Consider the following 59,797-nt stretch of genomic DNA (forward strand, 5'->3'; position numbering starts at 1 on the left):
AATAAATGAGGATTTTATCACTTTTTAGTGGAATTTTGCGCATTTTGACAGTTTTGACACATCTTCGTATTTTGGCTATAACTTGAGCTACAATGATCGGATTGAGATGATTCTTGAACCAATTTGAAGATAAGAGATACATCTACAACTTTGGTGAAGACATCTGAATCCAGTTTGAAGGTTTTCCAAGTCAAAAAGCCGAATTACAGTAGCTAATTTCTACTGGTCGAAATTGGAACAGGGCAGTGAGCAGGTAAGGGTATTTCGGTCATTTCTCAGCCCACACAAATTAAAATGAGGTGATTCTTGATGCATTGGAAAGCTAACTCAAAAGGTTACAAGTTTCATGTTTTGGTCAAGAGCTAAATCAGCTTTTATCATCAAGAAAAATGCAGTTGAAATTGAGTCAAAATCGGAGCAGAGCTGGAAATTGATCCAGAAGTGACCAAATGGTCACTGTATCAATCCGGCCGGAATTTGGCCGGATTTAAGGCCAGATTTATGGCCGGATTGTGGTCAGAGAAGTCTGCTCTTTATGCGGAAAACTCAATTTCACCTCCACCAACTCACATGTGATGCTATACATGTGAGAAACATTCCCAGCTGTAAAAGGGAGATGTAATCCTCATTTCTTGACCACCTTTCATCATTAAAGAGCCAAAATTCATTGCAAGAAGAAGAGGGGGGGGAGACCAAAGATTGGGGATCCAACAATAGAATAGAGAGAGAGACGGGAGAAGCTTGAAGTTGCAGAAATGTAGTTCTTTCATCTCCCTAGTGTTAGTTTAGCTTAGTATAGAGTTGTATAGTTTGTCCATTCTTGTTTATTATCTAGATTAGGATGAAGATGGAGGATGAAGAAGGCAAGGAAGAAAGCTCATGTGACAAGGGTTGTATTCCTTCCAAACTCTTTATCTTTTGTACTTGATTCCAAGTTTAGTTAATATACAAGTTCTGGATTTTGTGTTCATTATGTATTTTTAAAGTTTATACCTTGGGTTTGGTTGAACTTTTTATGATTGTTAGTGTTTATTATTTGGTTATTTGATTGCTATGATTTGAGCAAGTTATTTAGCACTTTGACTCCTTAAATCATGATTAATCTGGTACCATTAATTATGATTATCTAAGGTGTTGTTTCTGCAATGAAAATTGAGATTTAACACTAGTTCAAGAAGTGCTAAACATAGGGAGTACACTCACGAAAGTAGAGGTGCATCTATGTGGTTTTAGTGATTCATTTCATGTAATTTCACTGAAGAAATGAACTTGTAGCTAATTTCATAACCATGAGAATAGGTATGGATTAGTTATGAGTATAATTGATTCACTACGAAAGTAGGTTTCACATGTTTAAGGAAATTACACCATAACTAGCCTAGATAGTAGTATTCAATGATCCAATTATAGCACTTGCATGAGTAGTTAGGGATACCACAACCTAAGGAGCTTTCATTTGCTATTTTCTTGCATAATTTCAGTAGGTTTTAATTTGTTATAATTCATTGATAGTCTAAATAATAGAAAAGGTTTAGTAGTACTGGTAATTGCAATCTTCCTTGTGGGATCGACCCTTAATACCCTATACTCGCTCACGATTCGTATACTTGCGATAAATCGCGTGTGGGGTATTTAGGAGTTTATAAATGTAAAATTTGATTAGGATGAGCTTAATTGTATATGTATACTCCGCGCACGTCAATCAATGATTTCTCTTTCTTTCTCAACCACTTGAGAAATTTCTTCTTCAATAACAATTTCTTCATTTTCATGTGTATCGACAATTGTTACAATTTCTTCTTTCTTTGCCTCATCAAAAACTTCTTTTTCTTCTTCCTCATCACAAATTTCTTCTTCACCATGACCATAGGAATTTGTTAAAAATTTCCATGCCTCCTTCGCTGTCTTTACGTGTATGAATTGTTTGGCTACATGTGACTGGATTTGGGTATGGAGATAGTATAATGCCTTGTAGTTCTACTGTTTATTCCTCTCTAATTATTCAACTGCATCCCTTAATAATTCTGTGCCTTCTATAGGTTCCATGAACCCCTTTTGGATAATCTTCAAAACTCTAATAGTTTTGAAAAAATTCTTCATCATCGGCCTCCAATTCTCAAAATTGTTTTTACCATTAAAGATAAATACACCACAACATGGTAAATAATGCGGATCCATATTTTAATTTCACAAACAAGCCCTAGGATCAAAGCCTAGAGTTTTGATACCACTTGTTAGCATGAAGAATCCCTGTGCACACAGTGGAAGCAATTCTAACACATATAAAAAATATGTGAGAAGAGGAGGAGAACAAACACTCAATAATTTACTTAACTCAAACAAATATTAAGTCGTAGCCTTTCACTCACGATAACTCACAAATCTCAACTATGAGATTTTCTCTCAAGTCTAATCTCTAGACTCAACTCAACTCTCCACATCACTTCTCTTCACCTAATAACCTACTAGACTAGTAGTATTTATAGGTTCTAAAACTTCCTAAAATAAATATAATTGTAAACCAAAACTTATTTGAAAATTGACTTGAGATTTCCTAATCTAATATGGAAACTAAACAAATAAGATACCAAAAGAAATTAGAAAACTAAATACTAAAATAGCTTGGTTTAATTCACTCACCCCTCTCTACTTAAAAAAAAAGATAAATTCACAAATCAATTTGAGCATACACTTTGTCGGTGACTAAAGTGAGAAAAAGTAAAATTACTCGGTGACCAAGATAAAATTCACTCTCTCTAGCAAACTAAATTCTTCTCTTAAGTCGAACACTGCTACCACTAATGTTCTCTTGTGGTATGCTGCTTTTTGATATCCTGAGGCAACGATTTTAATTGGATCCACTACTTGTGTCATCACCATGCAATAATCATGTTTTCATTTCATGCTTGTTCCAATTTGCATTTTCAACTACCTCTGGAATAGAATATAGTTAACAACGACTTTTCATGATTCGTCATTTTTCTTGATTATATTTTATTTCCTCCAAAGCTGCTTTTCTTTTCTTTTTTTATTTTTTTAATTTCTCCAAAGCTGCTATAACACCTGCTTTAACAATTTTTATTTTGTGGATAATTGTTCAGCTTTTTTTGGCAAAGGTTTAACTTTTTTTTTTTCTAAATAAAATATCCTTTTGTGCTGCTAAAGTGAATAAGTGTAAGATTCGTTTCACGTTCTATATACATATTTAAGCATGTGGCTCCTATCATACCAAAATTATAAAATTTGTCGATTGATATCTTAAACTTTTTTTACAATGAACATCAGTCAAGATCATTACTATAAATTCAGCCAAAATGTATTCCACAGCACACCCCAGTTTTCTCCAAAGATCACAAACAGCAAATATGTCAAAGACATCAGCCACATTCATTCTCTTCATGGTTCTATTCACCTTTGCAACTTGTAAGTTTTTTCTTTTTCAAAATTAAAATAATCAAGTAAAGTATAGGTCGATTGCTAAAATCTTTTTTCATTTTATTTCTTTTTTTTTCCTCCTCATCTTCGAACAAATTAAGCCAATTTGATTGTCAAATTTTTCTTTTTTTGGGGATATGTAGCTATACGCAGCTAATTTGTCCATGGCAACAATGGAAACAACAGAAGCGGAAACGCTGAAGACAACAATCTCCAGAAAACTGATGCAACAAATCCAGTGCAGTCAAATTGCTTGTGGTTTGGACATAGGCTGCAATTATTGCGGCTGTTATGGGTACAAATGTTTGGGGTATTGGTATAGAAGCTGCACTTGGGTAAGGACAAACGAGGACAGTCTCCATGCTGGGGGGTGATAAAAATTGTTCTAGCTAGTACTTCTGTACGTTGTTTCGTCAATAACACCTTTGTGCTTCCTCATGGTCATGAAGGTGAAAAATGATTAATGTTTTTAAGTTAATTTTGAATGGGTTTGAAGTTCTATATACACACATATATATATATATATATTGCATTGGAATTTTTTTCCCACTGAATTAATAAAAGGAGTGGCCATCAATTACAATGATTACCATCACACTCCGAATCCCACACTATGGGACATTTAATTTTTTTTTTTATAATCCTTATGTGTACATTTTAAAAACCAAAAGGGGCTATATGGTAAAGCATTATATCATATGGGGGTTATATGGTAAATTATAAAATCATACGGGATTAGTGTGTCATGTATATTATATTTATATATTTTGATCATTTCAACAATTTTAATTTTTAAATAAGCGTAATTTCAACATTTTAATAGGTTCCGTTACGAATGATTATTTCCGTCACTTTGATGCTTTGATCTAAATCATGATGTATCGCTTTCGAAACTATAGGGGAATTATGTACAAAAATGCTAAATCATAGGGGAGTAAAGTGTAATTTGCCCCAAGTATTTTGACACGTGATAGAATGTGTGTAATATTCCTATTTTTTTTTTTCACTTACCATATTACTAAATAATATTATTAGTCAAATTCTTTTGCCACAAGATTCAATGAATATAATCGCTATTAAGATCACATTCTATTCTTCTTAGTTTTCTTAACAAGACATAACATATTTAGTAAGGCGAGTAATTTGTGATCAATCAAATTATTTCCTTTTTCTTATTTCAATCAACTAATTAACATATTACTTTTTTTTATAACATTGTTTTCTCCAAAATAAAGTTTATAAATTCTAGCATGGGATTTATATACTCAAAACACAAAGCCTAAATCTTATTTTCTTCTCTTACGTTACAAGGTGAGATTGAGGGTGAGAGCAAGAAAACATTTGCGATAGGGGCTTGACAAGGAGAGGGAGAAGGAAGGCCGACCATCGCGGTAATTTGTCAAGCAAGAACTCGAACTTGTCGGCTTTATGCGTTATTAGTCAGTTAAGCATCTTTCTTGATCAAATCTAGTGGTATTAGTAGTAGCCGCAGCCGACCTGAAAATCATAGATATATTAATTCATGGGATGATCTTTCTTATGTCATGTAGTAAATCAAAGTTTGACTTGCCTGAGTTTTCACTTTTAGCAAACTACTGATTACTTTAAGAACGTACTGGCCATTGAATGTAGTGTTTACTTGGAGGCTCAAGAATGCATGAATAATATAAAGTTGCGAACATGATTCCATTGTCCTATGTGGCTCTGTACATGCATTAAGAATGGAGCCAAATCTGTTACTGCAATCTTTTTTATTTAAATCCTTTAATACAAATTAATAAGAACCTTAAATTAGTATACCTTTCTTTAAGCATGCTTTGATAGATCGTAATTATGCTAGAAGAACTTGTGAGTTATTAACTGTTAGTTTATCAAATCTCATAATTCCAATCATGGATGGCCGTTGTTCAAATACAAGTTCATAGAACTATCATGCTTTCTATTTCACATCCGCCACAATTTAAACAGGCCAAACTATCGTTTTTATCATGATTGATTAATAGAATATTAAAGACTAAGAATGCTAATATTTGTTTTCGTGGCTTGAACACTGACCATCAGTTTCAGTACCTCGCAAATGCTTTATAATACCACTTTGATTAATATAGACCAATAGTCTTGATTTATAATGTGATCCATATGAGTTTTTCTTTCTTTCTTATTCAACGAATTCTAAAGCATCGAGTTAGACTAATAATAGATCTGACTAGTTACATGATCAAGTTATAAGAATATAACTAGGGACTATCTCTCGGTTTCTTGCATATTAGTATGCTTAGGAAGAATTCAAGAATAAAAAACACCTTGCTATGACTTTCATTAATGATGTCACCGGTTACATGTACTTTTGAGAAAAGTAATATGATCATTTTGATCATTAAAAGTAATTATTGTTAATTAGCAGCCTAGTTTTATAATGAGTAAATTTTATATATACTGACGATGTATATATACACGATCACGGTTGGATATACGATATATATGCAAAATTAGAGTTTCAAATTTGAATTCAGATTATGTGTCATGCATCTAATGGCGAAAGTATATACACTGTCAGTATATAAAAGATTAATCTTTTTATAATTATCATGTATTATTCAGAAATGTCTCATTTAGTTTTAAGGCTAATTTTTAAACCTTTAATGTACCAAAGTTACTACTAATTCACAACAATAATTGCATTTATATCAAGGTCATTTTATGATCGTTATGGCCTGCAAACGGTAACTTAATAACGGTGGCATCCTAGTTGGTTAAGCTAATTAAAAGACTTCTTTAAATGCATGACCTTTCTAAAATAAAGACTCAGCTAATTTCACTAAACTTTCCTTAATGATTGACTTTCCAAGAATATGGACCTTTGTAAATTAGGGTTCTATCCAAAGTTAGGAAGACTTACCAAAATAGTAACCTTCTAAGAAGGGAAACTTTCTAAATGGGAAGCTTACGTGAAAGGGAAATGTTAAATATAGAAATTTTACATGTTTAGGAATGTTAAGTATCCTATGGTTACACAGCTCTAGGGATGATTTAAAAAATAAATGTTGAATGATCAATGCAGTAAAGTAATAGATTTATATGTCATTTCTCTAGGGTTAGAAGGCAAGGATCAAGAACCCTAGTAGGACTTCCTATCAAGTTAATTGAGGTGAGTGGGATTCACTCTGTATTTTCATAAATACGCTTTTATAATGTTTAATGAAGTGTTACTTTCCATATGAAAATGGAACTTGTATGATTATATTTGTCGCACCTAAATGTTTCTTACTATGAAAGTTATATGTATATGGCATGTTAAATGTAAATGTTTATTCAATGTAGCATGAATTGTTTGAGTGAATGTGGATGCTGATGTAATGGCTCTAAAGGTCACGGCATAATCTATAGGGGTTATTGTCTTAGAAATATCAATATAAAATAAAGTAAATTGCAATAATGGTCAAAGTGTACTCCGAATGTTCATTTGACTTCCCGTTCTAGTGAAGTTAATCACTAGACTGAGTACTCAGCGTCGTTAAAGGTGTGTAACTGTTAAGAGTCGATAAATGTTTAATGAATATTTATATGTTATACAAATGTGCAAAGAATGGTTTATCTTAGTGTAATTTGTGTGCTTCTGTATACACTTATTTGCAAATGTATGAATATATATATATATATATGGAAAAATCGTTCAAAACATCCATCACATTTAATAAAATAACTTTTTTCGTCCCTTACTTTTAAAAATATAATTTTACGTCCCTTATAAATTCACTTTGATCAACTTTGGTCCCTACCTAGATTTCTGACTAGTTTTTAGTCGGAATCCATCATGTGCCTTACACGTGATTATGTTTTAGAGGTAAAATTGTCAAATCAAAATTTACATAATCTGATCCATAGTTCCTCACATTTCACAAAATGAATTTTTTTTGTCCCTCACATTTCACAAAATGAATTTTTCATCCCTCACATTTCATAAAATGAATTTTTCATCCCTTATTGACAGTGTGCATGAATAGTTTTTTTTAATCCATGTATATATCTATTTGATTTCACCTGAATAGTACGAATAGCATATAATATATCTTTATTTGATTTCACCTAAACAGGTTAATTGTAATTGTACACTTGCTATTCAATAGATATATACATGGGTTTAAAACTAACAATTTTATTTTAAACCCATGCATATATCTATTTGATTTCACGATGTGAATTTGTTCAATATTTGTGGTCTTTTCTCTTTTGGTAGCAATTCATTTATTGAGTTGTATAATAAAATCATCTAATTAATGGGTCCTAACTCGAATTCTATAGTCATGCTAACGAATTGCAGTTTAAATCTAAAATTTTTACTCGTTACATTTAAGACTAACAGTTGAATTACTTGCCTTATAATTGTCTTAAAATTTGAAAGTGCCAATTACATACTTTTTTTGTCATACTTTTCGTTTGATTATTTTTTGTCCAAATTTAATTTCATATAAACACTCGACAATGTCCAAATTATTTGATTTCGTCTAAATAGGCTAATTGTAGTTATACACATGTTATTTGTATTACTTAGGTAAAATCAAATAAATACATACGTGAATTTTAAAAAATTATTTATACACATGATCAATGAGGGATGAAAAAATTCATTTTGTAAAATATGAGGAATAAAAGAGTTTATTTTGTGAAATTTGAGGGACGAAAAAATTCATTTTGTAAAATATGAAGGACTATGGATTGAATTGTGTAAAATTGATTTGACAATTTTGCCCTTAAAAAATGATCACATGCAAGACACATGATGGATTCCGACAAAAATTAGTTGAAAACCTAGGTGGGGACCAAATTTGATCAATGTGAATTTGTAAGGGATATAAAATTATACTTTTAAAAGTGAAGGACGAAAAAAATCATTTTACAAAATGTGAGGGACGTTTTGAACGATTTTCCCTATATATATATATATGTATGTATGCATGTATGTAACACACTTGATCTAACAAGAGTGTTATGTTTTACTCACTGAGTATAGTGATGCTTATCCCAAGACTTTAATATTTTTATACAGAGGATGAGTATGTTTATGCGTTTGTTGGGGCTGATGGTGATTGGAATTGGTAGAGTCAGATTACTATTAGAAAATTCGAATCGCATTTGATGGTGTTGTTTACTATTTACTACTTCTGCAATGAAGATGGGGAATTGGGGCTTACCAATATGGCAAAAGCAATTGTATGAGAATATCCATAATAGGACCGCTTCTCATAGTTTTCAATAATTAGAACTTGTTTGCATGTTTGGCATTTGCATGTGCATGATTAAATCGCAATTAACCATTCAAAATATTTGTCTACCAATTCTCTCAAAACAATTACTTGAAATCTCTTACACTTAACCTTCAATTAGATGCACAACGGTATGTGCAGAAAATATTTGATTCGTAGTACGCTGAATAAAATTTACAGTGAAGTTCTACACGTTGTTAATTATGACAAACTTCATTTTATCATGGAAGTCATGATCATATGTAGAAGCGAAGGAGATGGCAAAATCTCTACTTCATTCTTACAAAATGCTTATGAATCATACCAAAAACTAAATATAACATGAAGTAAGAAACTCAAGATTGGTGTCTAAGGTTGTTTATCACATCCTTTGAGCTTGCGAGATGTAAAATTGACAGATCACTTGGAGATCATATATTCTAGCTGAAGAACTTATGCATCTATCAGTTTTAGGACACGATTACTGAGATTAACATACGAAATATGAGAGAAAAAGAGGAAATCATTTCATATTTCCACTGAGGACATCCGAATGGAAAATCAAGGACTATACCTCCTTGATGAGCTTCCTTGGGAGATTGAATCTTCATGGCGCATCCGGTGTTGCTCCAATCTGTCAGACAGGTTTCGCAAGTCAGGAGGCTGATGACTTCCATCCTCCCTTGGTGTGTAATAAACAGAAGGTGCTTCTTCCCAGATGAAATAACACCTCTTCTTTAGCTGCCCTTTAACTTCATCAGGTAACCGACCCCACCAGCGTTCTTGGCATTCAATCTTTCTTAAATGCTTTGCATTGTACATCCCTCTTGACCAAGTATTTAGCTTGGAGCAATCAATGATCTCTATTTTCTGTAAGGAACGCCAATCTAGTGAGTCATTCTTACATATGCTTACCAGAAGTGGAAGATTCACGAGCTCCAGAATCTCCAATTTTGGCAGGAAGCCAGTAAGGTTGGGCAATCCTCCATTGGGCGGCTGTATCTCCCCGGTTTCTATCACCTCTTCAATCCCCAAACAATCTTGAATCTTCAGATGCTTGAGATTCTCCAAATTTTTAACCATTCCAAGTGAAATAAGCTTCTTGAACTTGTGACATTCAAGAACTATTATGCTTGTCAATTTGGAGAAGCTTTGGGTACCGACAGAACCATCCAATATGCAGCACAAACTCTTGAGGTTAACCAGATGTAGCTTCTCAAGGAATGGAAATACAATCCTAGCAGCATCAGAGCCACAGCTGATGATGGAGCTGATCTGATCACAGCCTTCTACTACACAAACTGCCAACGACCTCATACAGTCAATTCCAATGTCTGATAAACTTTTAGTGTCTTGGTTGCCAATCAATTCAAAAGCACTGGACCTTCTGAGAACCTTTTGAATTGCTTCACAACAGACATTTTCACCTGCAGAAAATCTCAGGTGCCGTTCAGCTGGTCCTCTAGAACTATGTAACCCCTTGTTATGGTTTTCCCCATTTGAGCCAACTATGATTCTGAATGCTCTTAAACCGTTATCTTGCCAATATCTCCTGGAGCAACTTTCGTCTATGAAAGTAGTGAGGAATTCTACTTTTGGGAAGTAGATGAAAAGTGTAGTCAGACTTTCTAAGTTTGTTATCTCTTTGGCAACACTTGTGACAATGTCATTCCAGCTTTGTTCTCTAGGATCGACAATGATGGTCAATTCTTCAAGATGACAAAGTAGGCCAATCACATTATGGGGAATAATCCGTCGTGGCTGATTATCCTCTTTGTTATGATCCCCATTAGACCTTGCTATGAGAGGATCGTAAACAAAGGAAACTCTCAGGCACCTCAGGCTTACTAACTGTGCAACTTCAGTTGGCAAGCTCTGCAGGCCTGTGTCTCGGATGTCAAGAATCTCGAGATTGGTAAGTTTTCCAAGATGTTCGGGTAGTGAAACCAAATCCCGGCACTCATTGAGATACAAGGATTTCAGTTCAACTAACTTGGTGATAGATGATGGTAGTGATTCTATTTTGGTGTGATGGAGATCAAGAACTCTGAGCTGCACCATGGAAGCAAAAAAAGAATCATCAATTGTGTCCAGCTCTTCATTTCTCTGGAGCAATAGTGTTGTGGTAGTCGGACACTCAGGGCATTCTGGCAAGGACTTGAATCCGTTGCACATTAGCGAGATCCTTTTCGCGCCTATCCAATGTTCCTTTTCTGGTGGATTAAACAATTTTTCTTCTCCTCTCACAAGTAAGCTGCTGCTACTGCTGCCTTCTTATTGTGGGTAGGTAAATGTCAGTGCAATCTTCCTAAAAGGAGTAGGCATGGTGAGAAAATTTGACCTGGAACACCACTCAAATAGACAAGCTTTTGTAAGTGCTTGCAGGATTTTGTGTCCTCTGTCTCGAAATAGCCTTAATTGTTGGACATTAGTGTCTGCTCCAGGTAGCTCAGTGGCAGAAATAAATTGCTCAGATATCCAACATTCGGTTAAGTAATCCTTGTCAATTTCATAATCTGGTGGAAATAATGCCCCGTAAAGTAAGCACTTCCTGTAATCATTCCCACGTAGATTCTTGTAAGAGAACTCAAAAGCCTTGATGAGTTCCTCAAATTGATCACCAAAGTTCTTCGGAGATTGCAAGTCCGTCAATGTATCATACCAAATGGCCTCCGGCTGATCTTTTAAACTTCTGGCAATAGTTTTGATTGCAAGTGGGAGACCACCTAGTTGTTTGAGTATTTGCTCTTTTATTCCTTTAAAGTGCGGATGATCTGCAATGTCACCCACAGTTTCCTTGAACAATTCCTCTGCATCACCATCAGACAACTTGCTCACTTTGAATACTCTATGAATATCCATTGCAGCACAGTCAGGTTTGTCACGGGATGCAACAATTACCTTTCCCTTGTGCTTGTGATGAATTCCCACTTCATTGAGATCAATATCTCCAGGACATTGATCGAGAAGCAATAAATAGTCAAGTTTCTCCAGGGCCATGGATATTTTGTGTGCAACATGTGCTGTCCTGTCCATGTGTTGAACCTCTAGCTTTAACCTTGCCAAAATATCTGATTGAATGTTCTTGACAGCACCTTCTTTCTGAACTTTCACCCATATAATGGGATTGAGTTTACCCAGTTGGTATGCTTTGTCATTCAGGTGCATTAAGATACGGGTTTTTCCTACTCCTGCCATTCCCCATATGCCAATCCTCCTCACCTCTTCATCATCCAGCCACTTCAGCAGCTCTTCTACCGTCTCAGACATTGATATAGGGATATGATCTCCATCTCCACCAAGCATTATTTCCCCTGGCTCGAATTGACAGCACCTTCTTTCTGAACTTTCACCCATATAATGGGATTGAGTTTACCCAGTTGGTATGCTTTGTCATTCAGGTGCATTAAGATACGGGTTTTTCCTACTCCTGCCATTCCCCATATGCCAATCCTCCTCACCTCTTCATCATCCAGCCACTTCAGCAGCTCTTCTACCGTCTCAGACATTGATATAGGGATATGATCTCCATCTCCACCAAGCATTATTTCCCCTGGCTCGAATTGCTTCTCCCTCAATGCATTCTGCAAGTCAATGTTGTCTCTTAACTCTTTCAGCTCATCCGTTTTCTCCTTTAGATCTTCGCTGAGCTTCATAAGCTTATAGAATGGCCACATCCCGCAAAGGCACTTATGGATATGAAGATATTTGTTTTTCAGTTCTTGGACTTCTCTTTCCCTCTCCTTTACCTGCTCAAGCCAAGTATTGGCTATTTCGGTTGGTTCCATGTCAATACTGTTCCTCGCAATTGCTTCCTCCAATGTTGATTTGGTAGCACCAAGCGATTTCTCTTCGTCTTCGAGCTTATCCAAGTTCTGCTTAATCTTCTTCACTTTATCATATTTGTCTTTCAAACACGTGCTTGCATCTTTAATGGCTTGAACACCAGGCGCTATTACGGCCCCAATAATGTTTGGTAAACAGGACGGCATCCTGAAAAATTAATTGTTAAAGAGAGAATTCAATTTTGAGTTAGGCATGTATAAATTTTAAGTTGAAATAGCACATAATGGATGTCAGAAATTTCTAATGTGCTTATTAAACCTGTCAAATCTTTTATGGAACCAAAATAATCCCATTTAAATAGTTTCAAAATTTTCGAAGCTAATTTCTCTTAAGTTGGAAATTTAGTACACCAAGATAACTCCATCAGAAGAAAGACGTCACTTACAGCTCTGGTTCAACAATTCCTGATGACTAACAATATCACATACAACTCGGAAAAAAAAAAAAAGAAAGAAAGTTTGTTTCGAAGATGCTAATAAGAATGAGAATTCTAATTTCATTGGGTGACTGTATAAATCCAGTTTATTTAACTCTTTTTTTTTTTTTTTTCATTTCTAGCCTACAGTGGAAAGAAAAATATACATGTCCAAAACCCACAATATTGAGCATGTGCCTACAGTTCCACTATCTTTAACTTCCTCTACATGCCAATCGGTCTTTCTAGCAGTGGAAACAAAGGGTTTGGGATAGGTACACAGTTGCGGTTTTGATTAGAGGTGCCAAAATGGGCGATTTGGGCGGATGGGCGATTTGGGCGGGTTTAGGTTGGGTAAAATGGATAATAGGTATAAGTGAGTGAACCCATTTATACCAATTTAATTAGATAGGTATAAATGGGTAAATCAAAAAATAAATTGGGCAACTCAATTACCCATTTATAACCTATTTATTTTAACTTTTTGTAAATTCATTTTTACAAACTAAGTTATCAATTTATATCATCCTTTGCACCCATCATTAGTTTTAAATATTTACTTATAATGCTCAATAAGCCTAATTATTAATTTTTTTTCATCCGTACTCTATGTCGCAAATTTACATACTATTTAATAATTAAACAATAAGAATATAAAAATTTGAACTAAGTACTATAAAAGGTAATATAAAAACTTAATCCAAAAATTTTGAATCTCTAGCATTTTTTTGTGTGTAAATTTAAAATTTCATTTTGGAAAAGTAAGAAAAGAGGATAAAACTTGTCATAAATTGGTAATGTTGAGAAATGAGCAAGCTAACAAACTAAGAGAAAATAAAATGATACGATAAAACCAACAAATAATAATAATAATGAAACAAAAGTAGTTAATATCATGGCAAAATGAAAAATTTGAAAAAAAAAATGGGTGGGGGGAAGAGAAGAGGTTTGGAGGAAAACAATTCTAAATGGGTTAATTGGATTTGATGGGTATACCCATATGTAAAAATTTAAGATACCCATACCCATCTATTCATGGACGGGTACGGGCAAATTTAATTAAATGAGTTTGTTTGACAGCTATAGTTTTGATGTAGTTGTATGAATGTTATATTATTTAATGTAGGCTAATATTACTTTGTTGTACACATAGATTTTGTTCATATACACTAACTTAATATACGAATACAATCACAACTGTGAACATGTTATCAATTTCTGAAAGAATTACAGCAAACGCACCATTTGTATGAAAATTCTGCTCCAATCGCGTAGCTGAACAAGTACTGAATAGAAGGTGGGACCAGCAATGGCACTAAAGAGAATTTTTGGGTGCCAACTATGCCAAATTAAATTGAAAGGGACTTAAATCTGCGCCTGTCCACCTTAAGAAAATAGTTTGATGGATTTGATGATCTAGAGATTCTACACCCTCCACCTTCAGTTCATACGTTCAGTGAACTGATGATCATACCATTAGTGAATTGATGATCTCATAAAACTTGTAACTTTAGTATGTAGAAATTTAGCTTTTCTTGATTTTATGTGTGACATAATTTTAGAAGAAACCAAAAAGGAAGATATGACAGTTTTTACAGGTTAGTGGAAGTATCGGATACGGGACAGGAACGATTGTCAGTGACAACCGTTCCTGAAGGTTCACGGTCACGATGTGGCTTCAAAAATTTGTGTGGCTCAGATTACACCATGTAACTCGATTTTCACGCCATGTGTGGGGCTCACAAAAAAGTGTTGTAAAATTACTTTGTGTTTAAAGTAAGTTACATCGTGTGCAATGAAAGTTACGCGCTCTGAAAAATGAATACAACCGGCACAAACGGTTGCACCCCGTATCCGTAAGTATCCGAACTTTCTGTTTCTTCACTCGCGATGTAATAACACTAATGTGTACGGACAACTTGACGACAACTAGTAATATGACAAAAGTCATTCAAGAAAGAAAACAAACATTCCTATGGAACCAAGTTATTGACTTTGAGGGCTAGCAATGATTAAGGTTTCTCAGAACAGGGAAAAAAAAGAATATTAGCAAATTTGGTCAACATGACGAACAAAAGAATTCGAGTACTACAACTCATCTTCTATGTCTTGAACAAACTAAAATGCTTGAGGATTATGCATACCATACAAGAAGTTATGATCAAAGCAGCAGTAATCAATCAAGGGGACAAAGTGATTATATAGACCACTTTCAAGTAGAAGCAACAGGGAGCAGAATTTCATGGCTCTATTTGATGACAAAGAGATTTGCATGAAGCAGTTGTAATAACCAAAATGCAAAAGAAAACACCAGCTTTGAGGGTTCAAAGATCGAATGCACCTTGACTGCGAGCGGAGAGACAGTTCTGATGATCGGATGGAGAAAAATGGATTTTTCTGTTCCGCCCTTGGAGGATTTCTTCTAGGAAAGGAGAAGAGAGCAAGAGAGAGACTTTGAATTAGTAAAAGTCGTCTTCAATTATTGTGCCAACTCTTCGAGAGAATAAGATTGGTATTAGAATTCTAGGCTTTAATTTCATCTTTGGTAAAACTAGAGTCAGTAGGTGGATTCTTACAGGATTTTATGTTTAAAAAGAGCGAGTTATCGAGATTTCTGTGTTATTATTGGATGGTTATTTAGATCAAAGAGACGATTGCAAAGTTGTTCCCTCTCCGATGACCTGTGCGCCTAAGTAGTCTCCAAAATTTTGGCCTTCACAAATGTGGTTCCCAATGTTTCGAGTTTTGGACAAATTTTGGAAATTAATAAAATAATTTTTTTCAGAATGACTAACATCAAAATTAAATCAACGTTAGTAAAAAAATTTTGACTTTGTATTTTATTTCTTTAATGTTCAGTGTTTCGATCAATATAGTCCATTAAATTTCAAATAATGATATTGAAAGTTTTAAAATGAAATGAGATGTGAAGAAGATTGAATTGAGTCACATGTTAAACTAAGAATTCTAATAATGAAAAATTAAAACGAGCATTAAATATCTTTTCCTTATATTTTTCCCGTCATATGCACTGGTGTTTGTGTGAAATTTTTGTGGGTCAAGAAAAATAAATACATTTGGATTGTATTGAATGGATAATACTAAATTAATAATTAAATATAAAGATGGTTAAATTACTACTTTGTATCATCTTTTATTTTCTATTTTTTTCCCCTTGAACAAGTATTTTTATTCCTGTTGTTATTTAAGATGATAACAATAGTTATTTAAATCCCTAAACGTTTTGCTTCAAATATAACACGAAAGCTTTTTATTATTAGAATTCCTGGTTGTGTATTTTCAAAAGAAAAAATCGTTCAAAACGTCCCTCACATTTTACGAAATCACTTTTGTCGTCCTTCACTTTTAAAAGTGTAATTTTACATCCCTTATAAATTCACATTGATCAAATTTGGTCCCTAACCTAGGTTTCCGACCAGTTTTTCCGGAATTCACCATGTGTTTTGCATGTGATCGTTTTTTAGAGGCAAAATTGTCAAATCAAATTTTACATAATCCAATTCATAGTCTCTCACATTTCATAAAATGAATTGTGTTGTCCCTTACATTTTACAAAATAAATTTTTTCATCCCTCACATTTCACAAAAATGAATTTTTTTCATCCCTCATTGACTATGTGTATAAATAGCATTTTGGGATAATTTCAGATACCTCCCCTGAGGTTTCTGACAGTCTCACTCTCCTCCCTTGTGGTTTCAAAAATATCACAAACCTCCCCTGTCAGAATTTAGGTCCCATTTCTTACATCATCATGGCCAAAAAGACTTAAATACCCTCACAAGTCAGCTAATATTTCGTGATTATCAGGACAAATACATTCCAACTCACGTAATTATTTTTTTCTGTGCTATATCTAATCTCCCTTATATATATATATATATATATATATATATATATATATATATATATATATATATATATTGTTAAATAACTAACACCTAACATGATATATATTTTTTTAACACCTAGCAATTCCAAATTTATGCGTACCATTACACTACTTTTAATAGATATACATGGTCAAGTAACTAACATCTAACGTAATATATATATTTGTAAACTGATTATACCTCATAAATCACCCCGTGTAAGGTATTTATAAGCAAATTAGTATTAGTCATATAGATAAAATTACATACCCACTGCAGCTTGTAAGGAGATGCATAAGTGGGTCAAAGTACCAATAACCATTCCAAATGTATACATACCATTGCACTAAGCATATTGTTGCGATGACTAATTGCAATATGCATGTGAACAAATAACTGTATGTTCAACAATTTCTATGCATCGTACTTGGTCGATAACACGGTGTACATTATTTCAATCAGATTGTACATTCACTAAGTATTTATATACATGCTACTTATTGAAGTAAACTATCTCTTCACTAAATATTTAATGCACTCTCATAAGCACTAATAGTTGATTTAATACCCCTTTTTTCTAATTTATTTTTTATTTTTATTAGTTTTCATTATTTCACTAATATAACTTGTACACTTACCTCATGGGCATTTATGGAAACAAAATTCCCTCTCTTTCCTGAAAACACTTTTTTATGTTCACTTTTGACATCATGGGCTGATTTTGTTACAAAATTCTAAACCTCAAGGGAGATTTGTGATATTTTTGAAACCACAGGGGAGGAGAGTGAGACTGTCAGAAACCTCAGGAGAGGTTTCTGAAATTATCCCTAGCATTTTTTTAAACCCATATATATATATATATATATATATATATATCTATTTGATTTCACCTGAACAGTACGAATAGCATGTAATATATTTGTGGTTGATTTCACCTAATTAAATAGGCTAATTATAGTTATACACATGCTATTCAATAGATATATATATATGGGTTTAAAACTAACGATTTTGTTTTAAACCCATGTATATATCTATTTGATTTCACCATATGAACCTATTTAATATTTGTGGCCTTTTCTCTGTTAGTAATAATTCAGTTATTGAGTTGTACAAAAAGGTCATCTAATTAATGGGTTCTAATTCAAATTCTATAATCATGCTAACAAATTGTAGTTTAAATCTGAAGTTTGTAGTCACCACCTTTAAGACTAACTGTTGTATTACTTCTATCCAAATTTAATTCGATATAAACACTTGATGATATTTAGGATTAATGTATTTTTTGTATTCACTTTCCGAGTAAAAAGAAATGAACATGAGTGAAAAACTAATAATTTTTTTTAAACCTATGTATATATCTATTTGATTTCACCTGAACAATACAAATAGCATATAATATATCTCTATTTGATTCGCTAGAACAGGCAAAATCAAATAGAAATATATTACATGCCATTCATACTATTTCGGTGAAATCAAATAGATATATACATGGGTTTAAAAAAAACTATTCATACATATGATCAACGAGGGATAAAAATATTCATTTTGTAAAATGTGAGGAATGCAAAAATTCATTTTGTGAAATGTGAGAAATGAAAAAATTCATTTTATGAAATGTGAGGGACTACGGATCGAATTATGTAAATTTTGATTTGACAATTTTATCTTTCAAAAATGATCACGTGCAAGAGATGCAGTGGATTCCGAGAAAAAACTAGTCAAAAACTTAGGTAGGGACTAAATTTGACAAATTTGCATTTGTAAGGGATTTAAAATTACACTTTTAAAAGTGATTGATGAAAAAAGTCATTTTGCAAAATGTGAGGGATGTTTTGAACGATTTTTCCTTTCAAAATATATACTTTTCGTTGTATTAAAAAGAAAGATCGGAAGAATATGAAATCAAACAAATAGTTTGATTATTTTCGTTTCGAGTATAATCTAAATGAAAGAAATTAGCATTAACAAGAAAAGAAAGGAGTCAACAGTTCCCGTTATTAGCATTAGTTAGGGCAAATTATCCGTTTGGCCTTTGAACTTTTAGTTTGGGTAAAATTAAGCCCTCGAACTATTTGTAGTCAATTTTCAGCTCTTGAACTTGTAAAATTGGGAACCCGTAGCCCTTTTGGCCAATTTATTCGGTTTTGCAACCGGAAAAGCCAAATCACACGAATTTGCAGCATCACCACAGTACATTCACCCCCATTTGCACCATCCCAGCAAAGACTCCACCACTTTTTTTCTCTTTAAGCATCATTATTACAGCAACCAACCAACTCACCACAAGTACCTTTGTAAGAAACTTATTCAACCATTTCTACTACCGTAGATGCTTCTCTGTTTCTCTTAATTTTGCCTTCAACTTAGCAGCTTTTGCCTCGGATCTTGATGTTGCAGCTTCAAATTCCTTTTTTTGTTTTTGTGTTGTATTGATCCTCCTTAAAAGGCTCCGTATCAACTCAATAGAATGGCGACACATCTCCTCGTCAATCCAATCCCAATACCCATAACCATCAACTAATTGTGAGCAAACAACGTACCTTCTCCTTGGGTTTCTATCAATCCACGAAATAATCATCTTTGTGACTTTACCGCAGGGACAAATAGGAAGCAGAGAGCTACGAAATTTGCGCATTTTTGCTTGTTTCGTGGCACACTTCTCTTCCTTCCCTCTGCATTTCGTTTGTTGAGATCTATTAGCGATTTGGGTTGGGGAAAGGGAAGAAGATGGAGTTGTTCACTTTTTGCTTATTTTTATGTGGACAAAAAGGCCCTTCTTTAAAGCATATTGCCATTCGTGTGATTTGCTTTCTGGTTGTAAAATTGGATAAACTAGCTAAAAGGGTCATGGGTTCCAAATTTTACAAGTTTGAGGGCTAAAAGTTAACTACAAATAGTTAGAGGGTTTAATTTTACCTAAACTAAAAGTTCAAGGGCCAAATAGATAATTTGCCATGTTAGTTATTATCACGTGAATGAATGTGTTAAGCTATACTCTGCGAGTTTGATTAGTTATGTAATCATCGTATCATGATGAGTCAATTACTAAAAACGAATGGTCATAAACTGACAAAATTAATAGTTACAAAATATAAAGAATGAGCTAGAGAGATTATTCGAAGTCTCTAAATATTTAGGGAGGAGAAAGAAGCGACATGACAAAATGAAGGAGAACACATACTTGCACACATAAATAAATGAATATATATATATATATAAATGTATATGTATATGATTGTACGTGTGCGCACACACACACATAAATACATACATATATATATATGTACATATGCACATATATATACATATGTATGTATGTATGTATGTATGTGGATGTGTGCGTGTATATATATACATATATGTATATATGTATATATTTGTACGTGTGATATATATATATGTACATTTTGAGAAACTTGAAGTACAAAAACTTGTATATGTTTGTACGTGCGCGCATACGCACACACACATATATATATGTACATACGCACATATATATATATATACATATGTATGTATACACACACATATATGTATGTATGTATGTGGACGTGTGTGTGTATATATATACATACATATATTTATATATACATATATATATGTATATGTATATGTTTGTACGTGTGCACACACGCACACAAATAAACATATGTATGTATACACACACATGTATGTATGTATGTATGTGGATGTGTGTGTATATATATATGCATACATATATTTATATATACATATATACATACACACACACACACACATATATATGTATGTATGTATGTATATATGCTTGGACCATGTTCAAGACCTGAGCCGCCATATTGTGGGACCTTTCTACCAAAATATTAGAATTGCTTAATTCCATAGGGAATTTCACCAATTTGGTCCCTAAACATTTTCACTTAAATCAATTTCGCCCTTCATTAAATATTTTATCTAATTTAGTCCCTGAACTAGTTTTTTACTTTCAATGTAGGACTTTTTACTACATTTTACTCAATTTGCGTGGACCAAAGGGGTATAATTGTCATACTAGATTAATCTCCTGCAATTATCCACTGAAACGGAATAGATATCATTACAAAAAGGAACGAGCATCTGGTTTGAAGACATTAGGGCTCATTTTTAGTTGCCCAATTGTATCTGCAAAGGAGCACATGTAAGATGCATCAAGGGAAAAAGTATTTCAATGGAGCATCAAGTTCATGCAGCTTCCAACACTCAAATCATAAGGATAAGGAAAGTGAAAATTTATCAGGGGTGAAAAGAGAGAAGGTAGGTCAGTACAATGGATTTGAGAGCGTGTTTTGTGATTGTAATGAACCATGTCGAATTGCTACTTCGTGGACATTGTCAAATCCAGGAAGAAGATTCCACGGCTACAAGAATTATAAGGTATTTTTTCTATTTTGTTAATATATTTCAGGGGAATTAATTTTTTAATTTTGGTAGTATAATCGGATATGGGTATTTAGTAGTAATTTGTGCTTTAGATTAACTTGCAATAATAGGTAATCTAATTGGGGTATTGATATTGATTATAGTCACCGAAGGCTTGCAAGTACTTTTTGTGGTATGATCCACCAATGCCGGAGATGACAAAAAATACAATGGCAAAACTTTTGAAGGAACTAAGGAAAGCTGAACAAGAGAACCAGTTCATGAAGATTGAACTTGCAAGGTTGAAAGAAGAGAAGAAAATGATGAAGGCTGAAATTTGAAAGTTAAGAGATAAGAGCAAGTTGCTAGTTTTTGTTGCTGTTTGTTGTGGTTGCTTGTTAATTGTTGTGCTTGTTGGCAACGAGAAAAGAGGACATGCTAAACAAGACTTGGGGCTCCAAATGTTAGTTTAGATGAATTAGAGAAATGCATGTAGTTGCTGTTAGCCTTTTGTTGACGAAGTTGTAAGGTGGCTATGGTTGGCCTTAATTTTGTTTGACTATGATTTGGTTGTAAGGCTGTGTAAGCATTTGATGAAGCATTTGTGTAAGTAATATATGTAATGGATGGACAATTTTTATATATGGACATGTTGATAGGCCTTCCTGAATGAGATTAAAAATTAGATTTAGCCCATTGTAATCTGTTTTGTTGGAAGCTGTCTTCTGTTGATGAAATACAGAATTAGCAAATTTTGTTGGAACCTGTAGTTGATCCGCAGTTTTATTCGCTTTCTCAAGTGTCCTTATTTGATGTAGGCTAGTGAGGGAATTGCAGAACCTCACTCCAAATCTGTTTGTTCCCACTCTAGATAAGACTGATCAAACTAAATGGCTAGCTGGTTCTTGCTACATTTCACATCGGCTTTGAGACCTGCTGGAGCTAAGGTTGAATGATGCAAATTTGTGTGGGATAAAGATAGCATTCCTTGGTTCTCCTTCATTCTTTGGTTGCTTTGCCACAAACATTTAGCAACCCCAAATACATCAAGAAAATTGGTTCTGGCTATAACTGTATATCAAGCTTGGAAGGCCAGATATGAAGTCATTTACAAGCATCTCTCTGCTACTGCTAAAGCTAATTGGGATATCATCGTGGAATAGTGTTTCACTCATAATTGTTTTGATAGGTGTATCATGTTGCTGATTATGTTTCATTGTTCATAGTATGGAATATATAGATATGTTTAGTGAGCTATTGATGTAACTGAGCTAACTGCTCCATGTATAAGCTTTACAACCTGATTAATAAAACTTGCAAAATTAATAAAAACTACTATTTTGCTCCCATTCTCAAAAAATTTTTTGCAGTGACCTCTCAGGATCTTCAGTTTTCCTTGTACACCGAAAGCAGAGGAAGACACAAGCGTGTTAGCCAAACAAGAATCTCTAGGTTATCCCTTCAATTAATTACTTGAGCAAAATGCATCAAAATTATCATTACTCCACGAAATTTTACATCAAATGGTTGGAAAGTCTTAGGATCTTTGAGAATTCAAGTACAAAATCAGGTTGAGTATGGAGTCTTTAAAAGTTTAGATTTCTGTTAATCATGTGCCAGGTATGTACACAACATTTTGAAAAAGCTAGATAGAGTTAGTTATACCAAACAAGAAGGCAGACAAAAGGAAACCTACATAACCACGAGAAAGTCATGACTCCATCTCTCGTACCTGTGCTACTAAACTCTGAAATGTCTATACCATCCGGAGTTAGGTAAGGATAGACATGCTAATTCTGCAATTTTAATCTCATTCTGGATGGTAAGAATAGCCATTCAGGTAGCTAATGGTGTCTTAAAAAATTTGGCAAGATTTCGCCTTAAAATTTGACACTTTCTAAACACAACCAACCCATGTAACACCTGATGATTATGCAACCAACAAAAGATATTAGGAATTTCATATAACCAGTGAATGCCAATTGTCCAAAAGAGATCAATGCCAAGCTCATGTCTAGGCAATGAGATACATGGCAAGATAACATCGGCAGACTTTTACAAAACAAAACAACACAATGATATTTTCTGTTCTCTTTCCCCCACAAGATCAGTACGCTATAATTACAATTGTAAGATCTATATTAGGGAGACTTCATGCCCTAAACATGTGCAACAAAAAATTAAGCAGTCAGGGGGGTTCACATCTATTAATCATCCCTCCAGTATTGCTATGTCAGCTTCATCATCATCTTCATCTAACACCCTATGTGTCTACATAAATCACATACATGCGTTAGGGAATAGAGTAGACAACGAATTTCCAATTTTGCTTAACAATTATACACACAAACTGACCGTTTGTTTTCTCCTGGCCTTTTTCCGTTTTGAAGCAGGAAATGGACCATAAACTGACATAGCAGCCCGTCTTTTTCTCTAAGATCGAGCCTGAAAGGAATCACAAGTTTGCCTATTATGTCCAGTTTTCTTGCAAACTGAACACTTCATCACATTTTCCGGCAAATCAGTAGAAATAGCTTAGGGAGCCGAAAGCTGGAACTCTATCACTTTAGCATCTTCAGTACCAGCTTTTGTAATTCTACCTGGGACTAGAAAAGCCTACAATTAATTGAGCAAAAGAACATACAGCCATTAAAAGAACTGTAGTCAGAAAAATTTAGAAAAACATAGAAACACAGCAAACCATTATTTGATAAAGATACGGTAGCAGCTTTTTGTTGGTCTCTTCCACTTTCCCCATCATTGAAGGCTTGATATACATCTGTTAAACAAAAAAGTATCAATTTATGTTAGTTTTGAATTAATCATAAACAAAAAAAATTAATTCAACAAGCAATCTTGAGTACCAGCTGTGATAGTTGATCCATGGTCTTCATTCACTTCAGGCCTCTCAGTTGTCTTACTTAGTTGTGGACAAGTCCTCTTGTTATGGCCTTTCTCCTTGCAGAAGCTGCATTTATTGGAGTTAGACGATGGTGGCCTACCACAGCATGAACCGGGCAGCTCATTCACAGGAATGATCAATGGGTATTTTCTAATAGTATGACCTTCTAAATGGTAGTTTGAACACTTTATTTTCACAAGTCCTCTTCTAGGCAGTTTTATTACACCTACGGAATTGGCCCTTGGCTCATCAAGCTCTCTTCTCCGTGCTTTTCTTGGCCTACTAGGGAGCTTTAACTTTGTTGGAGGTAGCACCGGCTGTTTTTTGGACTGGACCCAAGCATTCAGACCACTCATTGGAGCTATGGCTGGTTCATATGCTTTCAAGTAATTCTCTCTTGAGTAATACTGATGAACCATCGATTTGGGAGTTACACCAGTCAATGAAATACAACATATGGCATGGCAACAAGGCCAGCCAGTCAGGTCCCATCTTCGACACGTACATGTTTGTTTTTTGAGATCAACCACATACTTTCCGCCATACGCATGTGTCACTTCAAACTGGTCCTCCTTGGACCATCTTGCAATGTTTGAAGCAGCTTCTGTTTTTGCCTTCTCAAGTTTTTTCTGAATTTTGGGACATATCTTGTCATTTCTCTTCTTCATCCATTCTCTCTTGGTTCTCAGCCTTTTCATTAGATAAATTTTGAGTGTCTCAAGCATTCCCAAAATTGGTTTTTCCCTAGCTTCCATAATGACTGAATTAAAACTCTCGAACAAATTGTTGAGTAGAATATCGCACTTTGGTGTGGTCCGAAAGTGCGATCTTGACCAATGACAAGGTGATGTGTTTTCAATTAGCTATTTCCATGCTTTTCCATCATATTCCTTCAAACTCTCCATCTGATTTTCAAACCGTGTCATGTAGGATGACTGAGCACAAGTCCAAAATCTCTCCTTCAATGCCAAACCCGAGTGCAACTTCTTGAAGTTGTTGTGGAGGTGCCTGACATAGTGTCTATGCTCAATTTCTGAAAGCACTTCATGAATTGCAGTCCCTAAACCCTGTTATAAGATTACATATGAAATTAAGTATTAAATTTCAATAAGAATTAATTATTAAATTTCAGCAAGAATTAAGTATTAAATTTCAGTAAAAATAAAAATTAATTAATTCAGCAAGAGAGTACCTTTTGTCTATCACTAATAAGTGTCCACTTTCTTTGGCCATAAATTTTCAAGTCGCACTTCAAAAATTCGACGAACCACTTCCAATACATCTTGTTTTCAGCCTCTACTACTGCATAAGCAATGGGATACAGGCAATCATTTGGATCAATCCCAACAGCTGTCAATAGCACTCCGGGGTGTGGATCTCGTAAATGGCAGCCATTCACTCCAATGACGGGCCTACATGCAGACTTATATCCTCTTTTTAGTGCCTCAAAGCAGACATACAGCCTTTGGAATCTCTCTCTCCCAATGTCTTCATCTAACTCTGTCTCCGTGTACACAGTGGAACCCGGATTACATTTTAGCAGCTCGTCGCAATAATCCCAAAGCCGTTGATACTGTTCTTTATAGCTCCCATGGATTATGATCTTTGCTTTCATGAATGTCTTGTAGACTTGTGCTATAGTGATGTGAACATTAAGTTCCGAATGCACCTTCTCCCTGAATTCCTCAACAGTGATTCTCTTATTCAACCTTAAAAATTCTGTATATTTTTTAGCTAGAAAATCTGAGGTAGCTCTCTTGTGGTAGAATGTCCGGCCACAAGTGTGCTCAGTCCCATAGTCTTCATCACAAGAGAGTCATCACCGGTTCAACCATAGAGGCAAACAGCATCCATTGACAATTTTCTGCCTTGTATTTAACTCTCATCCGTGTAGCATCTTGTTTTACCCGTTGGATATCCTTGCCCCACTTGACTGTGTAGTTATCCACACCTAACTTGAACAATTGTTTATTATCAAAACCTGTCCAACATGAAATTTAGGATTTTCCATATCCACATCAGGCTTAAACCTCACAAGACTCGGGTTCTTAGCCTTTTTCTTCTTTTTGCTGTCTTCATCCGAGGAGGACTCACAACTTTTCAACTCATCTGAGGCAAGCGAATCAGATTCCTTGTGGACTGGAATCTGATCTAAGTGCAAGTCCTTCAAAGAATGATCTTTGGCTCTATCTTTTTTCTTCTCAGCTGCATGCATAGACATTTTCCGTTTCTTACACTCCTTGCCCCTACTTTTTGCTCCACCATCAGGTTATATCTTTCTAATTCGACAACCTAACTCTTGCTCAGGTGTAACAACGCAACTCTGAAATATAACATCTTCTTCATCATGGCTAAAATCATAATCGCTATCATGGAAGCTTTCAACTCTGGATGAATCCGAATGGACAGCATCATCATCACCATCATCATTACCATCATTTCCTCCATGTTCAGCAGGCTCTGTTTTTTCATTTTTTGACTTCACATGCTCCATCATTTGCTCAACTTGGACTGGTATTTCTTCGAAGTCAGCTAGATCAATATCATCAAAGGTGAGCCCCACATATAAATTATCATCTTTTAGTTGAATCTCCTCAACAGTTGCAGCACCTAAATCAGTGTTGCTATTAACGTCTCGTATATGGAATTCATAGACACCATACACGTCAACTTCTCCATATGTTTTACCAATGCAAGCCACGTCTATTGCATCATCCTCACTATCTATTTGCCGAAGCTTCAGGACATTTTTTTCACAGGGGATTCCATACATCATCTTTGAATCCTCCCGACAGCCCACAAAAGTGCAAAAGTCCTGCAGAATTGACTTACTAACTCTCTCTAGAATAACTCCTTCAAATGTTTCCACGCTACCCCCTACATATGCTCGTTTTGGCTCTTTAACATAGACACCACCATAATGTACTTTCAAAGTAAAATAGTCCACATCTTGACCTGCTTTTTTATTTAAAAAAAAACAGAAATCTTTTATTATTTCTCAGATGCAGAACCTTGGCCCCAGTTATGTCTGACTTTTCATCAACATGAAAGCAACGCATAGTATACTTTAAAGGCACAGGGACCACATCACAGTTCACAAACAAACAAATTTACTTTAATTGAGACCAAATTTCACCACCTAAATCAAAAGCATACATATTCAATTTCAAAATTACCAACATTTCAACATCACAAATCTCAGGAAAACAAAGTAAAATTTTGAAAGTACCATACCTAAACTAAATGCTTTATCTTACCCATGTGGAATCTATAAGCACTTTAACAAAAAATTTTAACATCCCCTAACCTGTTCATGCCTCGCCACTGAAGTACAATACTGCAAAATTAACCCCCCCTCCCTCAAGTCCTTCCATTATACATTATATCACCATTCCAACATATTAGTGGGTAGTGGCACTCAACTCAAGCACCTCATGCATACGGTTGATGAAGGTTAGGTTTGAAGTTAGCCGACTTACCTGATCTTGTTGATGACTCCACTTGATCGTTGCAATCCTTGACAGAATCGCCATCGTCTATTGCCTGAGCTCGTGGCGTAGACATTTCGATTCTGGCCTCCAGCGTCTGTTCACCGCTCGTCCTAGTTGTTCTCCCAATTTTTCCCATTTGAGTTCTATTTCCAACGATAATCGCATGGGCGGGATAATGATATCTAATCCATTTCAGTGGATAATTGCAGGAGATTGAGCCAGTGTGACAATTATACCCCTTTGGTCCACGTAAATTGAGTAAAATGTAGTAAAAAGTCCTATATTGAAAGTAAAAAACTAGTTCAGGGACTAAATTGGTTAAAATATTTAATGAAGGACGAAATTGATTTAAGTGAAAATGTTTAGGGACTAAATTGGCAAAATTCCCAATTGCATAAGACAAGTAGAAATTGAAACTTTGAATGTTAAACATTAAATCCATTCAGAAATGGGACGATTCGAAGTGCTATGATTACAACTCCAAATAACTACACTTGCGTATCTTCTTTCACCTCACTACTGTCCTGAATTTGCAACCCATGATTGCAGAACTTCTTTCTGCAAACCACTTCTGCAATCCACCTCCAGTAATTGACAAATAAGTAATCATTATAAAATTCCAAAACACAAACTTAGGACAAAAACTATTGACAAATTAATAAACAATAAGATTCTAAATCACAGACTTAGGTTAAAAAATAACTATTTAAATACATAATTAATAACTTAGAACAATGTAGATTTGGGCAGAGTCTTAAATAAATCCAACATAGTTGGGGACCAGCCGATGCTTGAATTGACAGATTAAAATGGATAAGGAATAACTAAAAATAAACATGTTGGGTAGCAAAAATAGTATAAACCTTTTTTTAGAGAAAGTAATGCGCACTATTTTGGTTAGTGGTTAAGGTTGTGAATTCAAAATTAGAGGTCCTGATTTTAATTCCCATTCCCTTTTCTTACTTCTTAAATTCCATCATTCTTCCATCAGAAAAAAATTTCAAAAAAAGAAAAACATTGGGTGCTTGTTTGGAGGTAAAATGTTTTCTGAAAAAACATTTTCGACATTTTCCGCCGTTTGGCTCTTATGGCTAGTTTGGGAGCATAGGATAAAAAAGAAAAGATGAGAAAACTTAAGTTATGAAAGAAAAGAAAAGAAGAGCAAATAATGATAGTGATTTTGATGTTATTTGGGAGTTTAGAAAAGAAATAAAATGATTTTGGATATATATATATCATTAAAACTTTGTCATTAAAATTTTGTTCAGAGCTCATCTAAGGATAGAAATGATATTTTGAAAAAAAATTTGTAGGCTTTCTTCGACACCCATTCAAATCAAACCATAAATGGGCGGAAAAGTTTTCCAACTATAGCAGCATAGTGAATCCCTCAAAATCAGGTCAAATCCTTTGTTTTCTGTCATGAGTAAACCTGCAAATGAAAGAAAAGTATTCCTTCCTCTTACTTTCTTTCTTTTCCTATCAAATGCCAGCTCCCAAACTAGCTATTAATTAAGTGGAGAAAATATTTTTTGGGTAAAAAGTTTTCTTTCAAAAGGCGGAAAACAACTTACCCCAGCAAGTTACTGAAGCTATTTTCTTTTAATCGAGGGTCTCCAGGTGGAGCTCTTTCTAATTACTTCGACAAAAAAATGATCAAGGAGACACTGATCGAAAGAGATAGAGAGGTCACCAACAATGACCTCCATCTCCAGTGAAGGGACTGATCCAAGATTAGATTCCAGCGATGTAAAATTCTCCAGGTCTTTTTTTTTCCCACTCTAAAGGCACTATGCAAGTCTCTGTCCTTTGTATTTCGATCAAGGATACAGACAGTGGAAAAGAAGGGAGAGATCACCAAGGTAAACCTCCATCCCCGGTATCGGCAACAACTACGTGACTCAGGTAATACTAGGGTTAAATCTATGGTTAAATTTGGTTTTCCAATTTAGGCATTTATCGACTTTTTGTTGTGCTGCTGCAATTTCTGAGAATTACGTTACTAATTTTTCTCAAGGATTTGAGATTTTGCTTTGAAAAATCTTTAAACTTTTTTTAATCCACGGAAGCTCTTGGTATTCTGAATATTTGGCAAAATTTTGCTCTGTTCCCTTTTTCATACTGGTTGTACAATTGATTGAAAAGCCATCTTATGACCAGTTGCCTCATTCTGTAGTATCCACTCTTGAGAATTGAGCTATGATTTCAATTGTAAGATAGTGATAAGTACTACATGTATGGATTTTATTCTTTTGTTGAAAGATTAGGTGATGAGAAACTATCTTTTTTTTTTTTAGGGTAGATGAGAAGCTATCTTCAGTGTCTAAACTATTAGTATATTTGTTTATGTGCTAATGAACTTTGCTTTCGAGTTATTTTTTCCATAATGCAGCAAACGTTCCTTTCCCAATTGCGATAGTATTACTGAGAGTTGGATTAAGGGTCAATATAGACTTTAAGCTCTCTTTTTTAAATTGCTTTGTTGAACACACAAATGCATCTTAATTTATCAACTTGCAACTTGTGTTGTTTATATTCAATTGGTACAGCTACTGCTGCCAAATATCTTTTCTAATTAATGCTTGAGTGGTTAGCACGGAAGATGTATGATATTGCTCTATAAGTTGCAAAGGGTACTTTTCGTTCTCGTATATTAATTTTTTTTTAAGTTTAGGGTATTTATTTAGATGTTGTCAGCTAATTTTGGAAACTTTTTTTGGTTTCTCTATTCATTTTTAGATCATAGCAAGGACTTGTTCATGGCCCTGAAAGAGAAATGTGGTAGAGATCTAAACACCTTTGCTGCACAAATGATTCCAGTTGTATCTGGTGATATCACTTGTGATAACTTTAGAGTAAAGGACATAAATTTGGTTGATAATGGTGAGAGCTAGATATTGTGGTTAACGTGACTTAGCTGCAACAACCAACTTTGAAGAAAATCGAATGCTACCAATTATTGTTGAGCAACATAAAATATAGGCTTAAAAAGTATACTAATTGAGTTATTCTTCCAGTTATTCGTCGGTAGACATGAAGGAGAAATACATGGCAATTGAGTCAATATCGATCAGCTGTAATGATTTTCTTGTCTTATCTTGTATTGGGGTCACTTGGTAATTTTTTTTTTGAGTCACTTGGTAATTTACAAATTAACTCTAATGTTTTCATGTTTTGTGAAACACTTTGTTGTCATATCAAGGTGATATGTAAACCTTTTGTGAATGTAGTTTAGTTTCATCAACAGAAAAATCTGACTTGTAATTTCTAGTACTAGGGAATGCCACTACTTACTCGGAGTGTGAGTGGTGATTGTGTTCTATTTAAATTTAGGTTGATCACATATTTTTGTAGACCAATTTAATGTCTTATGTATGTTTATCGCACCAAGTTTAATAACTGTTTTGGAAAATGTAGCCATTAACAATGAGTGAAGAAGTAGTTCCACTTGATTGCTAAATTTGTTTTATGACATATCTATGCTGTATCCACCAATCATGCAGCAGCCTCATGCTAGGTAAACAAAAAAAAAAAAAAAATTCTCCCCTTGTAGTTATTCCTTCTTTGCTTTAATTTGAATGCAAACTCAGGACCATCCTATTGATTATCAACATGTAGAATCTTTTCTTTGACTTTTCAAATCTTTTAGTTATTCTGAACCACTTGTTTTGCAGAATTAGAACAAAGAAGCCTATGAAGGTGATCATAGCTGTTAATTCAATTGTTATTCTTTAAAGGCTTGATCATTTTGTTTCATACATCTAGTTTCTTTAGAAGACAGAGATTTGAAGAAATTGCAGCAGTGAAGAAATTGAGAAGACATTTTTGTTGAATTTCAGGATTAGGCTTGAGATTTGTCTTGATTGGTGTTCTGGACTTCTGCTTCTGGTCTGTCAGCATAACTATGGAGCATATACTAGCAATTTCGATATTGTTGTTATTATAATTGTCACGACTGTCTTAGTCATATACTTGAATAGTTGAGCAACTAGCAAAATTTCTAGTGAAATGCCAAAACTAGAAAGACAGGATACGTGATGAGTACTCAGTTTTGATGTATGCAACAATTCTGGAAGAGTATTTTCTTGTACTATGACTAAGTAGTATGTCAAATAATATGTATACATACATTTTAAGTTTGCAAAAGCAAACACTTGATTCTTTGTAGCATATTTGAAATATCAGGTTTGGTGAAAGAATAGAACGCGAATGGAAATATGTGAAAAACACAGATATTCTAATTTCTTTTTTAAGGTTAAGAATGAAGCAAAATTATAATCAAATCGGAAGTAGTTGTAATTAACATAAATTCCGAAGGCAAAGAATGAAGTAAAATTATAGTCAAATGCATGGGAAGTAATTGTAATTACCATAAAGTCTGAAGTAAGGAAAGTATCTTGGAACATTTAAATCAAATACTAGAAAATGCGTTCAGAAAATATCTTCAGTAGGTTAACCAAACACAGGAAAATTATGACAATGAAATCATTTTCCTAGAAAATGACTTGCACTGACAACATTTTTCCAAGGGAAAATATTTTACGCCCAACCAAATATGCACCGTCGAAGTTATTAGGGGCGGACCCCGACTGGTTCCATCCTTGAAGATAGTAGTTAGAACTCCAAAATTGTCAAAGTGGAACGCACCAGTCAAGTCGGCTAATTTAATGCAGCATTCGCTTCTTGTCCTTGACAAGAGCTTAGAATTTGAATCAGGACTACAACTTGATGACGAAGTCATCACATGCTATGATGCTATCACAACTAGAAGGCATTAATCGCGGGATGCATGATACCAAAAGACTTAATTGACAGAGCGTAAATTGTAGTGCATTTATAGGTATAAGTTGCTAATTAACTATGTTATTTGAGCTTTATCTTGAATAGAAACTACTTAATTTTATTCTTATATTATTTTAATAGGTCAAGAGTTCAATTGGAAAGAAAATAAACAAAAAACGTGACACGAAGAAGCAATAGAAGAAGAAAATATGAAGAATAAGAGGTTTTGCAGTACTGACAGGTTTCAATATTTTACCAATAACTTGAGGTACACAAATCAGATTGAGATGATTCTTCATTCAATTTGAAGTTGAGAGAATGTTCTACCATTCTTATGAGACATCAAAGTCTGATTCTCATGTTTTTTTAGCCAAAAGTCCAAATTACTGAAGTACAGTTGCACTGCGACGTTCATGCTATGATGACGAAGTCCAAATTACTGAAGTACAATTCTTATGATGACTACAACTTGACGACGAAGTCATCACATACTGTGAGGCTATCACAACTAGAAGACATAAATCGTGCGATGCATGATACCAACAGACTGAATAACATGCCCATTTAAGGCATATATTCTTGTTTTGTAAATGGTTATTTGATTCATTTATATGGTGTGATTCCTTCTGAATGGGTAGAGCGTCAGAATTATGTAAGCAAAATAACAAGTGACATTAGAAGACCCCCATATGACTGTTGGCTTGGAATAAATATCGAGAAGATTAAAGAAATTTCCTTTACTGTTATTCTTTTACGATGATAATTTACTGCATCAAAAACCTCTCTTCTTTTACTAAAGATAAAAAAATCAGGTTGGCTGGTTTTACAAAAAATCATTAGGATGTAACAACAACGGAAATATAAAGAGGAAATTCCCTCTAGAATATAGAATAACAGAAGGATGTCACTGTTGATAACTTTACATATAGTGGATTTTTTTTTTTTTTTTTTTTTGGGAAAAAGAGGCTGCTTATCAATTTCAAAGCCGAGGCATGCCACTGGCGCAAGGTGGTTCTTACAAATTGACATCAATCAAGGTGGAAAGACTGGAACTGAGTACTCTCAACATAACGGTCAAGTGCTTGCAGATTGAGCTACACGCACATCGGCGTGCAAATATTCTGTTGAATCTCTTCCCTTGCATTTGGAGTCAGTGTCACCCCAGAAGATCTCCTACTTGTCACAAAAGGTTCCATGAACTTTTGCAATTTTGGACAGTCTTGGATGATAAACTTTGGCGAACTTGGTAGATCAAGCATTTTCTGAGGCAATGATTCTAGCAAAGGGCAAGCTGTAATCTTCACTTCTTCCAAAGAAGAAAGGTTTGACATTGTATCAGGAAAGTGAGCCAGATCCTGGCAGTGTGCAATATTCAGCGTCTGGAGGGTTGTAAGATATCCAACTTCTGTGGGCAGCGACTGGAGTCTGTGACAGTGTATAACACTCAAATACTTTAGAGATGTGAAACCACGGATTTTCTCATTCAACCGTGAGATCAAATCACCACAATCATAGATGGTCAATGTTGTAACAGAACCAAATCCAGTTTCTGAGAGGAGAAACACAGGTTGCTGGGAAAGTTGAAATTCAAAAACAAGCAGAGTTGAGAGGGATGTCAGATTAGAAATCGAATCCAGTAGCTGCTCACTGCTGTTCCACAGAGCCAAACTCTTGAGATATGGAATTGATGGCAAGTTGATTAACTTGCTGCATCCCATCACAGTTAGAGTTTCAAGGCAAGGAAAACTTCGGTTGTACCAATTGCTTGATGATTCTTGGACTGTGCTGAAGCTTTCGATTTTATCTTTCCCGCGACATTTCCATTCAGATAAATTAGGCATATCAAAAAGTTCAAGTTGCTTTAGAGATGGGAAACTAGAAGAATCACCGTGACCATAAAATTCATCCCCTATGCTGTGAACTTCTGTCATACCTCTGTGTTGCGGAAGCCCTACCAAAGTTAAGGTATAACGAGTAAATTATTGTACCTAAAATTGCAAAATGGTAATTCCCAGGAAATATTTGGTGAGGCACACTGGCCTGCTTAAGTACCAATTTCCTAGACAGAATCACCTATATATGCACTTAATTGCACAATAACTCACTACAAATATACCTACAAATATAGCTACTAAATAGACAATAAAATAGAACACCAGAATTTAACGAGGTTCGGCTAATTTGCCTACGTCCTCGGACACTACCGACAATTTAATATTTCACTAGAAGAAATATTACAAAGAGAGAGAAGAAAGCAAGTTATTGGCTCTTGCTTGGTGTACTTGAATTGGTTTGTTTGAGAGCTATTTATAGTTCTCAAACAACCTCTCAAATGTTAAACTTAACCGATGTGGGATTTAGAAACTTAGGCCAAAGAATTCAAAGTCCTCAATTTTGGCTTGAAAAAGTCATCAATTGAGGCTTGGCTTTGAATTCAACAAATCTCCACCTTGGCATAATTTCTAATCCCACCAAAAATACAAATTTTTTTTTTCCCTCAAATTCGGTGGTGTCTTCAAATGCGTTGTCAAGCGCCAATCTTCAAGTCGTGCACAACATTTATCAAATTCAAACAATGTTGGAATTTGATAGTTGTCACAACCTTCGTAAGCATATCAGCAGGATTCTCCTTGGTCTGAATCTTTTGAAGTAGTATCGTACTATCTTCCAAAATCTTCCTCACAAAATGATACCGTACGTCGATATGCTTCGTCCTTGCATGATAAACTTGGTTCTTTGCTAAATGAATAGCACTCTGACTATCACAATGAACTTTGATAGACTTCTGTCCAATTTCCAATTCATCAAGCAATCCATGAAGCCAAATTGCTTCCTTAACAGCTTCCGTAACTGCCATATACTCCGCCTCTGTAGTAGACAAAGCAACTGTTGACTGTAAGGTAGACCTCCAACTGACTGGTGCCTTAGCAAGTGTAAAAACATACCTAGTCGTTGATCGACGTGTATCTTGATCTCCTGCGTAGTCGGAATCACAATATCCAACTACGCCTTGACCAATCTTCTCATCCCGCTCAAATACTAATCCAACATCTACGGTGTTCAAAATATACCGTAAAATCCATTTCACAGCTTGCCAATGCTCCTTGCCAGGATCATGCATGTACCTGCTCACAACTCCAACTGCTTGTGAAATGTCGGGTCTTGTACACACCATAGCATACATCAAGCTACCCACCGCATTTGCATACGGTACCTTTGCCATATATTCTCGTTCTGCATCATTCTTTGGAGATAACGATGCACTAAACTTGAAATGAGGAGCAAGTGGAGTACTAACAGGTTTAGTCTTTTCATTCATACCAAACCTCTTTAATACTTTACTAAGATACTCTTTCTGTGTCAAATAAAGCCTCCCCAATCTTCTATCTCTACTTATCTCCATGCCGAGAATTTTCTTGGCTTCGCCGAGATCCTTCATTTCAAACTCCCGACTCAAATGAGATTTCAATTTTTCAATCTCACCTTGATCCTTGGAAGCTATCAACATATCATCAACATAAAGAAGAAGATATATGTAGGATCCATCTCGTAGCTTGCGCAAATATACACAATCATCATATTTGCTTCTTGTGTACCTTTGCCCCATCATAAACTTGTCAAATCGCTTATACCACTGTCTTGGAGACTGCTTCAATCCATACAACGATTTGTCAAGCTTGCATACCATCTTTTCTTTACCAGCAACTTTGAATCCTTCTGGCTGAGTCATGTAGATTTCCTCTTCCAAGTCACCATGTAAAAACGCAGTTTTTACATCTAATTGGACAAGTTCCAGATCCAATTGTGCTACCAAAGCCAATAAAATTCTGATGGAGGAATGTTTCACGACTGGAGAAAACACTTCGTTGTAATCAATTCCCTCCTTCTGAGCGTAGCCTTTAGCCACCAATCTTGCTTTGTAGCGAACACCAGACTTGTCAGGAAATCCTTCCTTCTTTGCATATACCCACTTGCATCCGATTGCCTTCTTTCCCTTTGGAAGACTGGTTAGCCTCCATGTTTGATTCTTATGAAGGGAATGTACTTCTTCATCCATTGCAATCCTCCACTTTTCTTTATCCGAACTTTGAGCTGCTTCATTGAAAGTGACAGGAATATCAACATTTATGGTTGGGGATGCATAGGCCACTATATCAGCAAAACGAGCAGGTTTTCTGATTGTCCTCTTTGGCCTACTGGTTGCAATTGATTCATGTTGCTGTGAAAGTTCTTCAACTGGAACATTTTCTTCAGTTGATTCTTCTTCTACCATAGGAGTCCTTTCATCTACTCCGATATCCACTGCTGGTCTGATAATGCTTCTTTCAAACTCCATCTGCTTAGGAGTGCTCTCCACCTGTTGGGGAGTACTATCATTCTGCTGTACATCTACCTTTGTTAACATGGTAGATTCATCAAAGGTGACATCCCTGCTGAAAACTATCTTTTTCGTTTCGGGACACCAAAGGCGATAACCTTTAATGCCTGTTGTGATCCCCATAAAGAGTGCCTTCTTCGCCCTTGGATCCAACTTTGATTCTTTAACATGATAATATGCAGTAGAACCAAACACATGTAAGGAATCATAATCTGTAGCAGGTTTTCCCGACCATTTCTCTAATGGCGTTTTGCCGCCAATAGCAGTTGATGGTAAGCGATTAACGAGGTGATTTGCATATGCTAAAGCCTCAGCCCAAAATTGTCTGCCCAACTCAGCATTGGACAACATACACCGAACTTTCTCCACCAATGTCCGGTTCATACGCTCTGCCACCCCGTTTTGCTGTGGTGTATCTCTGACTGTGAAGTGCCGAACAATGCCTTCATTTTCACAGACCTCCATGAACGGATCACTAGTGTATTCACCTCCGTTGTCTGTTCGAAGGCGTTTGATCTTTCTTTCTGTTTGAGTTTCCACCATCTTTTTCCACTTGATGAAAATTCCCAATACTTCACTTTTCGCCTTCATAGTATACACCCATACTCTTCGAGAGAAGTCATCGACAAAGGTAACAAAATAATTCTTGCCTCCCAAAGAAGTTGTTTTGGAAGGTCCCCACACATCAGAGTGCACATAATCCAAAATACCCTTGGTATCGTGAATTGCAGTGCCAAATTTTACCCTTGTCTGCTTTCCTTTGACACAATGCTCGCAAAAATCTAACTTGCAAACACTGGCTCCTTTTAATAGTCCTTGATTCATCAGAAGATTCAAAGATTTTTCTCCGGCATGCCCTAAGCGCATATGCCATAATCTGGTTACTTTCAATTCTCGATCATCACTGGAAGCCACGGCCGCTACTCCAACAACTGCATTACCTTGATAGTAATACAAGTTATTATTTTTCCGGATTCCTTTCACCAGCACCAATGCACCTGAAATGATTTTCATCACTCCATTATATGCCGACACCTTGTAGCCCATTGATTCTAGTACTCCCACAGAAATGAGGTTCTTTTTCAATTCTGGCACATATCGGACATCAGTTAGAATCTTAATTGATCCATCCTGATTCCTCAGCCGAATTGAACCAACCCCATTTGTTGCTAATGTGGTCTCATCTGCCGTGTAGACGACTCCACCTTCTTTTTCCTTGAAATCAAAGAACCATTCTCTATTGGACGTCATATGATGGCTACAACCTGAGTCCAATAGCCATGTACTAGAATGACCAGTAGGCATGACAGCTAATGAAAAATCTGAGTTTTGATCAATGCACTCAGATACATTTGAATCCGCAACAGCTTTTTCTTTGTCAGGTCTACCCTTCAGTTTTGGACAGTCCTTCTTCCAGTGCCCTTTCTCTCTGCAAAAGGCACACTCATCTTTACTTAGTCTGGCTCTTGACTTGGATCTTCTTCTCGTCCCCTTTCTCTGGTTTTGTGAGCGTCCTCTAGTTACCAGAGCTTCTGCTGCTCCATCTCTGCTATTTTGCTTGTCTTTTCTTCTGAGCTCATAGCTGTACAGGGCAGAGCTAACTTCACTGAGGGACACCTCAGCTTTCCCATGGAGTAGAGTTGTTTCAAGATGCTCAAACTCCTCAGGAAGAGATCCCAACAACATGAGAGCCAAATCTTCGTCTTCAAATGTCACATCTAAATTCATCAGATCAGTGATTAACTGATTGAAATTAGTGATGTGATCACTTAGAGTTGTGCCAGGAACATAAGTGAAGCGAAATAAACGCTTCTTCATGTTGAGCCTGTTCTGACAATTTTTCTTCAAGAACTTCTCCTCCAATCCAGTCCATAATTTATTTGCAGAGGTTTCTTTTGAGAACACATATTTTTGTTCCCTTGAAAGACACGATCGAATTGTACCACACGCTAAACGATTTAGCGTCCTCCATTCCTTCTCTTCAATCTCTTCTGGTTTCTCTTTTTCGATGGCAATGTCTAGACCTTGATTAAAGAGCGCGTCTAGAATCTCACTTTGCCACATGCCGAAATGACCGGTACCATCAAATGTCTCCACATTTAATTTTGTATTCGTCATAACATTTCTCGCCATAATAGATAATGACGAGCTTGTTGATGCTTGCATTGTAGATGAAGATCTACTTTCGGCCATCTCTACAAATTATATTTAGTAGCTCCTAAATGTAGAGTAACAATAGCCCAAGAAATCTTTTCTGATGTGGAAGATCAGACCATGCTGCAACCACAGAGCATACTAAGAAACCTCGAGCTCTGATACCAATTGTTGCGGAAGCCCTACCAAAGTTAAGGTATAACGAGTAAATTATTGTACCTAAAATTGCAAAATGGTAATTCCCAGGAAATATTTGGTGAGGCACACTGGCCTGCTTAAGTACCAATTTCCTAGACAGAATCACCTATATATGCACTTAATTGCACAATAACTCACTACAAATATACCTACAAATATAGCTACTAAATAGACAATAAAATAGAACACCAGAATTTAACGAGGTTCGGCTAATTTGCCTACGTCCTCGGACACTACCGACAATTTAATATTTCACTAGAAGAAATATTACAAAGAGAGAGAAGAAAGCAAGTTATTGGCTCTTGCTTGGTGTACTTGAATTGGTTTGTTTGAGAGCTATTTATAGTTCTCAAACAACCTCTCAAATGTTAAACTTAACCGATGTGGGATTTAGAAACTTAGGCCAAAGAATTCAAAGTCCTCAATTTTGGCTTGAAAAAGTCATCAATTGAGGCTTGGCTTTGAATTCAACACTCTGATGCTTAGATCGTTTAGGTATGGGAGATCTCCAAGGGGTGGAAGCTTTCTGCAACTACAATTAGCCAGCGAAAGTTTCACCAAATTAGGCAAGTATTGGTTCCTCAGCCAAGATGGGGATGTCAACCCTTTGTATCCTGTTATTTCCAAAACTTTCAAGTGAGGGGTTGGCCTGAGTTTCTCCAATATGTCATCCAAAACTGAAGTGACAGAATCTGTGTCTTCACCCCATGATAATGCCAAGGAGATAATGCCAGCCTTCTCGTGGAGTTTTGCTTCAGAAGCATCTTCTGCACATTTAACAAACTTGAGATTCTTGATCTCTAATCTTTCTCTTAGTTCCAAGCTCCGCAACTCACACAGGCCAGCGGAGCCATCCATGTTATTCACTAGAAATACGGGTAACCTTTGCAGAAACTCGAGTTTCCCTATCCCCCGAGGGATATGGATTAACAAAGGACAGGATTGGAAATCAAGATTCCTGAGGTTTGTTAACTCACAAATAGCTCTTGGTAGTTCTTGGAAATCATAGCACTCTACTAATTCCAGTGTCTGCAAGTTCCTTAGGTTACTGATCGACTCTGGCAATGTTTTGATGTGAGTGTGAGAAAGATTCAGGTACCTAAGATGCTTCAAATTACCGATGGCTTTTGACAGTTTTCGAATGCCACTCTCACTTAAATCCAACACTCTTAAGCAGACAAGGTTTTGGAGCAGTTGAGGATTAGAGTCCAACTTACAAGATAATAAAAGCAGTGTCCGTAGGTTGGTGGCTTCATTCAGTGATTCAAGGACAGTTGATGTTTTAGATTTTCCAACTAAAGAGGAATGTCGAAGTTCTTTGGACACAACCTGCGAATTTCCAGTTTCTAAAATTGAGCACCCAACGCTGGCAACGGACTGGGCAAGATCATGCACTAGATCATGCATTCTGCAATCTCGGATTTCCCCAAATTCATCTCTGGTTATCTGTACAAAAAATGATCGCTCTATTAACTCCATGAAGTACCCGTTTGCAGCATCCTCTGGCCTTCTGCTTCCCTTTCCTGATCTGACAAAACCTTCAGCAATCCACAACTGGATCAGCTTCTCTCTATAGATCTTATGATTTTTTGGAAATATGGAACAATAAGCAAAACATTGCTTCAGATGTGACGGTAGATGATTATAGCTCAGCCTTAAAACAGAGAAAAAATGATTCTCCAATTCAGGTAAATTCCCCCTGTTTTCTTCCATGAAGAAAAGCCACTCACGAGCTTTCTCTTTGGATCCCATTAGACCGGCCAAGCTCTTGATTGCAAGAGGCAATCCTCCACATCTTTGAACAATTCTTCGTCCAATCTCTTCCAATTCAATATTTTCTCTATTGTGAATGGATTTAAATGCAAACTTCCTGAAAAGACTCCAGGAATCTTCTTCATCCAGAGGTCCTAGGTAGTAAGGCAGGACCGTGCCACTGAGTCTTGCAACCATGGTATTTCTTGTGGTGATTACGACTGCTGATTCAAGATGTGCTGCTCCAAGAAATCCCCGAGACATCATGGACCATTTCAAGCTATCTTCATTCCAAACATCATCCAAGACAAGCAGGATTCTTTTTCCTGATATGCTATGACGAAGGGTCTCTTGTAGAACCTCCAAGTTGGAAAGATTTTTGGCCTCATGATTTATCTGTTCAATTATAGCCTTGGCAATTTTTATGAGGTCGAAATCCTCACCAACTGAGACCCACATTTTGCGGTCAAAGTGATCTGATGCTCTAAAATCGTTGTATATTAGCTGTGCAAGAGTCGTCTTACCAACTCCCCCCATGCCGACTATAGGAATCACTGTGAGTTGATTCTCATAACTAGGCTTGAACAGGACGGACAAGATGTTTTCTTTGTCGAATTCCCTTCCAACGACATCAGAATCAATCATGAACGAACTTGAGACGCGGTGAACACCTTGAGCATGAGCGGAATGACTTTCTTCCACTGGTCCTTTTGGAGTGCAAGCATCAATGATCCTTTTGAACTCCGCACTCCTCTTCAGAAGTGAATCCAGATTTTTTTCTATCTTTTCCAGCTTGCCGCCTAGCCTGATGCCAAATATGAGATGCTTGATGAAGAACGAAAGCAAGAAAGTACCACGAGCCTTGTGCCTTTTCGTCCAAAGATCGTATTCATCGAAAAGGTCATCAGCTTCATATGCGGCGTTCTTGATTTCAGTTATCCAGCACTTGAGTGCTTCATTATCCTCGGAATGCATCTCTGCTTCCTGGACCAATGTTTGAACCCGTGCCAAAGTGAGGCGCAGCTTTCTTAAAATCTCACTGTTGGGAAGTCCCGCCAGCGTGTATAGCCTGTCAGACAGAAGCTGGAGAAGAGGAGATGCAACCGTGTCTGCCATTGAAGGCCTCTTCCAATTTTAAGCTTCCTTCGTTACTTGGTTTCTTTCTCTTTCTTTGGGTGGTTTGGTGATCAATTTCTCCTCGCATCCAACCTCTATGTAGCTACATTTTTCAAGTCTATTCACAAATAAAGGATTGGGTGATTCGAGGAAACGGGGTGTAAGTGAGACGTCTCGGATTTGAACCTTTTCACTTTCACTAAAAAAAAATTTAAAAATAATAAATAAATATCAAATAGCACAAAAAATTTAAAAATAATAAATAAAATTGCCAAATGGCACGAAACATGTTGTGGGACTGAGACCCCAAACCATACTGTAGCGGAATTGATATATAAGTATTATTAAATAATTTAAATTAATTATTTTGAACTCATGATCCCCCTCAAAAGTTATTGGGCAAAAAATCTGGATGTCCCTCGATTTATTTAGTTGAGCAATTTGTAGCACTCCAACAATTAAGTGCCTAATATTCCCCCTCCAACTTATAAAATGTTAAATTTCACCCCTTTTTACCCGGATTAGCCGGTTAAGCAGCTAGTATGAGCAACAAATGCCATCTGCGAATCCAATCCATTTGGATTAGTTATTTTTGGGAGTGTTTTTGAAAAATTTTATTGTAACAGTGTATACGAAAAATTTTTACTATAAATTTTTTTCATAATATTTGATATACTAATATGGATGAGATGTTTTTTGAATTATTGTGTATTATTGTAGCATTGTATTCGAAAAACTTGTTTTTAAAAAAATGGCCAATCCTTTTCCTTTATTCCGTAGAAAATGATTTCTTTACAGGTCGAGCAATCCACAGACCAACTTCTGTCACCAAGTCCAACCATCTTCTCCCTTCTTCAGCTCTTTTCTCAGCCATGTTTTTTTCTCACCTAACCAACATCAGGTGAACTCTTCTCGGAATCTGCTTTCTTTCCTTAACTTGTCTGAAATAAAAAAAATTAGGTTTTCAAGCCTGTCAACTGCTTGGTGGCCATAACATCTTCGACCATCGTCTAAACAATCTTTGCATAGTTAGGTCTAGTCCGTCAAGCTGTATATGAACATGGTGAGTGTTTTTCTTGCAGATAGGGTTTAAATCCCCACCTTCACAATCTAAATCCATACCCATATAGCCAAGTTGATCAAAAGGCCCACAACATTGATGGAGTTTGGTAGAAACTTTTTCAATAAAAAAATTAACCTTTTTATTTTGAGTGAAAATAGATGGTGCTAATTTGAATTTAAAATTTACATCAATATGAACGGTCTTAAAATTTCTGACACTTTTGTCATTCACTTTGATAAAATTTATTTTATAAGAGGAACAATTTTTTAAAAATTTTGTTAAGAAAATATTTTTGCCTTTCTAACACGTTGCGCTTCAAAGTAAATTAAAATATAATTTTAAAAAATAGTAGCGGATCAATAATTTTATTTGATTGAAATATAGTTTATTTTCATCCTCTTATTTCGTAGAGAGAATGCTTTTATCTCTTTTTATCATATAAGAGGAGATGACAAATTTTTAAAAATTGTGTTAAGAAAATATTTTTTTACCTTTTTGGCGCGTTGCACTTCAAAGTTGATTGAAATAAAATTTTTAAAAATACTAGCGGATCAATAACTAGGATGACGGCTATCAAACAATTTCAATTAATTAAAATTTGTAATTGACTTGTTAAACATCTCTTGTTATATGAACACTAAGTTTTTATATTGAAAAAAGTTTTTATCAGACTCGTATAGGCTTTATTGTTATCTTAATATGTACCAGGAGCCGTGGATTTCGACTCAGGGGTGAATTTAGCCCCATCCATCCTTTTTCTATATTTACCCACCAGAGGCTGCAATATAAGACTCTACATTTTGTTATTCCGTTGGTCCTAGGTTAGATAGCAATGTTTGAACACTATTCTTCCCTCTCACAATAAAGATGTGGGCTCCACATAAGGAATTCCGGAGTAGAGACAAGAACCAACCGTTCCTGAAGGTTCATGATCAAAATTTGATTAAAAAAAATATAAAATTCAAATTTCATCTTGTACATCATTTTTTCACATCATGTATAAAATTCCATTTTCATACTCGGCGGCGGACAAGATAGCAGGACGGCAAGGTCATGAGGGGGAATTTATTTGCATGAATGTTCAGGAACTTCCAGCTTCAATTCAGGCTGTGTTGGGATTAGAAACCATGGAATTTCCATTTTGTCGTACGCAGCATGTTAGAAATTAACGTTAACTTCAGCTTGTCCTGCCAGCTCCTTGTAGGCCCCAATGTTTTGAAAATCGGATCGGACCGGCCGGTTCGACCGGTTAAACTGCGAATCAGTCCTGGCACCGGTCCGGTTCACTGTCATAGTTGACTTTGTCAGAAAACCGGTCAAAAATCTGTCGAACCGTGAAAATCGCCGAACCGAATTGAACCGGTGGTTTCCGGTTTTCAACTTTCCTCCTTTTTTTTTTTTTTAAGGTTTTCAACTTTCCTCCTTTTTTTCTTGTTTTTTTAAGTTTTGCAAAATGCAGCTATCAATATTTGAACTCAAGACCTTTGTAATAGAAAATTAATATATTAACCATTGCACCATCATATCTTATTAGTTTTTTTTGATAACTTATTTATATAAAACAAACACTCATATTTTTTTTTTCCATTTTTCTTACAAAATCTTATCCTCTCATGGCTCTTTCTTTTTAATTTTCAACTCTCTCTCTCTCTCTCTCTCTCTCTCTCTCTCTCTCTCTCTCTCTCTCTCTCTCTCTCTCTATATATTTATATATTTTCTTTTCTTTTGTCACTCCCTTTTTAATCAAACCTCTTTATTTTTAATTTACTGATGTTTTCTTCCATCTTTTAATTTTATTTTTGTCCATTAAATTGAAAAAAGTTAAAAAAGAATTATTTTTTTAACCCAAATTATTTAATGTCATAACCACTCACTTTTATCTCATTTTTTGTTTCTTATCAAGTTTACATTTCTATTTTCGATTTTCTTGACTTCCTTCGAACTCCAAACTTCCTTTTTTAAATTGCAATCTCTAAATCCCAAAACATAAATTAAAATTTAAGTTTACAATATCTAAATTCTCATAGACGTGAATTTTGTATAATTTCAAAATATTATGATATTTTTGGGTTGGATTTAGATATAATTGAAATTGAAATGAAATTTATTTGTTTTAACTTATAATTTAAAAATTTTATTTTTAAAAATCCAAGTTATTAAAAAATAGTAAACTTTTTATCATATAAAGTATTAAATTAGTCCATTACATGTCTTATTTTGTACATATATATATTTATATAAATTATTTTTTAAAAAATTTATTGAACCGAGATTGAACCGGTTGAACCTCGACCCTTTCATTTCACCGATTCAATTAACGGTTCGGTTTTTAAAACATTGGTAGGCCTTGACCACACGTGAATTCTGTAATTTTGCGTTGCTTAATAAAATGTTGGGCTAGCATCCCAATCCGAGTACGGGCATTGCTATTAAAAAAAATCACATAAATTAATTTTATAATTACAAGTTATTGAAAGTGAATTATATCGTGTGTATATAAAATTAGATCTCGTGTATTTTACACAAAATCACTCTGAACAATTTTCCTGATGGCTATTCGGCCCCTTGTCCATTATTCGCTGGTATTGCACTTCAATGTTGATTGAAATAAAATTTTGAAAAATACTAGCGAATCAATAACTAGGATGACGGGTATAAACAATTTCAATTAATTAAAATTTGTAATTGATTTGTTAAACATCTCTTGTTATATGAACACTAAGTTGTTATACTGAAAAAAGTTTTTATCAGACTCGTATAGGCTTTATTGTTATCTTAATATGTACCAGGAGCCGCGGATTTAGACTCAGGGGTGAATTTAGCCCCATCCATCCTTTTCTATATTTACCCCACTAGAGGCTGCAATATAAGACCAATGTTTTAAAAATCGGACCGTTAATTGAACCGGTGAAGTAAAAGGGTCGAAGTTCAACCGATCGGACCGGTTCAACCTCGGTTTAATGAATTTTTTAAAAAATAATTTATATAAATATATATATGCACAAAATAAGACATGTAATGGATAATTTAATACTTTATATGATGAAAAGTTTACTATTTTCGAATAATTTGGATTTTTAAAAATAAAATTTTAAAATTATAAGTTAAAACAAATAAATTTCATGTCAATTTTAATTATATCTACTAAAAAAATCTTAAATCCAATTCAAAAATATCACAATATTTTAAAATTATACAAAATTTACGTCTATGAGAATTTAGATATTGTGAACTTAAATTTTAATTTACGTTTTGGAATTTAGAGATTGCAATTTAAAAAAGAAAGTTTGGAATTCAAAGGAAGTTAAGAGAATCGAAAATAGAAATGCAAATTTGATAAAAAAAACAAAAAATGAGATAAAAGTGAGTGGTTGTGGCATTAAATAATTTGGGTTAAAGAAAAATAATTCTTTTTTAACTTTTTTAATTTAATGGACAAAAACAAAATTAAAAGATGGAAGAAAACATCAATAAATTAAAAATAAAGAGGTTTGATTAAAAAAGAGTGACAAAAGAAAAGATGATGGAGAGAGAGAGAGAGAGAGTTGAAAAAAAAAAAAAAAAAAAAGAGTCATGAGAGGATGAGATTTTGTAAGAAAAATGGAACAAAAGAAATATGAGTATTTGTTTTATATACTTAAGTTATCAAAAAAAACTAATAAGACGTGATGGTGCAATGGTTACTACATTGGTCTTCTCTTACAAAGGTCTTGAGTTCGAATCTTGATAGCTTCATTTTGCAAAAAAAAAAAAAAAAAAAAAAACTTGAAAACCGGAAATCGCCGGTTCAAATCCGGTTCGGCGGTTTTTGCGGTTCAACCGGTTTTTGACCGGTTTTCTACCAAAGTCAACCCTAGCATTGAACCGGACCGGTACCATGGCCGGTTCGCGGTTCAACCGGTCGAACTGGCCGGTCCGGTCCAATTTTCAAAACACTGTATAAGACTCTACAACCGTCGGTCCTGGGTTAGATAGCGATGTTTGAACACAATTCCTCCCTCTCACAATAAAGATATGGGCTCCACATGAGGGGTTCCGGAGGAGACGCAGGAAGCAACCCTTCCTGAAACTTGAAGATTTATGGTCAAAATTTGATAAAATAAAATAAAATAAAATAAAATGTAAGGTCCATGTTTTATTTTGTACATCGTTTTTTCGCGCCATTATGAGATTCACATAAATTTGTTCAATAATTACATATTATTGAAAATGAATTACACTATGGATCTGTTTGGTTGGAAGTAAAATGTTTTCCTTGGGAAAATATTTTCCGTGGAAGTAATTTTCCATGAAAATCATTTCCCTTTCATCATTTTCAGGTGTTTGGTTAACTTATTGAAAATATTTTCTTACTTCATTTTTCTGGTGTTTGTTTAACTTTTGAAATATTTTCACTTTTATCTCTATTTTTACTTTCTACACATTATAACTACATACTTCTTCCCCATGCAACATAAGAAAATTTATCTTATTGTTTAACTTTAAAAAATCTTGGAGAAATGTATATATGAATAAAAAATATCTCCTTAAGTAATAAACAAATTGATGGCCATTTAGTGTCAAATATCAATCACATGCAATGCTTATTGTGACATATATCTTGCACTCTCACTGCTGGAAGTTTTTCTAGAAAAGAATATCCCTATTATACATAATTAATTACTAGCATAGGATGAGCAGGATGAGATTTTTTTAATTTTGAATATATTAGAGGGAGGGTTGGGTTGGGTTTGGTGGTACGGGGGAGGGAGTATAAGGAAGAGGTTTTAGGTTCGAATCCTCCTGTTTACACTAAAAAAAAAAAAGAACATACTACAAGATGTTTTCAGTAAGTTTGGAACATACTACAGGCGAGATGCATGCATTTCAAAAAACAACTTCAGTAAGTTTGGAAGGGAAGTTGTTTTTCATAAGATGAGTAAAAATATTTTACATAGGAAAATATTTTTAGTAACTTTTGTGCAACCAAACACGGGAAACTAGGAAAGTATTTTCCTGGAAAATATTTTCACCCGAAACAAACGGACCCTATATGCATACAAAATTACACCTTATGTATTTTACACAAAATCGCTCTAAACAATTTTCCTGATGGCTGTTCGGCCCCTTGTCCATTATTCGCTGGTGAAGCAAAGCCTACCGCCAGGGCCCAGTTTTCCTTTTCCATGGGCACGAGATTTCCATCAATCCATCGTGCAATTTCCTTGAGTTTTATCCTCGCCATCACCTTTCCCCGCCTCAACGCCACATGTCACAGGACGAGGGTGGTGATTATGATTCTTCCAACAATCAAATATTGCAAGATCTAAAACTAAAATAAAGAAATGAGAAAAGACGATAAAGATTTGAAGGAAAAAAGAAGATAAAAATAGGAATTGCCGTTTTCTTTTGGTGGAGAAAGAAAAGCCAAAGCATTTAAAAGTTGGAAAAAAAAAAAAGCGAAGAAAAAGAGCAGAGACGGAAAGTGATGGCCTGGAGAAGAAACGATGAAGAAGACTTATTAGTTCTGCACGGCGCACGCTTGCACTTTCTTCAAAAACAAAGGGAAAACCAAATAATTAGACATTGATCCGTAGCTTTTTCATTATTCTGTTTTGACCCCAAAATGTTTTGGACAACCGTAAATACTTCTATAAATTTCTTTAATTGTAGTTCTTATAAATTTAGTTTTAAACTCATCAATTTCCATTTAAAGCTTAAAAATATTAAATTTCCTTAGGGTTTCAACGTACTTAATTGTAAGATCTATAATAATAAAAGTCTAGAAATAAAAGGACAACATTTAGTCATGTTAACTCTATATTTATCCCTATTCTTATATGTTATTTATTTTATTTTTAATTAAAATATTTATGACATCATGTTGATGTCATTTGTTTTTTAATACTCATTCCTATTAGTCTCTAACTCTTGATGTCACTCGAGTCACTATTTGGTCTGAGTTTTGAAATGTTAGAAGAGGGAAGGAGATGGGTTGTAGGTGAGGAGAGGGAAAAGAGGAAGGACAGGGCAGGAGAGTTATGGGGTAAAGGAGGAGGAGGAAGAAGGGAGGGGTGTATTTTGGGTATATTTTTGTGTACATTTTAGTATTATTTTATTGTTTTACTATACATGATGGTATTTCAAAAAACATGATCCTTCTTAAACACCCAAAGACAGGGGTGCCAAAAACAATTATACACTATCTATATCAATACCAATTAAATGAGGGGTGCGACACATATCGCTCACTTATTATAAATTCCATTCAAGAATTGTGTATTAACAAACATTTAAAGGAAACCTATCACATAGGAGGTATACACCAAATGTACATTACTTCTACTAATCTTAATGCACACCAAAATCATCAATCTTGACTCCCTCCTATTAGAGAGTTAATTGCGCATTTTATTTATACATATTCCCTCTTAATTATGATAAAATATGGTGTTAAACGTTGGATTCTACTCATATTTGATATTTGACAATGTTTACTGGACTTTGCTGGCTAAAAAAAGTGCATTAAAAGTGAAATTTTCAGAAGACTCTATTCCACAATGTGTGACCACATCTGCAAATGAAGAAGTCTGAATGTTGTAGGAATCAAGGTCGGCCCTGCACGAGATTTCTATTGATCAGTTGGAAAGAAATTTGATTTCCTTATAATCATGGATGTCGAATAGTAGTTATTTTAGGAATAATATTTCTGGTTTCTTTTTAGAAGTAGTGGTACTAATTAGAGTCTGATTTCAAGAGGGGTTCTTATCCCTCTAATTAGAGGGGAACCGTGAGGATTATGAGGGATTCTTGAGTTAAGAATCGGGGGGACGTTTTCTTTCGTCCTTGGAGCATTAGACTAGGCTGATAGGAATAAAACAAGGACAGAAGCCTTCGGTTCTAGGGGCTTATTCTTCTTTCTTCTTTTCTTTTTTTTTTTCTAATAAACCCTAGCTTATTTTGGCTACGAATCCACTATGAGGAGCAGCTAGTTTCTCATTCTAGTCGAAGGATAATTGAAGTTTTGGTTGAACAATACTGTGAGATTTAATCTAATTTATTTGTGTCATTTATTTATAAATATTTGTATATTCTCTATTACTTATTGAGATGATTGTTTTGTTTGAATTAAATAAAGGGCCCTTATTTGATTTGACAAAATAATCTACTACCATCTAAAATATCAAATCCGTAATTGTTTGATGGTTTTAGTGTTTGTGGTAAGTGATATAATTTGATTGTAGAAGAAACTTCTGAATTTATGTAACAGGAATATATAATCTAGTTTAAATGAACCAAACTTGTGTGTTTATTGGTTAAAATTGGTAACTTCTTTAATTATTAATGCTATCAATAAGTTAAATTCTAAGAGTTTGTTTAGGGTTGCTTAATTGGCAAGAGAAATAATCACAGAGATTGTTGTGGTTATCGAAACAATAAGGAGAGGCAGGTTGTCAGAACTCATTGACAATCATTACCAGTTTATTTATAAATAATTGATTTTACCTTTGGGATGTTATAGGGTTTGGGTTGCGTAATTTCTGCTACTATTGTAAACTTTGGTTCGTTTCAATAATATTGCTTCATTTAAAAAAAAAAAGATTTTACCTTTGTATCGATGATCAGTTAAATGAACCAAAGTGGAGATTAGACCTTTAACTAGAGAATTGTCTTTTCTTGGTTTAGTTTTATTTAATTTTGTGCTATTATTTTTATTATTATTCAAGTGAGTTATTTAGATAAATTCTCTACAATCCCCTATTTTATTATTTCCATTTTTATAAGAAAAATAAATCACCCAATCCCCATGGATATGACCTTACTCACCGCTACACTCGAATTCATATTTTTAGACTAGGAACTTTATTTTTGCTGGTTTGAAAAGCCAAAAAATTTTGGGACCGTTGCTGGGGACTGGTGCCTTTGTTGATTTATTTTCTTTGGATTTTTATTTTTATTTTATTTTTATTCTGTTATTAGTTTATGCCTCGATCTTCTCATACAAGTGAATTGCAATATGATCTTGAGATGGAGAAGACAGCACGTAGATTGAAAAAGGAAACTAAACAAGAAGTAAAGCCATCATCTTCATCCCTCGGGCTAAAATTGGCATTTGATTTGGTTGAATCTTCCATTGTATCTGAAGAGGAGATTGAAGTCATGGCAAACGAGAGAACCTTGAGAGAGCTAGCTACACCAAATTTAAATCAACAACCTCTTTGCATAACATATCCTGCTTTAGGTGTACCATTTGAGTTATAATCTGGGTTAATTCACTTACTTCCTTCTTTTCATGGGTTTCCAGGTGAAGATCCTCACTAACACCTCAAGGAATTTCATGTGGTATGCTCGACCATGAAGCCCCAAGGAGTCACTGAGAAGCAAAAAAAATTAATAGTCTTTCCATTTTCCTTAACGGATAAAGAAATTTTAGTTCAAGTTGTTAAATTGATTTTTCCTACAGATTTTTATGTGTTAGATATGGATGATAATTTTTCTATTTCACCCCCAATTATGTTAGGCAAACCATTTTTGATGACATCTAAAACAAAAATCGATGTTTATTCAGGAACCTTGACAATGGAATTTGATGGCGAAATAAAAAAATTCAATATCTGTGATGCCATGAAATGTCATAGTGAGGCACATTCTATGTTTGGTTTAGATGTAATTGACCTTTTCATGCCGTAAAAGTTTGAATTAGATGGTAGAGAAGCATTGAAGGTTGTAAACAATCGTAATTTGGATTCGCATGAAATGTCAAGAGTTGCAAGCAATTTGATTTACACCCTGATTGAGAACATGGTATTGTCTAGCCCAAGATATTAAAGAATGGCGTTACTTGGGAGGCAACCCAAAAGTTCAATTTTTAGTCATTCATACGTTTTTATTTCTTGTTTTTATGTGAAAGTTAAGTTTATTTTGTTTCTTTTTGATAGAAGCTTTTTGTTGTTGGCCGCGGGCACGCTCTATGAAGTTTTCGCTTTGATTGTGTGCAAATTCCTTGGGTAAAAGACTTTTTGTTATAAAACATGTCCACGCTTTATGCCAAATGCAAATTGGTACTTTTAAAGTTTCTTGGGCGGAAGATTATTCTTTATATGGCGTAACCACGCCTTACAACAATATTCTAGTGCAAAAAAAAACAAAAAAAAATGGCTCATGGGGCATACCTACGCCTTATACCATGTTCTTGTTTTTTGCTTTCTTTTACCCTAAACTACTTTCTCTTCTTTGTTTCTTCTCCTCAGCAACTTCCAATGTCGAGACTCTCCTCATTGTCGGAGATATCTTCTTGCCATTATAGTTTTCACTCTACCATCACCACAACCCAACACCTCAGTGTGTGCGTCGTCTGCATTGGTTTTTAAGGAACTTATTCCCTCTCGGGTGTTTAGCTCAATAATCAGGGAAGTCCTCTTCTTCTTCTTTTTTGCACTTAAGTTTCATCCATTGAGAATAATGTCTGATTTCGGCGTAGGGGAGGGGATCTTTCAAGTGAATAGTAGTGAAAATTTTTTGTGAAAATTTGTCATGAAAATTTTTCAAATCTAGTTTTGAGCTTCTATTGTGTTTTACAAAAGCAATCAAGATGCAAATATGAATAATGTAATGTTATTGGCATGAGTATTTTATTTTTTGGCAATTGATTTGAATGATGGATGTGCAAAATTTGACATATTTTTAACCACCTTATGAGCATTTGAGCCTATAGTGTGCTCTATTTTGTTTTGTTGAGTGATATCACACATGGTTTGATGTTTTAGAACTTGCTTTGTTATACATGTTTGGACCACACTTGAATTTGATGCATTAAAATGACGAGGGCAATTAAGTTTAACACTTTTGACTTTCTAAATGCCTTCCCTAATTATGTTTACCCCTAGTTAACCATGTTTAAGTCTCAATTCTTTTCTTTGTTTAATAGCTAAATTTGTTACCTTAAACCTTTTTGTTTCTCCCTTCTTATTTAAACCTTGTGTCAAAAGAATACCTTAATATTCTTGCATGAGAATTTCAAGTGTGTTACAATAGCATGGTTATAGTTGGCAAGTGTGTTAGTTATGTCTTGTGAAAAAGAAAAAAAAAGAAAAAAAAATGATGAAAAAATCCGAAAAGAAAAAAAGAAAAAAATATTGTGAAGTACTCTTGTATGTATGTGTTGTATTGTGGTAGTTGAGCAAAGATCCTATGTTATATTTGCACTTGTTAAACTTGGAGAGTTTATTGGAATGCCTTGAAGCTAGCTATACATGTGAATGACAAAGGAGTTTGGCTTCATGTAAATTATTATCGGTATTTCCTTTGATATATTTACTCTTAAATTTTTTCCTTTTATCCAACATTTAACCCAAACCCCATTACAACCCTTATAAAGGCCCTTTAATTTTTGCATTGAATTCATTTGCTATGCATGTTTATTATCATGACTGTGATTCTTGAGTAGTGAATGCTTGAGGGTAAGCATTGTCTTGGTGTGGAGGAATTTGTTAGAGAGTAAATTGCGCATTTTATTTATGCATATTCCCTCTAAATTATGATAAAATATGGTGTTAAACGTTGGATTCTACTCATATATGGTATTTGATAATGTTCATAGGACTTTGGCGAGAAAAAGTACATTAAAAGTGAGATTTTCAAAAGACTCCATTCCACAAAGCGCGACCAAGTCTTAAAATGAAGAAGTCCTAATGTTGGAAGAATCAAGGTACGCCTCGCACAAGATTTCTGTTGATCAGTTGGAAAGGAATTTGATTTCCTTGTAATCATGGATGTCTGTGACGCCTCCACTTCTCCCTAAGGCGAATCAAAGGGTATCAGCGGGATGTCTGCCTAACTCTCGCCAGGACTCGATACAATTCAAATCCAAACTTAAAGATAATACCCGATAATACAAGTTCAAGTAGAGAAAGGTCGCTTCCTTAAATAAATTTTCAAGTCTTACATCACAAATTCTCAAAAGTACATCAATATTCCCAAAATATACAATCATTATAATTTGACTAGTCAATTACATCCCGTGATTCTAACCAAAAGCAATCAAGTCGACTTTTCTCCCCAAATCTTTCAATCCGACCCTATTAAGGAAAACAAAGCTAATGGGGTGAGTTGACGCCCAGTGAGGTCAAGAAAGGCATGCAAGCGAATAGTGCAAATAACAATAACATTTGTACAATAAATAAAACTATAAAGTTTAAGTAATTCACGATTAACAATTAAACACACTTGAGTAGGATCTAGGAGCTCTCAAGAGCTAATTTCCACTTGCTTTGCCAAAATTCAATACAATACCTCCTCGTGATGATACTCCATCACCCGGGTAGGTAATTAAGTCCGTAGAACTTCACTTACTCCATTTATGGTTCTGAGTCGACATGAGAGGTACCTCCCACCCGAATCGGTATGGTACATGCTATCGCTCAGGGAATCGATTATACGTTTATGGTTCTGAGTTGACATGAGAGGTACCTCCCACCTGAATCGATGTGGTACATTCTATCGCTCAGTGGTCGATGAGACATCGCTCCAATCGACTTAGAATTATTAGGGCTCTGAATCGACATGAGATGTGCCTCCCACCCAAAATGGTGTGGTACACACTATCACTCAGTGGTCGATGAGACATTGCTCCAATCGACTTATACTTTGTTTATGGCTCTGAATCGACATGAGAGGTACCTCCCACCCAAATTGGTGTGGTACATACTATCGCTCAGAGAACCTATTATAGCACTGAGACGGTATGAGGGCACCTCCCACCCGAATCGGTGTGGTACATGCATCCGCTCAGAGCTCATAAGTTAAACGTGTTCATGTACAATTACCAATCATATGTATTTAGGTATTAAGTACCACGTAGTTCAAAGAGAGAGAGGACGAGGCGTCCCCACGAGTAAAATATGATTTGTCGATAAGATTTACTTCGATCGACATCGAGTCAACACAAATGTAATTTGCAATGGCAACACTTCACTTAATTCACATAGCAATTCACTTCACACAATTCGAATATCAATTCACATAGCACAATTCAATTGTAGCATCACTTAAGGGAGAACGAGTACGGTAAAGTACACACTCGTCTCAATAATTCTATAATACTCAATTAACAATTAAAGTATTTATCAACAATTCATGCACTTGGCACTCACCAATTCAAAAGTAATTGAGCGAGTAAAGTCTTTAGTTGTCCACTCCGGGATTCTCTTCAGACTCGTTTGAGCACCTGAAGAAATAGTGACCATACATCACTCACGTAAACTCATGACCACGTAACATACAAGGAAGAATATACACTTGTTTAGACTAAGCCAATGTCTCAAAAGAGAACCTAAATTTCTCGAAAATCGAAGTTCAAAAGTGAGGAGTTAAAGTCCCAAGAGAGAGACTAGCATCTTCCATGAGATGGAGTTCAAAACGTTCAATCAATATCAAGAAAAGGGTAGCGAGTTCTCGAAACTTATTCTTTAAGAAATCGGGAAATTTCAGCTTTGCAAGACAATCTTTGGAAAATCGAATCTTGAGTTTGGCACGTCGAAAAAAACCATTGAAACTAGGTTCAAGGTACTAAAAGTTCCTAGAAGATACATTTTCAGGATTCTAAACGGAAGACGATCATTTCTCAGCTTAAAGTGGCTGATCTGAGCCAGCAAAGTAGTTTCAGTCATGTTTTTCGGCCATTTTTGGAAATTCGGCAAAATTTACAGAAAGTGAACTAGCCTTTGAAATTTGTAACACAATATGAGTTCTGAACAAGGTTTCCAACACAACAAACGGAACTAAATTCGGAGTTCTGAGCGTCAAGATATAGTAGTCTAAAGTTGGCTGAAATTATACACTGGTCGGCAAATTTTCCAGATTTGAAAAGCAAACTTTGGGACTTCAGTTGGGTATCGAAATGGTCTTAGAATAACACCAAATTTGGTACACTTAAACTACCATATGAGGACTACTTTCTACCAATTTTCACTCAAAAAATTGTACGAGAAGGTAGTTAACAAAACCACCAAAGTTTAGCAAATTCTCAAAGCAAATCTGTCCTCTAGCTTTCCTTTCTTTTCCAAACATTTTGTACAATGAAATCAGTCCCATTTCGGTTCATTTTGAAACCAAGGCCTTATAAACATTTGATAAGCAATTGGTAGGTAATTGACACCAAAATTTTTGAAACACAACGTCCCAAATCAAACCTAACCATTCGGCTAGCAAGAAGAGAAAGATTTCCAGATTTCCAGCTTTGTCACAGTTTGGAAATTGTACCATATCTCACTCAAAACAACTTGAAATTGAGAATCATTGGTGGTGTTGAAAACTAGGTTCCAAAAACTACATTTCATCAGAAGAAGTCATTTCCAAAATCAGTTCATAAGTGGTTCGAATTCAAGCCTCAAGTTACAGCTTCTCATTTCCATTCGGGTGAACAGGCTGAACAGAACAGCCGACTTTATCAGCTCACTGCAGTTCACACAAAACGAACTAGCCAGTGATTCTTATATCGTTTTAAAGCTACAAATGTCTAGTTTCAAATGCCGCAAACGAAACGCGATTTTGACATCTGTACAAAGAGATATGTTCGATCAAAGCTTGTCTTGGAAGCTTGGTAAATTTGTGGCAAAAAACTATGTGAAAGTCAACTAGGAATAGTGCGCGTATAGTGTCGCGCACGGGTTTCGTACCACCGTTTTCTCTCTTGTTTGTCATATTTGTGCACTAAACCTCCAATATAATTCCTTTAACACAATAGTTATTCACTCTTAGTAGTCTAGTATAAGTTTCTAAAATTCTTCAATTAGTCGCGTGCGCGAAAAATGTGAACTTTCGATTCGCGTGCGATAGAGCGAAATTTTGAACTCACTCACCTCTAATCCCTTAATTAACTTTTCTTAAGCTACTATTGATCATTCTTAATTCTCCAAGATTATTGCACTCTCGAATCAAATATTATCTCGAAAGACGTGTACTCGTTATTCCTTACTAAACGAGCCTCGGAAAAAATAAAATTTTCTAACGGAATGTTTTAAAAACATAAGGGAAACATTGTTCCATACAAATGGTTTTAAAATGGTTGAAATAAGTAATTTGGAGAAAATGAGTGAATAAATATTTAAATACGCCAGTAAATAAGATAAAAATAAGAAAATTTTCGAGTCCTCACAATGTCGAATAGTAGTTATTGTTGGAATAATATCTTTGGTTTTTTTGGAAGTAGTGGTGCTAATTAGAGTCCGATTTCAAGAGGGATTCTTATCCCTCTAATTAGAGAGTAACCGAGAGGATTATGAGGGATTCTTGAGTGAAGAATCAGGGAGACGTTTTCTGTTTACCTCGGGGCATTAGACTAGACTGATAGGAATTAAAATAAGGACAGAAGCCATCAGCTCCGGGGGCTTATTCTTCTTTCTTCTTTTCTTCTTTTTGTCTAATAAACCCTTTCTTATTTTGGCAGCGAATCCATCATGAGGAGCGGTTAGTTTCTCGTTCTAGTCGAAGGATAATTGAAGTTTTAGTTCAATAATTCTGTGAGATCTAATCTGCTTTATTTGTGTTAATTTTTTTTGTAAATATTTGTATATTTTCTGTTAGTTATTGAGATGATTGTTTTGCTTGAATTAAATAAAGGGCCCTTATTTGATTTGACAAAATAATCTGCTGCAATTTAAAATATTAAATCCGTAATTGTTTGATAGTTTTAGTGTTTGTGGTGATGATATAATTTGATTGTGGAAGAAACTTTTGAATTTATGTCACGAAAATATATAATCTGGTTTAAATGAACCAAGATTGTATGTTTGTTGGTTAGAATTGGTAGTTTCTCTAATTATTAATGCTGTCAATAGGTTAAATCCTAAGAGTTTGTTTTAGGCTGCTTAATTGGCAAGAAAAATAATCACATAGTTTGTTATGATTATTGAAACAGTAAGGAGAGACAAGTTGTCAGAACTTGTTGACAATCATAACCAATTTATTTATAAATAATTGATTTGACCTTTGCATCGATGATCAGTTAAATGAACCAAAGTGGAGATTAGACCTAGAGGTGGCAATTTGGATTGAAATCCATTTATCCATCCATATAATCCATAATTAAATGGATTTGGATTATCCATTTATAGTGTTGGTTTTAAATGGTTCATCAAAGTAAAACCATTAAATTAAATGGATTTATATGGATTATCCACATAAACCATATATATCCATTTACTTAAAACCAAATAAAAGAAATGGACTTTCAGTCCCCATTAATCCCCCAAATCAAAGGTTTGTTTATCTTTCTTCATTCTTCCTTGTTCATACGCGTACAGATTCAAAATTATCAACATCGCTCCTCCAACTTGAAAGATGTTCTCGGCTACATTTTTTCATTTCCTGTCATATGTTTTCTAGTGGTGGTTCAACGTGGGCAACATTTCACTTTTGTGAGTTCCTTGCAGAGGCCGTAGCCTACGAAAATCACAGGGCAATCCTCATATTCGACAGTCATGGAAGAGTTAACTCTAGCGCAACAGATTTACCGTTGCTCCTGTGTTGGAACAAAAATGTTGCAACGTTGATTCGTAAATGATCACGCAAGGGAACAGAAATCAACATTGCTGTTTTACAAATATCACGTCGTGGAATTGCAGAGCTCTTATATAGTATTAATTAGTACTTTTGTTTATCAAGAAAAAGAAAACGAAACACTAGTAGTACTTGTGTTCATGGAGTTCAAACTTGAGTTTGAACAGCTCGAACTGCTTCACGAATTTAGTTTCAGCCTAGCATGTGAAGTTTGAAAGTTCGTCGAATTTAATCGAACTTCATACACACACGCACACGTGTATATATATATATATATATATATATATATATATATATATATATATATATTATTTATTAGTATAAAATGTCTATTATATCCCTTGTTTAAAATAAAATTATATAAAATATAAATTATATGACCTCCCTCCTTTGATTATGATGTGATTCAGTCCCCATTAATCCCCCATTAATTACCATATGGTTATTTGTACAACAATCTTCATGGTTAGTTCCAATTATTTTTGTAATTTATTGATTTTTGTCATTTTCAACACCTAAAATTTACAAGTACATAAAAAAGTATCTTCATATTACAAGAAATGGTAATACAAAAAAAAGTAATCAAAATATTTAAATGGATTATAAATGGATAATTGGTTTTTATTTAATCCATTTAGATCCATCCATTTAGATCCATTTAATAAATGGATCTAAATGGATTGGATAAATTTAATCCACCATCCATTAAGTCAAAACCAATTATGAACCATTTATCCATATTGCCACCTCTAATTAGACCTTTGGCTAAAGAATTGTCTTTTCTTGGTTTAGTTTTATTTAATTTTCTGCTATTGTTTTTATTTTTATTCAAGTGAGCTATTTTGGTAAATTCTCTACAATCCCCCATTTTATTATTTGTCATTTTTATAAGAAAAATAAATAACCCAATCGCTATGAATACCGCTCTATTCATCGCTGCACTCGAATTCATAATTTTAGAGTAGGAACTTTATTTTTGCTGGTTTGACAAGCCAACACCTCCATCTCTTAAATATGTTCATTTTCTATTTGTGTTTATTTAAAATTATAAGCATATTTTCCTTTTTAAAAGGATAGTTATTTGTTAGCTTACTAATATGTCCATATTTACTATGCATTATTATTAGCAAATATAGTACTCCATTAGTTAGTGCTTCTTGTTAGAGGAATAAATACAACACTAAAAACTATATTTTCTATAGAATGAGTCA

The 59,797-nt window shown here is 34.8% G+C and overlaps 4 protein-coding genes across 4 annotated transcripts; all 4 read right to left on the reverse strand.

The window, feature by feature from the left end:
* Window positions 1-9,239: 9,239 nt before the first annotated feature.
* Window positions 9,240-10,853, reverse strand: LOC113737676 (disease resistance protein At4g27190-like). Its single transcript, XM_027264869.1, has one exon. The coding sequence runs from the start codon at window positions 10,851-10,853 to the stop codon at window positions 9,240-9,242; it is 1,614 nt and encodes a 537-aa protein (XP_027120670.1).
* Window positions 10,854-10,952: 99 nt separating this feature from the next.
* LOC113737677 (probable disease resistance protein At5g43730) lies at window positions 10,953-11,984 on the reverse strand. The gene has a single exon (XM_027264870.1). The coding sequence runs from the start codon at window positions 11,982-11,984 to the stop codon at window positions 10,953-10,955; it is 1,032 nt and encodes a 343-aa protein (XP_027120671.1).
* A 12,994-nt stretch (window positions 11,985-24,978) lies between these two features.
* LOC140038550 (uncharacterized) lies at window positions 24,979-26,336 on the reverse strand. The gene is made up of 3 exons (XM_072083932.1): window positions 26,072-26,336; window positions 25,308-25,915; window positions 24,979-25,182 (listed from the first exon to the last, which is right to left on the reverse strand). Exons 1-3 carry the CDS (start codon window positions 26,334-26,336, stop codon window positions 24,979-24,981), a joined length of 1,077 nt encoding a protein of 358 aa, XP_071940033.1.
* Window positions 26,337-39,111: 12,775 nt separating this feature from the next.
* Window positions 39,112-42,063, reverse strand: LOC113737679 (disease resistance protein RGA2-like). Its single transcript, XM_027264872.2, has one exon. The coding sequence runs from the start codon at window positions 41,984-41,986 to the stop codon at window positions 39,563-39,565; it is 2,424 nt and encodes an 807-aa protein (XP_027120673.1). The 5' UTR covers window positions 41,987-42,063; the 3' UTR covers window positions 39,112-39,562.
* Window positions 42,064-59,797: the final 17,734 nt, after the last annotated feature.

Source organism: Coffea arabica, chromosome 3e (genome assembly GCF_036785885.1).
Source record: "Coffea arabica cultivar ET-39 chromosome 3e, Coffea Arabica ET-39 HiFi, whole genome shotgun sequence".
In the NCBI taxonomy this organism is placed as follows: Eukaryota; Viridiplantae; Streptophyta; class Magnoliopsida; order Gentianales; family Rubiaceae; genus Coffea; species Coffea arabica.

Excerpts from the sequence above, each read along its gene's own strand:
- LOC113737676 (XM_027264869.1), bottom strand. The coding sequence starts at position 10,853 with ATGTGCAACGGATTCAAGTCCTTGCCAGAATGCCCTGAGTGTCCGACT.
- LOC113737677 (XM_027264870.1), bottom strand. The coding sequence starts at position 11,984 with ATGCTTGGTGGAGATGGAGATCATATCCCTATATCAATGTCTGAGACG.
- LOC140038550 (XM_072083932.1), bottom strand. The coding sequence starts at position 26,336 with ATGTCTATGCATGCAGCTGAGAAGAAAAAAGATAGAGCCAAAGATCAT. Across the intron at positions 25,916-26,071 it reads GATAATAAACAATTGTTCAA|ACTATGGGACTGAGCACACT; the intron begins GTTAGGTGTGGA and ends CTTGTGATGAAG. Across the intron at positions 25,183-25,307 it reads TTATTAGTGATAGACAAAAG|GGTTTAGGGACTGCAATTCA; the intron begins GTACTCTCTTGC and ends ATCTTATAACAG.
- LOC113737679 (XM_027264872.2), bottom strand. The coding sequence starts at position 41,986 with ATGGCAGACACGGTTGCATCTCCTCTTCTCCAGCTTCTGTCTGACAGG.